General features: G+C 33.6%; 1 protein-coding gene across 1 annotated transcript; it reads left to right on the top strand.

Moving 5' to 3' along the window:
• The first annotated feature begins 28,273 nt into the window (after nt 1–28,273).
• On the top strand, nt 28,274–67,484 carry LOC126886554 (zinc finger protein 239-like). The gene is made up of 2 exons (XM_050653509.1): nt 28,274–28,672; nt 63,610–67,484. Exons 1-2 carry the CDS (start codon nt 28,432–28,434, stop codon nt 64,335–64,337), a joined length of 969 nt encoding a protein of 322 aa, XP_050509466.1. The 5' UTR covers nt 28,274–28,431; the 3' UTR covers nt 64,338–67,484.
• The last annotated feature ends 4,605 nt before the right edge of the window (nt 67,485–72,089 follow it).

Here is a 72,089-nt window from a genome sequence, read left to right as displayed (position 1 = left end):
GATTTACCTTTTTCCTTTTAGCGGGAATTTTAAAATTAGTCTAATGCCACTTTGGTTTTAAGAGAGTTCTGTATTCTTAAATTTATAACCTTACTTTTACAAGTAATTAGGATTATTTTATTTGCATGTAAATATTGAAACAAGTATTGTACTGTGTCATAATTTTAAACTCATGTTGCAGTATTTTGAAAAAAAAAAATGAAGCTCAAAAGAAATATACTTATACAGTACAACTTATTTTTTAATGGGAATGGAAATTTACGATTTCAAAGGTGAAAATGTGTTGGGATAGTATAGATTAGATGGACACTTTTTTATTTTAGTATTAAGTGGTTACATAATTATTCAGAATATTAATAAAATTACTAGTAATTTGAATTAGTTTTAATATGTATTATAATAGTATTAATTCTCATCATGTATCTGGCTAAATAGCTAAGCGCTAAAGCCGCAAAATAAAAAAACTTGAAAAAAACATTCTTAGTGGCCTAGCACATTTACTTTGCCTGGGGGCGAGGCGAGTTAATAAATTCTATTTTCTTATTGCAGTCATTTTGTGAGAGCTTAAGAAGTTACATAAATGATGTCTTTAGGCTGTGAAATTTTAACCGTAGCTAATAGGGCTTTTCACTCAGTCATTTGTTTCGAGCTTCTGTCATATGTTGTCTAATATTAATATATCTATGTCATATGTTATTGATATTGCCAATGATACAAACCAAAGACGTATGACGTAGATATATTAATATTATGTGACACTTGACCAAAGCTCGAAACAAATGACAATCGATGAAAAGCCCTATTCAATAGGGCATTTCATTCACAGTCATTTGTTTCGAGCTTCTGTCATGTGTCACACAATATTAATATATCTACGTCGTACGTTATTGGTATATACCAATGATACAAACCAAAGACGTATGACGTAGATACATTAATATTTTGTGACTCATGACAGAAGCTCGAAACAAATGACAATCGATGAAAAGCCCTATTGGCGTCTGCATATCAGGATCCGGTAATACTATATTATTTATCTATGATCAGGATATTGCTGGGTGTATACAAGTAAACAACACTTTTTTGATTAAAAGGTTTATTTCATTAAATCAAAACTTACATGGATACAATTTAAATAAGATATTTTTTCTATTTTAAGGCAATATAATATACGATATATATTTTAGTATAACTCTCCTACATTAACAAGCTTTAACACATTCAGTGGCCATGACGTATGGGTAGCATCACGAAGGTTTTACGGAAGGTACTGACGACACATAAGTTATGTGAGTAGTACTGTGTAACTAAATAAATGATTTAAGTATGTGGTACCAGCCAAGTGGAGCTTGTTCCAGATGGGCACCAAACATGTTAATCTGGTCATGCACAGAGACTTATACTATAATATGTTATATCTCATATTGCTCACTTTTGTAATGAGTGAGCCTGCATACACGAACTATAATATATTATTATGGTTCTGTGTATGCAGGCTCACTCATTACTACTGTAGTGAACAATATGATATGTAATATTATGAGATATACCTATTATACAGGGTGTAACGAAAATACAGGTCATAAACTAAATCGCATATTCTGGGACCAAAAATAGTTCGATTGAACCTAATTTACCCTAGTACAAATATGCACATAAAAAAAGTTACAGCCCTTTGAAATTACAAAATAAAAATCGATTTTTTCGAATATATCGAAAACTATTAGAGATTTTTTATTGAAAATGAACATGTGGCATTTTTATGGCAGGAACATCTTAAAAAAGAATTATAGTGAAATTTGTGCACCCCATAAAAATTTTATGGGGGTTTTGTTCCCTTAAACCCCCCAAACTTTTGTGTACGTTCCAATTAAATTATTATTGTGGTACCATTAGTTAAATTCAATGTTTCTATAACTTTTTTGACTCTTATTATTTTTTCGATAAGGCAGTTTTTATCGAGTTGCGGCTTCTTTTTTAATATGTTTACATAAAAATTTTATGGGGGTTTTGTTCCTTTAAACCACCCAAATGTTTGTGTATGTTCCAATTAAACTTTTACTGCGGTACCATTAGTTAAACACAGTGTTTTTAAAACTTTTTTGCCTCTTTGTAATTTTTCGAGAAGGTACTTTTTATCAAGATATTACTTCTTTTTTAATATGGTTCAAAATATACCTAAAAATGTAAATCATAAATAAATTTTCATATTATTACCAAGTCTCCATAATCGTACTTAGCCATATACAAATATGTGGTGGATTTTACAAATATTCAAAATATCTCGATAAAAACTGACTTTTGGAAAAAGTACTAAGAGGCAAAAAAGTTTTTAAAATATTGTGTTTAGCTAATGGTACTACAATAATAATTAAATTGGAACCTACACAAAAGTTTGGGGGGGGGGGGGGGGTATAAAAGAACAAAACCCCCATAAAATTTTTATGGGGTGTCCAAATTTCACTATAATTTTTTTTAAGATACTACTACCATAAGAATGCCACATGTCTATTTTCAATAAAAAATCGCTAGTAGTATTCGAGATATAGGAAAAAATCGATATTTATGTTGTAACTTCAAAGGGCTGTAACTTTTTTTATGTGCACATTTGTAATAAGGTAAGTTAGGTTCAATCGAACTATTTTGGGTCCCAGAATATGTGATTAAATTTATGACCTGTATTTTTGTTACACCCTGTATATTATGGTATAGCTCACCATGAGTGCCAAGTTTTAAACTTAACTGAAAATTTTGAATGGTCATATTGGTATTAATTCCACAACCCCTTCCTATAACAATAGGCCCATTGTTGGATGTTATTGCAGTAGTTCTACTGGAAATACTTACTAAAATTGTATGTATCTGCATCACTTAGAAGTCTACCCAAAAAGCTATTAATACTCTCTAAGCCATCATTAATACATCTTGTATACATAATAGGATTTTTTCAGAATCAGATATTTTATTAAGATTTACTTACCATGCCCTATCTATGTGCCAGGCACTTAACAGTCTATTAGGAGCAATACCCATTACATTTGACGAGGCATTGTAAAAGGTGTTGTTTATGCCTGATATGAAAACATTTGACTATACATATAATACCAACACAGACATGTATTTAAAAAAATTGGTAAATTAAAGTAGGTATCTTTTCTATTTGAAAATAAGAAAGCAGAACAAAATCCATTCCCAAATTCATCTTTTACTAATACTGTCATAAGTTCAAAGTCATAGGAATTAAGCCCATGAGTTCCATCGATTGCGATAAAGGATTTACCAAACTTAATTAACATTTCCTTTTGGCACAGTAAGTATTAAGGAAAATAACACAAAAATCATAAATGTTAAATTCAGAATGAATATCCATTAGTATGCCCTGTTGTTTGTAAAATAATATTGGACATGAGTCTGTAAGCATTCAACCCAAAAATAAACACTGGTTGCATCATCATTGTACATATACCCATCTTTCAAATCAATGCCATAAGAGAGTTTAATGTTTGTGATATCTTTTCTTGTAAGTAAATTAATTCTTTTTAATTCGCTTCCTATGCTATTATGCTATCCTGAACAGTCTGAAGTTTACTAAAAAAGTAAAATATAGGTATAGGAGAATCAAACACACTAGTTTGAAATTGTAAACAGTAGTAAATATTCATGAGTAATATTTAAAAAGTGGTTTAGTGGTAACATTCTTGTTTTAAATTATATTGTGTATATCGACGGTGGAAAGGCAGGACCTCATAACTGAAAAATTTGTATAAAATGAGTTACTTCGGTTTTGCTTTAGAATAAGTGTATCAGCACCTATTAAACAGCTTTTAGAGCTGGGAAAGCCTTTTGGAAGCCTTCCGGAAACTTTCCCAGCTGTAATCGCTGTTTAATAGCTGCTGATACACTTATTCTAAAGCGAAAACTGAAGTAACTCATGTTATAAAATTTTTTCAGTTACGAAGTCCTGCCTTTCCGCCGTCGATATGCAAATATTTTACTTACATTTTTGAAGAAAGTCTCAAAATAAACTTGTGCTCTATAAACATGTAAGTGCTCTATATCATCCTCATGCCCGTAATGTGTTTTAAAATAGTTTCAATATTTTTAGATACTATTATTCGACTAGTACACCAAATAAACATTTTGCAGGATCCTTGGGATTTTAAAGCTCTTTCTTTATCTTGTTTTGTAAAATAATTTTTTGAGGATCACATACATATACATTCATAATAAGATGTTTCATGTTCTTGTACTCTTGTTCTCTTCCTGTGCCATCCATACAGTGCAAATCTAAAAAACAACATAACAGGTGATTACATGGGCAGTTATACTACTTACAGCTTACTTTGTATTTAATCTATTATCTAGTATTACTCTATTAGTATCTACCTACATAAAACTATCTTTGAAATCTAAATTTTTGATATCAACATCAACCTTAATACTTAAAAAATAAATAATAATGTGGAAGTTACACGTACCTACCTAAACGTTTTTGAATTGCAATTTTATCAACTGGAAAAGACTGCAACATAATGAGTTTTAAATTATGACAGCACACTATTTATTGTTTCAATTTACATGTAAATAAAATAATACAGTGGAACCCCGATAAGTCGGCCCCCGATAACCCGGAAGTCCGGCTAGCCCGGACCGATTTTCATCAGACAAAAATTTAACAAATAAACAATTTAACAATTTTATCAAATAAAAATGTATGTAGGCCAAATAATATTTCAGAGATAATGTGTATTTGTGTAATTTGAACACATAAGTACAATAGTAAAAATGATTCATGCACACGGCGGCAGCCAGAGCGACCGTCTCAGCTTATCGGAAAGAACAGACACCTGTCTGTATTCCTTTTTCTTTATTTATGTCAAACTGTCTTAGCATTGTTTAAAAAAAGACGTGACTATTTAAAAATTCTTGTATTGTGTGTAGTACAGCCTATTAATCACTTCCGTTCTGTAATGTAATCGTGCTTCAGATTGTGTTTGCTTTGTCTACGTAATGGTAACAAAACGTAAAAATGTTGCAGTGACAATGAAAAAGAAACTAGAAACATTAGGTAGGATTGATAAAGACGAATCTTTAAAATAAATGTATTGCAGCATCATAATATGATATTATGCTACCATAGGTCTGGATCCCGCGTATGAAAAAAAAGTTGATTAATAGCAAGCTAAAAATTTATTAATAGCTTAAGGGTGTCTAGTCGGATAAACTTTGATATATGAGAACACTGGAACAGGGGCAGTTTTAATTGTGGAACAGGTAAAAAATTTGGAACGGTCAGAACACGAAAATGGCACATTTGTTTTGTCCGACAGAACAGACTTAAACTCTCCGAACAGAGATTAAACTCTCATGCAAAAATCAGACTGCTATTTATCACCTGTCATAATTCCTGTCATTTGACATATTCTACATGTTCCACTCATTAAAACGCCAATTTGGTGATAAATAGCAGTCTGATTTTTGCATGAGAGTTTAATCTCTGTTCGGAGAGTTTAAGTCTGTTCTGTCGGAAAAAATACATGTGCCGTTTTCGTGGTCTGACCGTTCCAAATTTTTAACCTGTTCCACAGTTAAAACTTCCCCTGTTCCAGTGTTCCCATATATTAATGTTTGTCCGACTAGACACCCTTAAGCTAATAACAAATTTTCAGCTTGCTATTTATCAATTTTTTTTTGTACGCAGGATCCAGACCTACCATATTATGGTGTCGGTACATCTCTACAGTATGACTGAGTTTTTTACCAAGAAATGAACAAAACTCTACACTCTATACAACTATACGTAATTTAGATGTGTACTGTGCATATGTGTTTCATGTTTTTGTAATTGTAATGGAGGTTATTTATTAATTTTTACTATATTCTCCGGCTAACCCGGATTTTCGATAACCCGGATCGGCCGCGGTCCCGATTAATCCGAGTTATCGAGGTTCCACTGTAATAATAATCCTAATCACTTGTAAAAGTAAGGTTAAGATTTTTGACTTGAGAAAACAGAACTGTCAAATTTAAAACCAAACTGCTATAAAATTTTAAAATTCCCGCTAAAAGAAATCTGGCAACATTGCCGTCGTTTGCTGGACATTTAATAGGGAGTTTTTGTTGCTACGTAACGTAACGCATCTCCGTATACGTAAAGCCACTAACGTGTCGTAGAGGATGAACGTTAAAATAGGTAGTTTTTGTGACTGCCTTAACGTAACGTAAAGAAAATCGTAAAGTAATTTTTAAATTCCGTTGACATTAAAAAAATAAAACAATGTTCACACAATATACAATTAATATACAAATGTAAAAAAAGATAAATGAATGATGAAATTGTATGGTTTTTTATTGCTTCTATTTAAATATAAAAATATTATTTTTCCTTAAGGCCCCGTCTCACCATCAAATAATTGACAGTTAATTTGATCAAACTTGACAGTTAGTGACACAAAGTGACAGTTAGTATGTATAGTTTGTGTCACTAGTCAAGTTTGACTGTCAAGTTTGATCAAATAACTGTCAATTATTTGATGGTGAGACGGGGCCTTTAGGTTAAAATTTTTTTATTTTTGTTTATACCTACTTTTTAGTTGTAAATTATTGTACCTACATCAGAATTCCAGTATAATGTAAATAGTTTGTTCATATTTATTTGAAAATTTTACATAAATTAGGTCATTTATTTATCAAGTTATTAATTGTGGTGATCACTGTATTTCTTAAATTAATACAAGATTTGTTTGTTTTGCTTTATTAATAGACAACTTGAAAACAATAAAATTTTAAATCTATTATGAAGTTCCAATTTCCAATTACAAACACAGAATAATTTTACTCAAATAGAACCAATAACCAATATAACCTTAAATATTTATAAACGGGTACTACGCTGATGAAATGTTCATTTGGTAGCCATTGGTAGGTAATCGCCAATCGGGCAAGATCCTCGTGTGCATTCGGTGACTTTCGTCTCGATAGGGATGCGTTCTCACGTACGTATCAGGGGCCTGGGCCCTGATTCTAAATCAAATTTCGACACTAAACAAGTCGCTTTCAATATGGCGACGGTTGAAATGCGATTGTGCGAGCCTTGTGGATTTTAGTTGAACTAACGAAGTGACGTCATGAAATAGCGACTATCGAAATTAATAGCGACTTTAAAAAGGGTGTTGATATTATAATTTCGACTGTCGAAATTATTTGACACGGAGATGAATGAATGGCCAAAAGCGAGGTTAGGTTTAGTTTAGATGTGTTTTTGTTTATTTCTTGCAAGGAAAACTAAAGCAAAAGGTATTATAATATAGCTGGGTTTAATTGAAATTTGCTTGTTTTGAGGAATTAGATAGAATAGTATTAAATTAGAAATAATAATAATTGAGAATGTCCACAACATGAATCATCAACTCAATGAAAGATGTAAGGTAATAATCTGGGAAAATTAGTAAAAAACAAGAAAAATTAATTACCAGCTATTTTATTGCTGGACATGCTGAAATCAAATCTTAAGATTTCCTATATTAGTAATATAGCTGTGCAAAGTCCACAGAAAATGTGCTATTTTGTTTATAAACAAATTAGCGCTCCGAAATCTTTTTTTTATTATTGCTCTATAACTCCGAAAATTTTAACTTTAAACCAAAACACTCACATAAAAAATTGACAGTAATTTAATTCTGTACATTGATAATTTACTCCAATTTCCTTCGACGGAAATTTTTCCTCGGAAAATTCGGGTTTTCCAAACAAAATCTTTAATTTTCAACTAAAATTTGAGGGAAGTAATTATTTATCAATAATTAAATAATTTGGTGACAGTGACATAAATCTTTTTTTGTTATAAGTGTCTTGAAGATATGAAAATTTGTATGTACAAAGAGGACCGGAATTAAAAGGTATCTAATGGTTCAAAGATTAAAATCCTGTTGTTTATAACTCTGTCGCAAATGCCGGTCAAATTTGACCATTTTATACCTGGAATCACTCCTCGCAATTCAATTTGTTTTTCTTCGAAAAGGACACAGAAGCCGTACCCTTTTCAACAGCGTTAACTTAATTTAATTAAATCTAATATTTTCTGAGGGGTTCTATTTGTTTATAAGCCAAAAAATTGTTTCTTTATAACATTCCTGAGACCGCTCAAATGGTCCAATTTCAATCCTGTAAGGTACGTTGAATAGGTATAGTGCTTTTTTATACGAAAATCATAGTTATTCTGGTGTATCATAATCTTTTCTGGTTATTATTTCGACCGAAATTTTTTTAATTAACATTTTAATTATTGCTAAACTATTGGTTAGATTGTCGCCGGTCTCCTGATATACAGAGAGGGGCTAAATTATGGAATAAATTCATTTTCTCTAAAATGGACGATTTTAGAGAAAAATCCCGAAACAGGTCGATTCTTATTTTTAAATTAAATTTCTTGGCATATATTTCAAACCAGTGACGTCATCCATCCGAGCGTGATGACGTAATCGATTATTTTTTTAAATAGGAATAGGGGTTCGTGTTGTAGCTCATTTACAAAGGCGTTCAATTCTCTATTAAGTATTATAAACATTAATATCATTATTTATACAGGGAGGCCAAAAAAATTTTTGAATTATATTAATTGACGCATAGAAGAATGCATGCAGAAAATAGAAAAAAAATGTTTATTTTGCAAATAAAACATTGCTTTTAGCTTAAATTAAATGTTCAAAACTGCCAATAGGTAGGAGGGAGGCTGTTTGTGATTTAATTTAAGCGAAAAGAAATGCTTATTTGTGAAATAAACCTTTTCTTCTATTTTCTGACAGCAGTACAATGTATTTTGAGTTAAATAAATTACATACATTCTTCTTTTTGCGCCAATTAATTTAATTCAAAAATTTTTTTTGCCAACCCTGTATAAATACCTAATGATAATAATGTTTATATTACTGAATAGAGAATTGAACGCCCTTTCAAATGACCTACCACACGACCCCTATTCCCATTAACAAAATTATCGAATACGTCATCACGCTCAGATGGATGACGTCACTAGTAAGAAATATATGCCAAAAAATTCTAATTTAAAAATAAAAATCGACCTCTTTCGGGATTTTGCTCCAAAATCGTCCGTTTTAAAGAAATGAATTTATTCCATAATTTAGCCCCTCTGTATAATCTACTATAATAAATCTTTCATGTCATCAATTATTTAATTATTGATAAATAATTAGGTACTTCCCTAAAATTTTAATTGAAAATTGCAGATTTTTTGGGAAAACTCGGATTTTCTGAGTAAAATTTTTGTTGAAGGAAATCGGAAAAAAAAAATAACTTTGTGCAGAACTAAATTACGGTGAATTTTTATTTGAGTGTTTTTGGCTCAAAGGAAAAATTTAAGGAGTTACAGACCACTAATTTTAAAATAAAGAAGATTTAGAAGTGCTAATTTGTTTATAAATAAAATAACACACTTTCTGCGGACTTGTCATACCCCATATTACTAATAAAGTAACGCATAAATTCGTTATTTCGTAAACTGGTTACTTTAAGGAAAATTCCCGAAACACATCGATTTTTATTTTTAAATTACGGTTTTTTGGCATATATATCATACTAGTGAAGTCATCCATCTGGGTGTGATGACGTAATCGATGATTTTTTTAAATGAGAATAGGGGTCATATGATAGCTCATTTAAAAGGGTATTCAATTCTCTATCCAAGAATATAAACATTAACATAATTATTTATACAGTGTGTTCAAACAACATTTTTTAATTAAAATAAGTGAGACAAAAAGAAGAATATAATGTAATTATTTCATTCAAAATACATTTTACTACTGTCAGTAAACAGAAAAAAATTTTATTTCACAAATAAACATTGATTTTCGCTTAAACGAAATGTTCAAACTGCCAAGCGACAGGTGGGTGGCAGCTTTAACATTGAATTTAAGCAAAAAACAATATTTATTTCTCAAATAAACATTTTTTTCCTGTTTTCTGACAACAGTAAAACGTATTTTGAATTAAATAAATTACGTACATTCTTCTTTTTGTTTCAATTATTTTAATTAAAAAAATGTTTTTTGAACACCTTGTATAAATAATTAGGTAAATGTTTATATTAGTGAATAGAGAATTGAATACCCTTTCAAATGAGCTTTCACATGACCATTCTCATTTAAAAAAATCATCGATTACGTCATCGCGCCCAGATGGATGACGTCACTAGTATGATATATATGCCAAAAAATCTGAATCTAAAAATAAAAATCGACCCGTTTCAGGATTTTTCATTAATGTCGCTGGTTTACGAAATAATGAATTTATGCGTTACTTTATGGACGCACTGTATAAGCAATCTTAAGATTCGATTTTAGCAATAAAATAGCTGCTAAATAATTTTTCCCAAAAATGGCATTTTTTCGATAATTTTCCCAGACTATCAACAAGTTCCAATAAACGGGAGCGCCAACCCAAATTCTGAGCAGTCTCAACATGATAAGGTTAATATCCCCAGTTGTAACTAATATCGAAATGAATACGAATCGCTATATTCTGCGGCTGTCATGGCGGTGTCGAAATGAAATTGCGACTGTCGAAATGAATTAGAATCAGGGGCCTGATTCTAATTCATTTCGACAGTCGCAATTTCATTTCGACACCGCAATGACAGCCGGAGAGTATAGCGATTCTTGGGGATATTAACCTTATCATGTTGAGACTGCTCAGAATTTGGGTTGGCGCTTCGGTTTCTTGGATTTTGTTGATAGTCTGGGAAAATTATCGAAAAAATACCATTTTTGGGAAAAATTATTTACCAGCTATTTTATTGCTAAAATCGAATCTTAAGATTGCATATATTAGTAATATGGGGTATGACAAGTCCGCAGAAAGTGTGTTATTTTATTTATAAACAAATTAGCACTCCTAAATCTTCTTTTTTTTTTTCAATTAGTGGTCTGTAACTCCTATAATTTTTCCTTTGAGCCAAAAACACTCAAATAAAAATTCACCGTAATTTAGTTCTGCACAGTTATTTTTTTTCCGATTTCCTTCAACAAAAATTTTACTCAGAAAATCCGAGTTTTTCCAAAAAATCTGCCATTTTCAATTAAAATTTTAGGGAAGTAAATAATTATTTATCAATAATTAAATAATTGAAGACATGAAAGATTTATTATAGTAGATTATACAGAGGGGCTAAATTATGGAATAAATTAATTTCTTTAAAACGGACGATTTTGGAGCAAAATCCCGAAAGAGGTCGATTTTTATTTTTAAATTACAATTTTTTGGCATATATTTCATACTAGTGACGTCATCCATCTGAGCGTGATGACGTAATCGATAATTTTGTTAATGGGAATAGGGGTCGTGTGGTAGGTCATTTGAAAGGGCGTTTAATTCTCTATTCAGTAATATAAACATTAATATCATTAGGTATTTATACAGGGTTGCCAAAAAAAATTTTGAATTAAATTAATTGGCGCAAAAAGAAGAATGTATGTAATTTATTTAACTCAAAATACATTGTACTGCTGTCAGAAAATAGAAAAAAAGGTTTATTTCACAAATAAACATTTCTTTTCGCTTAAATTAAATCACAAACAGCCTCCCTCCTACCTATTGGCAGTTTGAACTTTTAATTTAAGCTAAAAGCAATGTTTATTTGCAAAATAAACATTTTTTTCTATTTTCTGACAGCAATAGAATGTATTTTGAGTTAAATAAATTACATGCATTCTTCTTCTTGCGTCAATTAATTTAATTCAAAATTTTTTTTGGCCTCCCTGTATAAATAATGATATTAATGTTTATAATACTGAATAGAGCATTGAACGCCTTTGTAAATGAGCTACAACACGAACCCATATTCCTATTTAAAAAAATAATTACGTCATCACGCTCGGATGGATGACGTCACTAGTTTGAAATATATGCCAAGAAATTTAATTTAAAAATAAAAATCGACCTGTTTTGGGATTTTTCTCTAAAATCGTCCATTTTAGAGAAAATGAATTTATTCCATAATTTAGCCCCTCTCTGTATATCAGGAGACCGGCGACAATCTAACCAATAGTTTAACAATAATTAAAATGTTAATTAAAAAATTTCGGTCGAAATAATAACCAGAAAGATTATGATACACCAGAATAACTATGATTTTCATATAAAAAAGCACTATACCTATTCAACGTACCTTACAGGATTGAAATTGGACCATTTGAGCGGTCTCAGGAATGTTATAAAGAAACAATTTTTTTTTGGCTTATAAACAAATAGAACCCCTCAGAAAATATTAGATTAAATTAAATTAAGTTAACGCTGTTGAAAAGAGCACGGCTTCTGTGTCCTTTTCGAAGAAAAACAAATTGAATTGCAAGGAGTGATTCCAGGTATAACCGGTCAAATTTGACCGGCATTTGCGACAGAGTTATAAACAACAGGATTTTAATCTTTGAACCATTAGATACCTTTTAATTCCGGTCCTCTTTGTACATACAAATTTTCATATCTTCAAGACACTCATAACAAAAAAGATTTATGTCACTGTCACCAAATTATTTAATTATTGATAAATAATTACACTTAGCTTCCATTCGTCGTGGTAGTCAGACGTGCGTAGGAAAGAAGCTTGTTTTTTAAAACCGGTGTCTATAAATTAGATATTTAAATAAATATTTTGTGAACTTGAAAAGTAAATTAATTACACCAAATAAAAAAGCGAAATCGGAATAAAAACATTAAAAAGTTATGAGTGCAGTTAGCGGGGGCGACGCCCCCGATAAAAATGTTTTAGAAACACAAATGGATACAGAACATGCAACATCTTCAAAGGAGGAGCTATTAGGATTCCAAAATCTTGTTCCAGTTACACAGATAAGTACCACAAAACTTGTTAATAATAAACCCATTATCGATAATGACTTTGCTAATGTACACACTTCAATAACAAATAACATTAACAAAGAAGTAGGAATAAAAAGGGAGGAATTTCTTTACCGACAAAACGACCTAGGACCTTTTTACGCGTATTTAGAAAATAATTCACCCGATTTTAAAGGCAGATTAAACGCGTTAAGGATAGGTGACATTATTATCACAAATTTTAAAGAAATTGATGAAAAAATTGTAAGCATTGATGCAGTAGGAAGAAATAAAATACGTATAAAATTTAAAGATTATAAATCGGCTAACTATATCATATCTAAAAAAAATGAAGCAATATTTATAAAAAATAATCTAGACATATACATTCCTAAGTTTCTTTTAGTTAGACAGGGCGTAATAAAAGATATTTCCACAGAATTTTCAGTAGAGTATGTTAAAAACAGAATAAAAATGTACGATTTACACTGTAAATTTGAAGTCCTTCAAGTCACAAGATTAAATCGAAGACAAGTAGATGAAAACGGTACTCAATACATTCCAACAAAAACATGCGTAGTTAGTTTTAAGTCACAAGTACTACCAAAATATATAACAATCAACAAGGTACTAAAGGAAGTCGAACCATACAAACAAAAGGTGCTATTATGCTTTAATTGTCTTCGATTTGGACATACAGGTGGGCAGTGTAAGAGCAAGGCTAGGTGCGATAAATGTCAAGAATCCCACAACTCAAAAGATTGTAAAAAGACCGATCTCACTCCAAAATGTTTTAACTGTTCGGGGGATCATTTTACTACAAATTTAAGCGCGTGTCAAGAATTTCAGCGTCAAAAACTTATTAAAGACGCTATGTCTTCCAATAATATTAGTTATCAAGACGCAAACAAACAGTTCCCCAGAAACTCCTATGCAAAAGTAACATCCATAAATACGGAACAAACTACAAACCTCTCCTGCCTCAAAACTTTCCCTCCATTAAATCCCAATAATTATACACCCACCCAATTCCCATCAAATCCAATTAACAAAATGTCAACTAATAATATATTCTACAATAATAATTCAAATAGTACAAATTCTCGAACATTCAAAAGACAGAGACCAAATAGTCCAGATCCAACATTAATTTTGCATAATGAAATTATATCTTCCCCTAGATCTCAATTACCTACGGGAGGAATATTAGACAGCATTAACTATAAGGGAAATATTAATAATAATCCAGTTGCATCTCCTTCAGACTTGAGCATGATAAATTCAATATTAGAATTAGTTATAGAAATTGTCACAAAAGTTTTAGTAACAAAAAGTATAAACATAAATAAGGAAGAACTCGAAAACTTAGTCAAATTAACTATAAATGGAAACACGTCATCACATTCTCAGACCACAACCATGCAATAAATATCCTTCAATGGAACTGCCGCTCGGCAGTTTCTAATAAAAATAACTTAGAATATCTACTAGATAGGGGCAACTACTCCGTTGCACTTCTATCGGAAACATGGTTTAAAGCAGAAAAATACTATAATTTTAAAGGCTTCAACAATATTCGCTGTGACCGGGACGACGGGTACGGCGGCTCTGCCATTTTATTAAAATCAGACTTAATATACCAAGAAGTCTCAATTCCAACTACAATCAACTTTGAGCATACTTGTATCTCGGTAAATTTTCCATATATACATAAAAAAATTTACTTTGTTTCAGTATACCTTAAACCGAGAACTAGAATATCATTACAACAGTGGATTAACTTTTTGGAACAAATTCCAAAACCATTCATAATTGGGGGCGACTTTAACGCACATAGTTTGGCATGGAACGATGGATATGACGATATCTATGGCAAAATTCTTTTGGAAGCTATCGAACAATGCAACCTAGTAATTATAAACGACGGATCACCTACATTAGCAAACAATAAGAAGTCAGCTGTAGACTTGACCCTCTGTACACAGGATCTGACACAACTAATTACGTGGTGTACTTTAGAAGAACCTTATGGCTCTAATCACTTACCAATACACATACAATTTGGAAGGAATATCCCACCTGCGCAAATTAAACAGACAAAACATAATATATGGAGACTCAAGGCTGCTAATTGGGATGTATACACCGCTACCCTTGAAGCAACAGAACCAAAATCATCACTAATGGGCATTATCGACAATATTAACAAAGCTGCCGACAAAGCAATTCCGTTACGAAAATCAAACGCACAAAATAGAAATCATTGCTCAAAGGACTGGTGGAACGAAACCTGTAACATAGCTGCTAAAGCAAGAAAACAAGCTTTCTTAACCTACACACAGGCTCCAAATCTTAATAATCTAACAGAATATAAAAGACTTGATGCAGTAGCTAAAAAAACTTTTAAAGAAACTAAGAAAAAAAGTTGGATAAATTACTGCCAAAATCTAAATCAAAATACACCAATTAAAGAAGTGTGGAACAAAGTAAACCGATATAAAAACCGAAAACAAGCGAATAAACCCCTAATGGACCCCAAAGAAGACTGGATAAGCGAATTCCACACAAAAATCTTACCTCCATGGGTCGAAAACAACATTACTCAACAAATAGCTACTGTAAATAGGAACACTTCTTTCCTACAATCGTTATTTCAATTATGGGAACTCGATCATTGCATTAAATCAACAAATAATAAATCTCCCGGGGCGGATAACATTTCATATAATATGTTGCATAAAATGCCCTTAGACCATAAGAAAGCCCTGTTGGAATTGTTCAATTCGATTTGGATAAATAGGATTCCTTTTCCACCGATGTGGAAAGAATACATCATAGTACCTATCAAAAAACCTGGAAAACAGAATGGAAATGCAGATTCATATAGACCCATAGCTTTATCATCGTGTATATTTAAAACCATGGAAAGAATGATAAAGAACAGGCTTGAATATTGGCTAGAAAATGAAAAAATATTACCTGACTCACAATATGCTTTTAGAAAGGGAAGATCTTCCTTGGAACCCCTAACGATACTAGTAAATGACATCTATCTAGGATTCACACACAAATACAGCACTTTGGCCACATTTTTGGATATAACTTCAGCATATGATAATGTTCAAATAAATATACTAGAAGAGAAGCTCATCAATATTGGTCTACCAACCTCCTTTGCCAACTTCATAAAATCAGCTTACTCTAATCGATCAGTTTCCTTAAAGATAAATCAAGAAATTTCGGAATCAAGAATATGTAGATCTGGATTACCACAAGGTAGTATCCTGAGCCCAATCCTCTACAGCCTGTACACAATGGATATAGAAAATGTTATATCACAAAAGTCTAAAATTATTCAATACGCTGATGATGTTGTTATTTACACCAGTAGCAAATCAGAGGACAAATGTATAGAAAATATCAACACTGAATTTATAAAAATCCAAAAATACCTAGACAACATGGGACTTTCCATATCCGAGTCCAAAACCAATATATGTATTTTCTCTAGAAACAGAAACAACTATCAAAGACAATTAACAATAGGAAAATATAAACTCTGTATTAGTAACTCTGTAAAATATCTTGGTCTGCATCTAGATAGAAAACTATTATGGAAGGACTGTATCCATCAAATTATCAAAAAAACAAGTAATTCTATAAATATCCTAAGAGCGTTTTGTAGAGCAAAGTGGGGAGCAGACCCAAATACGGCTTTACTATTCTACAAAACAATGGTACGATCAATAATGGATTATGGAAGTCAACTCTATGGAACAGCAGCAGATACACATCTAAATAAAATCGAGATACAACAAAATAAATGCTTAAGAGTTTGCCTGGGATATCTTAAGTCAACGCCCATAAACATTATACAAGCTGAAGCCGTGGAACCTCCTCTTAAACTAAGAAGACAACTATTGAGCAGAAAATTCATGATAAAAACCATTTCAAAAAAAACTTCTTACCTCAATAGTGTACAGTCACTAACAGTTCAAGTTTTGACCCATAGATACTGGCACTTCAAGAAAACCCCCCTCATAGTAGAATCTTTCTCAGAAATAGCTGACATTACAGATATACTCTATTCCAACCAACTCCCTCCAGTTTTAATTTACTCACCTGAACAAATTTTTTCACATGAAATTAGAACCTACTATTTTGAAAGTGAAGAAGTAGCAAGTATCAATCAAACAAAGTTCAACGAAACAAAAAACAAATACTGGCCAAACTATGATTCTATATTCACTGATGGATCAAAGTCAAAAGAATATACCAGTTGTGCCTTTTACCATTTTGAGGAAAATACTGACAAAAAATTTATTTTACCAAAGGAAGCTTCCATATACACTGCAGAACTAACAGCAATAGTGCAAGCTATGAAATACGTACTCGGCTCTAACCACGACAAATTTATAATATGTACGGACAGCAAAAGTGCAGTAGATAAACTTAAAAATGTTAAAATAAATAGATCAGTTAATCATATTGAAGCAAAAATCCTGTATTTACATAATGAGATACACATCAAGAATAAAGTCGTCATATATCTATGGGTAAAGGGACACGCAGGCATAACAGGTAATGAAATGGTGGATGTCTTAGCAAAAACAGCTCCAACATCAGGAGAAGAACTAAATCTTAAACTACCCCCGTCCGATTTATTCTTAAATCAAAGGAACAAAATAAATGAGATGTGGCAAAACCTATACAGTGCATCAACAACTGGAACAAACTTTTGTAAACACCAGCCAAGGATCCCCAGAAAACCATGGTTTCACAAAATACCAAACAGAAACTTTGTCGCCACAATAAATCGAATACGTGCAAACCATGCACTAACACCTTATTATAAGCACAAAATAAAAATTACAGACGATCCACTGTGTAGTTGTGGTAAAATGGGTACATTGGTACATGTTTTACTTGAATGTCCAATAAATATTGTAAACATTAATAATCTATATAAAAACTTAATTCACTACAAGATAAACCTTCCAATAGACCTAAATTGTATTATTTTTTCAGGAAATAATAATATACTTTATGTACTTCATCAACACATCATAAACTGTAAACTAAAATTGTAAAATTACTAACCAATTTTGTAAGCAATTCTGCAAAACAAACTAAATGTAAAGCATTAAAGGAAAAAAAAAGGTGAATACAAAAAAAATAAAAAAAAAATAATAAAAAAAATAAACCAAGTAAAAAAAATGAACCAATTAAAAAAAAAAAACCAAAAAAAAAAATCAAAAAAAAAAAACAAAAAAAAACAAAAAAAAACAAAAAAAAAAAACAAAAAAAAAAGAAAACAAAAAAAAAAAAACATACACACAAAGAGGGCTAAAACCTCCGCGGCGTTGAACCGGGTTGATGCTCTAGCGCGGAAGGAAAAAAAATTAAACACCTTACACTTTACTAATGCTACATATTACTAACAAAACAAATGAATACATCATGCTCAAGTTTGATACTATGAAACAATTTACACAAACTATTTATACAATCTAACATAGTCTGGCTAATTGGTCCTCACCAAAGCCATAAATTCCACGACAAAAAAAAAAAAAAAAAAATAAATAATTACTTCCCTCAAATTTTAGTTGAAAATTAAAGATTTTGTTTGGAAAACCCGAATTTTCCGAAGAAAATTTCCGTCGAAGGAAATTGGAATAAATTATCAATGTGCAGAATTAAATTACTGTCAATTTTTATGTGAGTGTTTTGGTTTAAAGTTAAAATTTTCGGAGTTATAGAGCAATAATAAAAAAAAAGATTTCGGAGTGCTAATTTGTTTATAAACAAAATAGCACACTTTCTGTGGACTTTGCACAGCTATATTACTAATATAGGAAATCTTAAGATTTGATTTCAGCATGTCCAGCAATAAAATAGCTGGTAATTAATTTTCCTTGTTTTTTACTAATTTTCCCAGATTATTAGCTCACATCTTTCATTGAGTTGATGATTCATGTTGTGGACATTCTCAATTATTATATTTCTAATTTAATACTATTCTATCTAATTCCTCAAAACAAGCAAATTTCAATTAAACCCAGCTATATTATAATACCTTTTGATTTAGTTTTCCTTGCAAGAAATAAACAAAACACATCTAAACTAAACCTAACCTCGCTTTTGGCCATTCATTCATCTCCGTGTCAAATAATTTCGACAGTCGCCATATTGAAAGCGACTTGTTTTTGGTCGAAATTTGATTTAGAATCAGGGCCCAGGCCCCTGATTCTAATTCATTTCGACAGTCGCAATTTCATTTCGACACCGCCATGACAGCAACTGGGGATATTAACCTTATCATTTATCATGTTGAGACTGCTCAGAATTTGGGTTGGCGCTTCGGTTTCTTGGATTTTGTTGATAGTCTGGGAAAATTATCGAAAAAATACCATTTTTGGGAAAAATTATTTACCAGCTATTTTATTGCTAAAATCGAATCTTAAGATTGCATATATTAGTAATAAGGGGTATGACAAGTCCGCAGAAAGTGTGTTATTTTATTTATAAACAAATTAGCACTCCTAAATCTTCTTTTTTTTTTTTTTCAATTAGTGGTCTGTAACTCCTATAATTTTTCCTTTGAGCCAAAAACACTCAAATAAAAATTCACCGTAATTTAGTTCTGCACAAAGTTATTTTTTTTCCGATTTCCTTCAACAAAAATTTTACTCAGAAAATCCGAGTTTTTCCAAAAAATCTGCCATTTTCAATTAAAATTTTAGGGAAGTAAATAATTATTAATCAATAATTAAATAATTGAAGACATGAAAGATTTATTATAGTAGATTATACAGAGGGGCTAAATTATGGAATAAATTAATTTCTTTAAAACGGACGATTTTGGAGCAAAATCCCGAAAGAGGTCGATTTTTATTTTTAAATTACAATTTTTTGGCATATATTTCATACTAGTGACGTCATCCATCTGAGCGTGATGACGTAATCGATAATTTTGTTAATGGGAATAGGGGTCGTGTGGTAGGTCATTTGAAAGGGCGTTTAATTCTCTATTCAGTAATATAAACATTAATATCATTAGGTATTTATACAGGGTTGCCAAAAAAAATTTTGAATTAAATTAATTGGCGCACAAAGAAGAATGTATGTAATTTATTTAACTCAAAATACATTGTACTGCTGTCAGAAAATAGAAAAAAAGGTTTATTTCACAAATAAACATTTCTTTTCGCTTAAATTAAATCACAAACAGCCTCCCTCCTACCTATTGGCAGTTTGAACTTTTAATTTAAGCTAAAAGCAATGTTTATTTGCAAAATAAACATTTTTTTCTATTTTCTGACAGCAATAGAATGTATTTTGAGTTAAATAAATTACATGCATTCTTCTTCTTGCGTCAATTAATTTAATTCAAAATTTTTTTTGGCCTCCCTGTATAAATAATGATATTAATGTTTATAATACTGAATAGAGCATTGAACGCCTTTGTAAATGAGCTACAACACGAACCCATATTCCTATTTAAAAAAATAATTACGTCATCACGCTCGGATGGATGACGTCACTAGTTTGAAATATATGCCAAGAAATTTAATTTAAAAATAAAAATCGACCTGTTTTGGGATTTTTCTCTAAAATCGTCCATTTTAGAGAAAATGAATTTATTCCATAATTTAGCCCCTCTCTGTATATCAGGAGACCGGCGACAATCTAACCAATAGTTTAACAATAATTAAAATGTTAATTAAAAAATTTCGGTCGAAATAATAACCAGAAAGATTATGATACACCAGAATAACTATGATTTTCATATAAAAAAGCACTATACCTATTCAACGTACCTTACAGGATTGAAATTGGACCATTTGAGCGGTCTCAGGAATGTTATAAAGAAACAATTTTTTGGCTTATAAACAAATAGAACCCCTCAGAAAATATTAGATTAAATTAAATTAAGTTAACGCTGTTGAAAAGAGCACGGCTTCTGTGTCCTTTTCGAAGAAAAACAAATTGAATTGCAAGGAGTGATTCCAGGTATAACCGGTCAAATTTGACCGGCATTTGCGACAGAGTTATAAACAACAGGATTTTAATCTTTGAACCATTAGATACCTTTTAATTCCGGTCCTCTTTGTACATACAAATTTTCATATCTTCAAGACACTCATAACAAAAAAGATTTATGTCACTGTCACCAAATTATTTAATTATTGATAAATAATTACTTCCCTCAAATTTTAGTTGAAAATTAAAGATTTTGTTTGGAAAACCCGAATTTTCCGAAGAAAATTTCCGTCGAAGGAAATTGGAATAAATTATCAATGTGCAGAATTAAATTACTGTCAATTTTTATGTGAGTGTTTTGGTGGAGTTATAGAGCAATAATAAAAAAAAAAGATTTCGGAGTGCTAATTTGTTTATAAACAAAATAGCACACTTTCTGTGGACTTTGCACAGCTATATTACTAATATAGGAAATCTTAAGATTTGATTTCAGCATGTCCAGCAATAAAATAGCTGGTAATTAATTTTCCTTGTTTTTTACTAATTTTCCCAGATTATTAGCTCACATCTTTCATTGAGTTGATGATTCATGTTGTGGACATTCTCAATTATTATATTTCTAATTTAATACTATTCTATCTAATTCCTCAAAACAAGCAAATTTCAATTAAACCCAGCTATATTATAATACCTTTTGATTTAGTTTTCCTTGCAAGAAATAAACAAAACACATCTAAACTAAACCTAACCTCGCTTTTGGCCATTCATTCATCTCCGTGTCAAATAATTTCGACAGTCGCCATATTGAAAGCGACTTGTTTTTGGTCGAAATTTGATTTAGAATTAGGGCCCAGGCCCCTGATTCTAATTCATTTCGACAGTCGCAATTTCATTTCGACACCGCCATGACAGCAACTGGGGATATTAACCTTATCATTTATCATGTTGAGACTGCTCAGAATTTGGGTTGGCGCTTCGGTTTCTTGGATTTTGTTGATAGTCTGGGAAAATTATCGAAAAAATACCATTTTTGGGAAAAATTATTTACCAGCTATTTTATTGCTAAAATCGAATCTTAAGATTGCATACAGTCGGAAAAATGAAAGAATACCCATGAACGAACATATAAAACATGCTGTATTTTCCTGTCACCGTGTCACAAAGAAAATTGCCCAGCGCAAGTACACGTAATAAAAATTATTACATGTACTTGCGCTAGCCAATTTATTGTGTGACACGGTGACAGGAAAATACAGCGTGTTTTATATGTTCGTTCATGGGTATTCTTTCATTTTTCCTACTGTATATTAGTAATATGGGGTATGACAAGTCCGCAGAAAGTGTGTTATTTTATTTATAAACAAATTAGCACTCCTAAATCTTCTTTTTTTTTTCAATTAGTGGTCTGTAACTCCTATAATTTTTCCTTTGAGCCAAAAACACTCAAATAAAAATTCACCGTAATTTAGTTCTGCACAAAGTTATTTTTTTTCCGATTTCCTTCAACAAAAATTTTACTCAGAAAATCCGAGTTTTTCCAAAAAATCTGCCATTTTCAATTAAAATTTTAGGGAAGTAAATAATTATTTATCAATAATTAAATAATTGAAGACATGAAAGATTTATTATAGTAGATTATACAGAGGGGCTAAATTATGGAATAAATTAATTTCTTTAAAACGGACGATTTTGGAGCAAAATCCCGAAAGAGGTCGATTTTTATTTTTCAATTACAATTTTTGGCATATATTTCATACTAGTGACGTCATCCATCTGAGCGTGATGACGTAATCGATAATTTTGTTAATGGGAATAGGGGTCGTGTGGTAGGTCATTTGAAAGGGCGTTTAATTCTCTATTCAGTAATATAAACATTAATATCATTAGGTATTTATACAGGGTTGCCAAAAAAAATTTTGAATTAAATTAATTGGCGCAAAAAGAAGAATGTATGTAATTTATTTAACTCAAAATACATTGTACTGCTGTCAGAAAATAGAAAAAAAGGTTTATTTCACCAATAAACATTTCTTTTCGCTTAAATTAAATCATAAACAGCCTCCCTCCTACCTATTGGCAGTTTGAACTTTTAATTTAAGCTAAAAGCAATGTTTATTTGCAAAATAAACATTTTTTTCTATTTTCTGACAGCAATAGAATGTATTTTGAGTTAAATAAATTACATGCATTCTTCTTCTTGCGTCAATTAATTTAATTCAAAATTTTTTTTGGCCTCCCTGTATAAATAATGATATTAATGTTTATAATACTGAATAGAGCATTGAACGCCTTTGTAAATGAGCTACAACACGAACCCATATTCCTATTTAAAAAAATAATTACGTCATCACGCTCGGATGGATGACGTCACTAGTTTGAAATATATGCCAAGAAATTTAATTTAAAAATAAAAATCGACCTGTTTTGGGATTTTTCTCTAAAATCGTCCATTTTAGAGAAAATGAATTTATTCCATAATTTAGCCCCTCTCTGTATATCAGGAGACCGGCGACAATCTAACCAATAGTTTAACAATAATTAAAATGTTAATTAAAAAATTTCGGTCGAAATAATAACCAGAAAGATTATGATACACCAGAATAACTATGATTTTCATATAAAAAAGCACTATACCTATTCAACGTACCTTACAGGATTGAAATTGGACCATTTGAGCGGTCTCAGGAATGTTATAAAGAAACAATTTTTTGGCTTATAAACAAATAGAACCCCTCAGAAAATATTAGATTAAATTAAATTAAGTTAACGCTGTTGAAAAGAGCACGGCTTCTGTGTCCTTTTCGAAGAAAAACAAATTGAATTGCAAGGAGTGATTCCAGGTATAACCGGTCAAATTTGACCGGCATTTGCGACAGAGTTATAAACAACAGGATTTTAATCTTTGAACCATTAGATACCTTTTAATTCCGGTCCTCTTTGTACATACAAATTTTCATATCTTCAAGACACTCATAACAAAAAAGATTTATGTCACTGTCACCAAATTATTTAATTATTGATAAATAATTACTTCCCTCAAATTTTAGTTGAAAATTAAAGATTTTGTTTGGAAAACCCGAATTTTCCGAAGAAAATTTCCGTCGAAGGAAATTGGAATAAATTATCAATGTGCAGAATTAAATTACTGTCAATTTTTATGTGAGTGTTTTGGTGGAGTTATAGAGCAATAATAAAAAAAAAAGATTTCGGAGTGCTAATTTGTTTATAAACAAAATAGCACACTTTCTGTGGACTTTGCACAGCTATATTACTAATATAGGAAATCTTAAGATTTGATTTCAGCATGTCCAGCAATAAAATAGCTGGTAATTAATTTTCCTTGTTTTTTACTAATTTTCCCAGATTATTAGCTCACATCTTTCATTGAGTTGATGATTCATGTTGTGGACATTCTCAATTATTATATTTCTAATTTAATACTATTCTATCTAATTCCTCAAAACAAGCAAATTTCAATTAAACCCAGCTATATTATAATACCTTTTGATTTAGTTTTCCTTGCAAGAAATAAACAAAACACATCTAAACTAAACCTAACCTCGCTTTTGGCCATTCATTCATCTCCGTGTCAAATAATTTCGACAGTCGCCATATTGAAAGCGACTTGTTTTTGGTCGAAATTTGATTTAGAATCAGGGCCCAGGCCCCTGATTCTAATTCATTTCGACAGTCGCAATTTCATTTCGACACCGCCATGACAGCAACTGGGGATATTAACCTTATCATTTATCATGTTGAGACTGCTCAGAATTTGGGTTGGCCGTGGGTTGGCGCTTCGGTTTCTTGGATTTTGTTGATAGTCTGGGAAAATTATCGAAAAAATACCATTTTTGGGAAAAATTATTTACCAGCTATTTTATTGCTAAAATCGAATCTTAAGATTGCATACAGTCGGAAAAATGAAAGAATACCCATGAACGAACATATAAAACATGCTGTATTTTCCTGTCACCGTGTCACAAAGAAAATTGCCCAGCGCAAGTACACGTAATAAAAATTATTACATGTACTTGCGCTAGCCAATTTATTGTGTGACACGGTGACAGGAAAATACAGCGTGTTTTATATGTTCGTTCATGGGTATTCTTTCATTTTTCCTACTGTATATTAGTAATATGGGGTATGACAAGTCCGCAGAAAGTGTGTTATTTTATTTATAAACAAATTAGCACTCCTAAATCTTCTTTTTTTTTTTTCAATTAGTGGTCTGTAACTCCTATAATTTTTCCTTTGAGCCAAAAACACTCAAATAAAAATTCACCGTAATTTAGTTCTGCACAAAGTTATTTTTTTTCCGATTTCCTTCAACAAAAATTTTACTCAGAAAATCCGAGTTTTTCCAAAAAATCTGCCATTTTCAATTAAAATTTTAGGGAAGTAAATAATTATTTATCAATAATTAAATAATTGAAGACATGAAAGATTTATTATAGTAGATTATACAGAGGGGCTAAATTATGGAATAAATTAATTTCTTTAAAACGGACGATTTTGGAGCAAAATCCCGAAAGAGGTCGATTTTTATTTTTCAATTACAATTTTTGGCATATATTTCATACTAGTGACGTCATCCATCTGAGCGTGATGACGTAATCGATAATTTTGTTAATGGGAATAGGGGTCGTGTGGTAGGTCATTTGAAAGGGCGTTTAATTCTCTATTCAGTAATATAAACATTAATATCATTAGGTATTTATACAGGGTTGCCAAAAAAAATTTTGAATTAAATTAATTGGCGCAAAAAGAAGAATGTATGTAATTTATTTAACTCAAAATACATTGTACTGCTGTCAGAAAATAGAAAAAAAGGTTTATTTCACCAATAAACATTTCTTTTCGCTTAAATTAAATCATAAACAGCCTCCCTCCTACCTATTGGCAGTTTGAACTTTTAATTTAAGCTAAAAGCAATGTTTATTTGCAAAATAAACATTTTTTTCTATTTTCTGACAGCAATAGAATGTATTTTGAGTTAAATAAATTACATGCATTCTTCTTCTTGCGTCAATTAATTTAATTCAAAATTTTTTTTGGCCTCCCTGTATAAATATTGATATTAATGTTTATAATACTGAATAGAGAATTGAACGCCTTTGTAAATGAGCTACAACACGAACCCATATTCCTATTTAAAAAAAATAATTACGTCATCACGCTCGGATGGATGACGTCACTAGTTTGAAATATATGCCAAGAAATTTAATTTAAAAATAAAAATCGACCTGTTTCGGGATTTTTCTCTAAAATCGTCCATTTTAGAGAAAATGAATTTATTCCATAATTTAGCCCCTCTCTGTATATCAGGAGACCGGCGACAATCTAACCAATAGTTTAGCAATAATTAAAATGTTAATTAAAAAATTTCGGTCGAAATAATAACCAGAAAGATTATGATACACCAGAATAACTATGATTTTCATATAAAAAAGCACTATACCTATTCAACGTACCTTACAGGATTGAAATTGGACCATTTGAGCGGTCTCAGGAATGTTATAAAGAAACAATTTTTTGGCTTATAAACAAATAGAACCCCTCAGAAAATATTAGATTAAATTAAATTAAGTTAACGCTGTTGAAAAGAGCACGGCTTCTGTGTCCTTTTCGAAGAAAAACAAATTGAATTGCGAGGAGTGATTCCAGGTATAACCGGTCAAATTTGACCGGCATTTGCGACAGAGTTATAAACAACAGGATTTTAATCTTTGAACCATTAGATACCTTTTAATTCCGGTCCTCTTTGTACATACAAATTTTCATATCTTCAAGACACTCATAACAAAAAAGATTTATGTCACTGTCACCAAATTATTTAATTATTGATAAATAATTACTTCCCTCAAATTTTAGTTGAAAATTAAAGATTTTGTTTGGAAAACCCGAATTTTCCGAAGAAAATTTCCGTCGAAGGAAATTGGAATAAATTATCAATGCGCAATGATGATTCATGTTGTGGACATTCTCAATTATTATATTTCTAATTTAATACTATTCTATCTAATTCCTCAAAACAAGCAAATTTCAATTAAACCCAGCTATAATTATAATACCTTTTGATTTAGTTTTCCTTGCAAGAAATAAACAAAACACATCTAAACTAAACCTAACCTCGCTTTTGGCCATTCATTCATCTCCGTGTCAAATAATTTCGACAGTCGCCATATTGAAAGCGACTTGTTTTTGGTCGAAATTTGATTTAGAATCAGTTAGGGGAGAGATTAGGGAGTTTTTGTGCACACAAATACGTAAACGTAACGCATCTTTTTGACATATACGCTTGCGCATTAATGGTTGAACTCCCGTATCGCGATACGTATTACCTAAGGTTACGGGCTGGTACGTTAGGTTCATACGCATCCCTATCGAGCCGAAAGTCACCGAATGCACACGAGGATCTTGCCCGATTACCTACCAAATGAACATTTCATCAGCGTACTACCCGTTTATAAACATTTTAAGGTTATATTGGTTATTGGTTTAGTCTATTTGAGTAAAATTATTCTGTGTTTGTAATTGGAAATTGGAACTTCATAATAGATTTATAATTTTATTGTTTTTAAGTTGTCTATTAATAAAGCAAAACAAACAAATCTTGTATTAATTTAAGAAATACAGTGATCACCACAATTAATAACTAGATAAACAAATGACCTAGTTTCAGTAAAATTTTCAAATAAATATTACCACACTATTTACATTATACCTACTGGAATTCTGATGTAGGTATACAATAATTTACAACTAAAAAGTAGGTATAAACAAAAATAAAAAAATTTTAACCTAAGGAAAAATAATATTTTTATATTTAAATAGAAGCAATTGAAACCATACAATTTCATCATTCATTTATCTTTTTTTACATTTGTATATTAATTGTATATTGTGTGAACATTGTTTTATTTTTTTGAATGTCAACGGAATTTAAAAATGACTTTACGATTTGCTTTACGTTACGTTAAGGCAGTTACAAAAACTACCTATTTAATCATCCTCTACGACACGTTAGTTGCTTTACGTATACGGAGATGCGTACGTTACGTAGCAACAAAAACTCCCATACTTAGTTTGACCCACGTTTGACCACCGTTTGACAAACTGACAAACAATATTTTTTATCACTACGCAAATAGGTATGGAAATTTTATATAAACTTTTACTTTTTTGTACATATCGCTTAAAAGCTTGAATAAACTTATGTTTTGAACTTTATATTGACTTTAGATTGACTAGAACTTTATATTACTACCTTTAATAATTAAATTATCATATTACTTCATATTTATCATTAATTTCATGTTTGTGTGCTGGCACCATACATCCTCTATTTTAAATTTACCGCGCACTGACTGGGACGCATACAATTGGCAACGTACAGTTTTATGACAACATATTATGACAGAAGAAGAAGACTGAAGTTTCAAAATGGTTTCAAACCCAAACAAATAAATAATTGTTGTTGTTGTTGAAAAGCCCTATTGATTTTTGATTATTTGATTTTACTTTTTGGATGTGAACTGTGAACATAAAACGTGATAAAAGTAACATTGATTCATATACATATTCCTAAAATCAAATATGGAAATAAAACAAGAAGCTAGTGAGGAAACTTGTAAAATAAAAGTAGAAGAGACATGTGTTGGTCCCTTGGAATCCTTGGGTGCCTTCAAAATTGAAATTAAGGAAGAGCCCAAGACAGAAACTGCATACCAGGCATTTGATTATGTAGACTTAAATGAATTCCCTGTTAAGGCTGAAGCAGAACAAGATGAATATAAATGTACACCATTTGAAGACGAGCAAACAACAAATGAAGAAAGTAAGTAAATAAAACTGGTTAATACAATAACATGAAAACAAATTAATTGCATGTTGAAGAGATTTATTTATCAAGGTACTAGGTTAGAGAATATGTCTGCCCTAGTAAGCAAAAACCCAGTATGTACACAAATTACACATATTATAGACTTGTTTATATCACTGGAATCAGGAAAACTGGCTCTTTTTATATACATTCGTAATCATGCAGTATAGTATTTGAAGCTGTTATTAAAATATCTGTATAAATCCAGTAAAATGCAGTAATTCTTACATATATCGATACATTTTTGGCAAATCATGTTTTTCCATTAAACAAACGCTCTTATTGTTTAGAAGGTACTGCCGGAGTCTTGTAAGCCTAGACATATTATCTTTGAATTAATTCTAGGCTTACTACACTTTGGCAGTACCTTCTAAACAATAATAGCTTTAGTTTAATGGAAAACAAAATGTCACTTACGTTACTTTTCCAAAAATGTATCGACATGCTTAAAGAAAATGCAGTAAATAGAATGTGATAAGGAAGAATGCAGTGTCTACCTATCACATGCTATATTTTTCCTAAGCTCTATGTAAATACTGCAGTTTTATTAAGTACAACAATAACATCAGCTGTTCTGTTTGTGGTATCTCATCATATAAAAACAAAATCCCTATCAATTATCAATGGTTCCGAATGCAACTTATTAGATACATAAATAAATATTATTTTACAACTACCCAACAGTGCTTGGGCAATTAACCTTTAACTACCCGTGCATTAAGTTATGGTTATGACATAACTACAAGTGTGGCATACTTTATACGCCACAAGAAAATATACTTAAAAACAGTGGATTTCTTTTTAGTTTTTTTTTAAATACACTTAGTTGTTTGTTATAAACCTTATTTGGCATCAGCGAATACTTGGAGTTCCTTATCAGTAAGCCAATTGGGATTTATAAGTGGAATCTGATCCCATGATAAATAAAGTTATTAATAAAAAATTTTTTGAAATGTGATTTTTTACATGAGAAAAAGTATTGTTTATAAAGAAAAATATATTTTGTGCCATAATGACTAAAAAACAATTGAAATATGTACTTATATTACTACTTATAAAGGGTGATTCATTTAGAGGTACTTTTTTCAAAAGGAAAAAACAATGAAAAAAATAAATTTTATTTGAAAATCTATATTATCATACAAAAGAACCATTCTTTACAATTACTTCTTGATAATTGCTTTCAAATGTTGATCGTGACTATGGTTAAGATGGTCCATTCTAAAGTTCCAATTCTCGATGATGCGTTCGAGCATTTTGATTGATATTTGACCAATGACTCGAGTAATATTGGCCTCCAATGCCTCAATTGTAGTCAGTTTATTCATGTAGACTTTGGACTTCAGGTTACCCTACAGGAAAAAGTCTAGAGATGTGATGTCACAGGATATATGCGGACAATTCAATGGTCCGAAGCATGTAATAAATTGCTCACTGAATCGTTCTCGCAGTAAAGTGATGCTTTCACAAGCTGTATGTCAACTGGCGTCATCTTGTTGGAGCCAAATGTCGTTAAGACCATGAACTTCAATTTCACGCACCAAATAGTCTGTTATCGTGGTGCGATAACGGTCTCCATTCACAGTAACATTCTGGCCGGCCTCTGTTTTAAAGAAATATCGACTGAAGATTCCACCCACCGGTCCATAAACCACACCAAACAGATATTTTTTCTGGATGTAATGGCAACTCTAGAACCTCTTCTGCTTTTTCGTAACCCCAAGTATGGGAATTTTGTTTATTCACGTCCCCATTAAGACAAAAATGGGTCTCATCAGAAACATTTTTTTTTTACAGAAAACAGTGGATCTTCTTTAAGCTTATCAAGAGCACATCGACTGAAACTGTGCCGGGCTAAGTCTTTCCAGGATCAAATGTTAAACAATACTGAATAAAAACGCAACATCAAGTAATACGATTCATGCACGGTGTCCCATCAATTACCCATAAAAAAAACTACCTCTAAATGAATCACCCTTTATTACTATAATCGTGGTGTATATTGTCCACCACCAGAAATAATAAATTGTTAATTACGATCTTCCCAGAACGCCAATTATAACGAAACTAAAACCAAGTGTAAAGCACATTCCAGTGACAGGTTAGATAGATAAACAAGGTCAAAAGTTAAATTTTTAAATATATTTGCAGTAGAATTCTTATATTGTAGGCTCCCTTAATGAAATAATATGGGCTTCATCTTCGTAACTGTATTTATTGAACATAAACGTTTCTTACACATAAACAATAAAAATGAATCTTAACGTAAAACTTCAAACCGCCATAATCGTAATCAAACATAAAAGTCATTCAAAGTGAGGTTATATTCCTCTTCTTCTTCACGCTTCTAATTTGAGTGACAAGTGACAATCAGGCTGTCAGTGGCGCGAAATTCAAATAAAGGACTACAGTTCGGCCAACATGACATGTCTGATCGTCCTCGATCAACCTAATATTACATAATTATATGACATATCATATTTAGCATTCAAAACATAACATAATGGATATTTGAAATAAACATACATAAGTAATTCATAATGGGTTTAACATAATATCCATAACAGTTTAAATAAACATGACATAACATAATGGGATAACTAATGGATTATTTATCGTAAGCCCTCATCCTACTACTATCTATAATTCCCTTGTATGGCATTTGTGTTGTCTGGAAACCAGTAATATCGTTCACAACGTACCTATCATTTGGTAATTCTTTTGTGATCTCATACGGCCCTCTAAACTTTGATATAAGTTTCTTAGCTACACCAGGGGTTGTGTCTACATTTGAAATCATGACATATTGCCGCACCTTAAACTTCTGAGCCTCCTTATGCTTTTTGTTTGCTAGAAGAGGTGTCAATAACCTGTTCATGCGTTCTATCTGTCCATTGGCTCTCGGACAACCACTTGCAATCAGTATGTGCTTAACTGCATACTCCAAAAATTCTTTAAAATCATGAGAGGTAAAACAAGATCAAATGATAATATTAGGTACACTATTGGTACAGAACGACAACTGATGTGCACAATTAAACAGAGAAAATCGGCATACCTGGGACACATAATTAGAAATGAAAGATATCAGTTTCTGCAAACCTTAATTGAAGGAAAGATCGAAGGAAGAAGGGGAGTGGGCAGGAAGAAAATGTCATGGCTCCGTAATGTCAAACAATGGACAGGACTAAAAAACATAGGAGACCTAATACATACTGCAAGGGATAGAGAAAAATGGTCAAACGTGATCGCGAACATCCATTAGTGGATTGCATAAGAAGAAGAAGAAGGTACACTATAATTGGCAAAATGTTCAGTTAAATATTTAATTACTTCTACGGTATTTGTTGATTTGCAAGGATAGAACTTAATAAATTTAGTAAACCCATCAACAACTTCAAATACATATTTATTCTTATTATAAGGAGCTAACTGCCCATAATGATCAATATGAAGCACTTCAAAAGGCAAGTTACCCTCAGGTATACTATGTAGATATCCTTCTGACTTACCACTTTTAGATTAAATTCAATACACTTTAAGCAATTTTCAATGTGATGTCCAATCTTCGATTTTAATTTTGGAAACCAATATGTCTTGGAAATAATTTCCCATGTTTTGTCTGTTCCGAAATGACCTAACTCATTATGATAGTGATAGATAACTGCTGACTCCATACTTTCTGGTACATAAAATGCAGTATTATCTTTCAGTTTTCTATATACTAACCCATTTCTTAATTCAAAGAAAGGATGATCTCCTTCCTCGAGTCTTTTCCTAAGATCTGAAATAATTGTATCCTTGGACTGTTTTAAAGCCAAAGTTTGTTCAATAGTATTACCTTCTAATACCAGTGCTTAACTCACTCACTCTGCTTAAGGCATCTACATGTTGCATTCTTGTATTTGATCTGTGTTCAATAGAGTAATCATAATTTTGTAATAACAAACACCATCTCATTATCCTTGGAATTATATCCTTTTTACTCATGGTTAAGCGAAAGCTGTCACAATCTGTAACTATTTTAAAAGGTATTCCCTGTAGATAAACATGAAATCGTTTAAGTGCGTACACAATACTTAAGCATTCAAGTTCATAGCTATGATAGCGAGACTCATAATCACTTGTTCTCTTGCTAAAGAAGAATACTGGGTGAAATTTATCATCACTTTGTATCTGAAGTAAAATTGATCCATAGCCTATTTGGCTTGCATCACAATGTAGCTCTGTTTCATAAACAGGGATCATAAACTGCTAAAATAGGTTCTGATGTCAGTTTTGACTTCAAATTCTCAAAAGCTTTTGAATGTGTCATTGAAAATTCAAATTTTACATTTTTTCGTAACAGATCATATAACGGTTTGGCAATGATAGAGAAGTTCTGTATAAAACATCTAAAGTAACTAGCAAGACCTATAAATCTATGCACCTGCTTGGTATCTGTAGGAACTGGATACTCTGAAATAGCTTTCACATTATCTTTATTAGGACATATACCCTTTTCATTTATTCTGTAACCTAGAAAATCTATTTCTGTTTTCAAAAATGAACATCATTGTCAAAATAACTGTCAAAGTTTAAATACATAATTCAAAGTTTCTCTTCGAATTTTGTGATTTAACCACAGATTATTTAACGTAGATAAAATTTGTTCAGTCCATTCTTGTATCGACATATCGAAGTAATATAGTACAGCAAAAAACACCCTGTTCGGGACTGTGACAAGCCCAGTCCAGGAAAACTAATACACAGGTACGCAAAGCAACCCACAAATGTATCAACAAGTCAACACACAAGGGCAACTAGCCATGAATGTACAAACCACGCCATATCTAATATCGATGTCTCAACCAGCACCAACTAAACCAATGCCACCTAACTTGTACCCTCCACTACCACAGACACAAATTCCACTAGTGCCGATCACATATCATAGTTCGGCTTCAAATTATCAATTACAACGATTACCATCCACCAGTGAGGAAGAGGAAGAAAACAACGAACCAGCTAGCAGCAACGATTGGCAAGAAATTAGAAGCACAAAAAGAAGAAAAATCAGAAAAACAACAGACAATTCAAACAGTACAAATATTATTGTAACAGAAAATAGATTTGAAGCGCTAGAAAATGAAGTAATCCCTCCCAAGGAGAACAACACAGCAAACCCTCCACCAATTTTCATACACGGTGTACAAGACTATCAAAAAATGGTACAAAAAATTAAGGATGTAGCAGAATGGGAAGAATATCATACAAAAAGTTTAACTAACAATGTCGTAAAATTAAGTTGTGGCACGCCAGATACATTTAGAAAAATGGTTAGATATTTTAATGAACATAACATTTATCACCACACATATCAGTTAAAACAGGATCGAGCCTATAGAGTTGTAATAAAATACCTTCACCACTCGACTAACACCGAGGACATAAAAAAGAACTCCTAAAACTGGGTCATAAAGTTCGAAATATAATAAATGCACAACACAGAATTACTAAAGAGCCACTTAATTTGTTCTTCGTGGATCTCGAGCCGGCAGCAAATAACAAAGATATTTATAACTTAAGGGGGCTACAGAATAGAGTTATTGAAATTGAACCTCCCCGAACAACCAAAAATCGCATAATACAATGCATGAGATGCCAATCATACAATCACTCCAAGTCATATTGCAATAAACCATTTGTATGCGTCAAATGTGGAGGAGCCCATAATACCACAACTTGTAAGAAAACTAGAGAAACTCCAGCAAAATGTGCATTATGTGGTGGGGATCACCCCGCAAATTATAAAGGATGTGAACATTACCAAAAAATTTCTAATATTAATAACAGGTATCATAACAGAGGAAACGTACTAAATCCAGCAGTAAATCAAATACATACACAACCCAGAATATATACACAACCCAGGATTCAGAATCAGTATGAAAGTTACGCTCAAGCTGCAGCAAATAATCAGAACAATAACGAAGATACAGCGAGTATACTTACCAAATTTCTAGAAGAGTTTAAAAATTTATTTAACCAGCTAATGCAACAAAACAGTATGGTGCTCAACATGATTTCCATGCTAGTAAATAAAGTAAACTAACAATGTCTAAGTTCATAAGAATTGCCCAATGGAATGCCAATGGTCTTCCTAATAATAAAGAAGATATAAAACTATTTCTGGAACAAAATTTCATAGACATACTACTAGTAAGTGAAACCCATTTTACAGACAGAACCTACTTCAAGATACCTAAGTATAAATTATATTACACAAATTACCCAGATGGTACAGCCCACGGAGGTTCAGCCATACTGATAAGAGAAACTATAAAACATTATGAAATGCTAAAATATTAAACAAATCACATTCAAGCAACATCGATAAAAATACAAACTCTTCCATATGATATAACTGTCACAGCAATTTATTGTCCGCCCAGGCATAGACTTACAAAAGAAGATCTTCTACCCTTTTTCGAAACTCTAGGGCCAAAATTTATAGGAGGTGGAGATTACAACTGTAAACATACGCTATGGGGTTCACGCCTAACAACCACCAAAGGCAGAGAGCTAGCAAAAGTTATCCAGGATAAAAGCTACTCATTCCTATCGACGGGATCACCGACATATTGGCCAACCGATCCAAATAAAACACCAGACCTATTGGATTTATTTATTACAAAGGGAATATCTCAATCATATACAGATGTAGTACCAAGTTTTGATTTATCATCAGATCATAGTCCCATAATTGCCACAATTAGCACAACGGTGATAATCAAAAAACCAACATCTCGACTGCATAGCTTCAAAACAAACTGGGACACATACCGGCTAATCATAGAACAGGAAGTAAATCTACTAGTGAGATTGCAAACTCCCGAACAAATAGAAACAGAAACTAGTAATCTAATCAACTTACTTCAAAATGCTGCCAAACAGTCTACCCCTCAACCTGGACAAAAAAAAATTTCAACCAACATTCCTCTTGAAATAAAAAGACTAGTAAAACGAAAAGCCAGATCAATTTGGCAAAGAACTCACAGACCAGACGACAGGACAATTTATAATAACAAAACTAGAAACTTAAAAACAGCGCTAGAACAGATGAGAAACAACTCATTTGAAAACTATGCATCAAACCATTCGCGTCAAGATAACTCTATCTGGAAACCAATCAAAAACAAAAATAAACCAATAAATACTTCACCTCCAATTCGGAAAAACTTATTACCACCAGGACCATGGGCAAAAAGCATCAAAGAAAAAGCTGATTTATTTGCTGAACATCTAACTGAAGTCTTCAAGCCACACGACAATGACCAAGTACAAGAAGTAGAGCAGGAACTAGCCTTACCAATTAATCAACGAGAGCGACTTACTTTAATCACACCGAAGGAGATCAAACATGAAATTAATCATTTTAATGAAAAGAAGGCACCAGGCACTGATCTCACAACAGCAACAATGCTAAAACAACTTCCTAAAAAAGGTATAATGAAGTTATTGTACATATTATTAAATGCAATCTTAAGACTTAAATTATTGGCCTATATCACTAAAAATTGCCCAAGTAATTATGATACCGAAACCTGGTAAAGCTTTAACGGATGTTTCATCATACCGCCCAATAAGTCTACTGCCAATAATGTCAAAACTTCTTGAAAAGCTGTTACTTAAAAGAATTATGAGCGACCTAGAATTCCAAAACTGGATCCCAGAACACCAATTTGGATTCCGGCAAGGTCATTCTACAGTGCAACAATGCCATCGCATATCAAATGTAATTAATAGAGCTTTGGACCATAAACAGTATTGCACAGCAGCCTTTCTGGACATCAGCCAAGCATTTGATAAGGTATGACACCCAGGATTACTTTATAAAATCAAAAAATCCCTACCCAACAAATACTTTGACTTATTAAAATCATATCTAAATCACAGAGAATTTGAAACTAAAGTGGAGGATGAACTATCAAACCGTAACAAAATTCAATCAGGAGTCCCACAAGGTAGTATATTGGGTCCACATTTTTATGTACTGTACACATCCGATTTACCAACCTCTCCACAAACCACCATTGGAACTTTCGCTGATGACACAGCAATATTTGCAACTGAAGAGGATCCAAGAGCTGCAGTATTAAAACTTCAAGAACACTAGACCAAATTGGACAGTGGTTAAAGAAATGGAAGATAAAAGTTAATGAAACTAAGTCAACACATATAACTTTCACACTAAGGAAAGACCAATTCCCAAATATTAGCCTTAATCAAGTCAACATACCACAACAGAATATCGTCAAATACCTGGGGCTTCATCTTGATTCTAAATTAAACTGGAAACAACACCTTTTAAAGAAGAAGAAACAAATTGAGTTGAGAGTGAAAGAAATTAATTGGCTTATAGGTAGAAAATCTCGACTCTCAATTGAGAACAAACTGCTGATTTATAAAACAGTCATCAAACCTATATGGACGTACGGTATAGAACTATGGAGTTGTGCCAGCAAATCAAACACAAAAATTATCCAAAGAACTCAATCAAAAATTCTACGCACCATCGCAAATGCCCCGTGGTACATTTCCAACCAAACCCTTCATACAGACCTAAACATCCCGTTAGTCAGCACAGTAATTCAAGAAAGAGCCAACAGACACCACGAGAAATTGGAAGGCCACTCCAACCAATTAATATTTGCAGCCACTAAACAACAGAAGATTGCGAAGATTATGGCCCATAGATTTTCGCTGAAACTGAGGTGAAACCACTGGGTGATGTACCTCATAACGCCATTTTAGTGTACAATACTACATTGATATAAGTTATTGTACTTGTGATCAAATTAACTCATAGAATATGTAATTCTGATTGTTAATAAATGCTTACAAAAAAAATGAACATTTATCTAATCTTAACTCAAGTAAATTTTGGCTAACCAACATTAAAACTTTTCGTAACACTTCTAAATTTTCTTCGATAGTCTGGGTAGCAATTAATATGTCATCAAAATATATTAACACGTTTCCTTGTTGGCACAAACCTTTAAAAATTTTATTAACAAACCTTGCAAAAATAGAATGACTTGAGCTCAAACCAAAAGGTAATTTTAGGAATTCATACTGACCTGAAGGTGTAACGAATGAAGTATACTTAGTAGAATTTTCACTCAAAGGAACATGGTGAAAAGCATTTTTCAAATCTAATTTAGAGAAATATTTCTTATTCTTTAACCTGTCTAAATGATCATCTATTAGCGGTAAGGGAAATTGATCTCTAATAAGACATTTATTTAAAGTATGATATTCAATATTCGTTAGACTTCTTTTTAGTCAATACTACTGGTGAACAGAAAGATGAATCACTTTCTCTAATAACATTATTTTCTAATAGATTAGCAAGAATTTCATCTGACTTTTTCTCTGCGTAGGACAGTCTACGTGGTCTGATACTAAAAGGTTCGGTTTTTGTTAAAGCAAGCTGTGCTTTGAAATCACACTGGTTTCAATGGTTTATCATAATCAAAGTAATATGTCTTCAATAAAGTCTGAACACTATTAGTTATTTCAAAAGGTAAACAATAATTAATATTCAAGTCTGCATCTAGATTTACCATATCGTTAATAAACAAAACATCTGAAAAAGGAAACTGATAATCCTCCTCCGTATATACACAAGAATTTTTATTTATTTTAAAAGAACCATTTGAAAAGCTTATATTTTCTATGCATTCATTGTTTATAAAATCTCGACCCAAAAGTGGGTTATAACTAAAAGAATCCTTTTCAACAACATAAAATTTTAAATTTACTATGTCATCAAAAGTAGGTAACTGTGTCATAAAAAAGCCCTAAAACCTTCAAAGGTGATTTTTTTATACCTGAATAAGATTCAATATTAGTAAAAGAAATAATATCTTCTGCATTTACAAAATTTTCTGATATCAATGATATTGGACTCCCTGTATCTATTATACCATTTAATGTTATGTCATACTTATCTAGAACCAGGCTTAATACAAAAGGATCTGATTGACTCATAGGATGTTCCACTAGTCCCATGGCTCCGTTGCTATCTCTGGTAGTCGAATCTGCGACTTGTTGCATCACCTGCTGATTTCTATTAGGACAGTCTCTTACCATATGATCCTTGTTCCACATCTAAAACATGATCCCCTATCACGCTTGGCTTGTCAGCACTCGGTCACTTTGTGTCCCGTACGCCCACAATTGAAACACCTTACAAGGAACTGACATCCTTCCCTGTGTTGCTGTATGAGGTTGTTTCTGGCTAGCACTTACCCTGTCACTTGACGCTGTAACAGGCCTCTGACCACTTCCTGATGCTTCTTCTTTAACAACGCTGCCCATCAACTTATACAAATCTTCTGTGCTATTTAGTGTGGATAACATCATTTTGGCTTGATTTTGAAGTAGGCGATCATCAAACCCATCGATCAGGTAATGTACCATCTCTTCATCGTCAACACCTGCTTCGTTGCCCAGTAACAGTTTATCATGAAAATATGCTGAAAAACTTTCACTCTTTCTCCATCTTTCTTCTCGACGACACTGGATCATAAGTTTTCCCATACATTCTCTTAATTTCAGTTTTTAACCCTGTCCAATCTGTGGAAATTAAGTTTGGCTTACTGAGATACCATTCCTTTGCTTTTCCGGTCAATTTTCCAATGGCTAACAGCTGTAAAATATCACTTGGCACATTATAAACGGTCCTGATTTTTTCAATTCTCTCTAACCACATTGCAATATTCTGGCTTTTCCTGTGCCTGAAAATTCGGGCATTAACGTTGATAATTCACTGTAGCTAATTTTTATGGGGTTATGTGTGACTGTCGGGTTTTGTGCACTGGTAATTTTCTTTTTTTCCTCGTAATCTAGTATCGCCTATACTGCCGTATATACTATTTCAGCTATGCTTGCTTGCGCGGCAGTATTTTCCGTGGTATTTTCAATAGTAATACCACTAGTGATTCAATTTTCGCGATAAGTCTGTCGATTTACTTCTAAACGAAACTGAGTTGCTTGAAAACACCACGAGTCCGTAGGACGAGTGGTGTTTTCTTTAAGCAACTCAGTTGAGTTTAGAAATAAAAGACATACTTATAAGATAAATTAAATCATGAGTGGTATTTTATTAGACTATTTCACGAACAAAGTGATAGGTCAAAAATTCAGTAGAATGAGAGGAAGGAATTTAATAATAATACATTTGATCTAGGTAACCCAAATCTACCCATTTTTTGAATAATTCACAATTAGTCATAATACAGAACTCATTTTCCTTTTATCGGGTACAGTTTGCAACAATTTTCTCTTACTATCACGAGCCGCTCTCGCTTCCTTGAAGGTTATATCTTTGAAGGGATCAATATGTCTCTGATACTCACAGAAATATTTTTCTTGTACCAATTTTGCAGTAGTGTTCCATATGGTTTTAATAACACTCTCCTTGTAATCACTACCACCAATTTTTCGCATGTTGAAGGCCCAGTCTTTTAGAATGAATGCTAGTCTTTCGTTGTTATTTTCTGAATCTAATTTGTAGTTGCGATCCACACAGAACATCATAAATTGTCTCCATATATAAGATTTAGATTTTCTTGTGTTACTCGGTATATTTTCTTCAATGTTTTGGTTTATAACTTCGTTTGAAGTACCATCGAAACGACTCATTTTGACGTATACAGCTACAATAATTTTTTTGGCAAACGTCAAACTTTGCTTTGCGATCGGCATCCATGGTTACGTCGTTGAAAACACGAAGCTGATAGACCAATCAGAATTAAAAGACAGTTGGTGTTTTCGCGATAACACAAGCTGTCTTTGGTTTGTGATTGGTCAGATTATGTGAAAATTTTAAGATGAGTGAAATAGTCAATGCTATTTTCGATTTCGGCGTCTGAACCCGGCATGATGGCTATCATATAATTTTCGAATTTGCGTAAATGTCAGCGATCCTCGTATCCCACTTCTGAAACTGAACTTCCCTTAATGAAATAATATGGGCTTCATCTTCGTAACTGTATTTATTGAACATAAACGTTTCTTACACATAAACAATAAAAATGAATCTTAACGTAAAACTTCAAACCGCCATAACCGCAATCAAACATAAAAGTCATTCAAAGTGAGGTTATATTCCTAATCTTTTTCACACTTCTAATTTGAGTGACAATCAGGCTGTCAGTGGCGCGAAATTCAAATAAAGGACTACAATATCTGGCATACAAAATACGCCAGCCCGTGTAGTTAAAGGTTAAAAAAGGTATTGAAGCACTGCTCTTTAGGAATTTATATGTTTCTATACACACCAAATTTGCTCTTTAGGAATTTATATGTTTCTTTACACATACCAAATTTGCACAGTCTTGAAAAATGTAAGGATTAAAATTAGTAGTTAGTTTTTGTTGAGTGTTTCCATGGACCCTAAATAGAGGAACCACACAGCCCTTTATCTAAACGATATGACTACTCAACTATATGGAGCACACCTTGGCTGTGTTTAAAGATATTTATAAACTCACATTGAATGCGTTGTAAGGCATATCTCTCTCGTGCCATCCCTCCTTGTGGAGTATTGGGCGCTTATGCGTTTCTTGGCCAAAAGTGTAAGATTGCTGTGTGGCCGGGACAGCGCAGGTAGTGTGTCACTAGCATATAATGTGTCCCATTTGCCACCGTGCATTACAAGAAAGTTGACACAGCCAACCGTTAATCTACAACTAGGTCTGTTTGTCTTGTATCGCAGCTAAGGTGTTAAAACAGTAAAAATAAATTATTAAGCAATAAAAAAATGTTTATGCAAAGAACAAAATAAATTATTGCAATGACTCTAAATTAACCCACTAGTACTTAGTAGTGGTACAACTACTAATGGTTCAATATTTGGCATAATTTTTGACATGGCAGTGGCAGCAATTCTTTGTTCAGCCTTCTAGACTACATTTTTGAGGTGTTTTGTGTATCTCAAACCTGAATCAAGGTGTATGCCCAAATATTTAGCACAGTTACTCAGTTAATACTACTATTTAAATCAAAACTCAGAGTTGGTCTCTGTCTTGCTCCATTTAATACTGTTGTGCTACTTGCCAACTCATCTCGTTGTTGTGCTACTTGTAGGTCATTCTCTATCATCCATCTGTTGACTTTTCTGTAACAACTTGTCACCTTATCTTCAATATACCCATTCATGTTAGACACTATTAGGATTGCGAGGTCATCTGCATAATATGTCTTGTCGTAGGTCTATTTCTAATACCCTGTTGTATTGTCTCTTGTTACATGTTGTACATTCCATAGAGTATGTCCCAAAACAGATCCTTGAGGTACTCTTTTTTTTTGAGAATTATGGATTTATTGAAGATAAAATAGGTAGATGTGAACTTTAAATAGTGCCGTTATTAAAATTATTTGATGGAATACCAGGTGTCCACTTATATTTTCCCCCATTTTAACTGCCTATAACTTCTAAACGGCTCAAGATAGAAATATGTGGTTTTCGCTGAAATGTTTTATTTTAGCAAAAGTTTTGTCTGAATGGATTGAGTTTTTATATCGCTTTCAGTTACAAAAAAAATGGCGGATTTTTGAAAAAACTTTGTTGACTTTTTTTTAATGGAACACCCAGTATATTTTTTTGTAAATTGAAAGAACGGCCATTCACCTATCCTGCGATATAAAGTTTTTTAAAATCGGTTGTCAAATGACTGAGTAGTTAATTTTTAAAATGAGAGGTGCAACGTGGATATCACATAACTAAATAACATAACTAAGCAAATTGATATTATGTTATGTGATTTCCACATTGCATTTCCACATTTAAAAATTAATTACTCAGTCATTTGACAACCGATTTGAGAAAACTTTATATCGCTGGATAGGTAAATGACAGTTCTTTCAATTTACAAAGAAATATACTGGGTGTTCCAATAAAAAAAGTCAATAACGTTTTTTTTTTCAAAAATCCGCCATTTTTATTTAAAAGCAATATAAAAAATTCAATTCATTCAAACAAAACTTTTACTAAAATGAAATATTTCAGCAAAAACCGCATATTTCCATCTTGAGTTGTTTAGAAGTTATAGACATTTAAAATGGGGGAAAATATAAGTGGACACTCGGTAAGGCATACACACACTAAGCTAATATTGACATTAATTTAATACAATGTGAGAAAGCTTATTAATACTAAATTTCATCACTCCTGATGTTAACTTTATGTCTGCATTATTATATGCCACATTTAAATAACTGTTTGTCAGTTATTTTCTTATCATATTTTTGATTTTGTCTGACGCTCCTGCTACTTTGAGCTTTGTTAGCATGTGATGCCAATTTGGAGAATAATCTTTTATAATCTGGCCTGTAAATCCACTTCTGACAGTTTTTGCTGTAGATTTTAAAGAACCGCTTGGATTGATATAAAATTTGGCATACACATAGCTAGTATATCAAAGAAAAAAGTGATACTCTGCCCATGTGTGCCTTTGCCCTGGGGGTAAGTTTCACGCCTTCTCGGTGGCGAAAAAATATACGTTCAAAATAAGTTCGGCATTGGATAAACTGACTAATTAAAAGCAACTTTTGTTGTATAGAGTTTTTTCACTAAGTCAATACTTTTCGAGGTATTAGCGAGTGCATATTATGTTTATTTTTCAACAAAAAAAAAAAACACGTTTTTAGATGTTTTTTTCGAAAATAACTCAAAAAGTAAGTATTTTATAGAAAAAAATATTTTTAGCAAAAATAAAGCTTTTAAAAGAGTGAAAAAAATGGTGTGTATATATATTATGAAATCTGTAGACCTAGTAGAAGCAGAGTTGTAGCTAATGAAACGTAGGTTCTTATTCGTCAAATTCCAAATCGAATATTTCAACGTGAAATAACCAAAAGATTAAGCAATTTTTGAGGAAAAGTAGGGGAGCTCAAGCGGGGATTTTTGCAATTACTCGAGCGCGCCAGATTATCATATGGGGAGAAACCTGGTACCATGCAGATGTACCTCTACCATATATTGGCTCTTAACACAGGGGAGTTCGTTAAGGGGGCTCGAAAAATAAAAACTATCCTTAAAAAATCTCGAAATTGTCAGAAAGTTAAGTACATGCAAAAGAGTGTATATTTCAAAAATCTGACGATTTGAGCCGGGCGTAAGGAAATGGGTTAGTCCCAAAGTTTCACAAGAAAAAATCGAATATTTCGCGAAATGAATGACAGATCGAAAAACTAAAAACTATGTGCTCAATATTTTTTAAAAATCTATCGAATGATACCAAACACGACTTCCCACGGAGAGGGGTGGGGGGTAAATTTAATATTTTAAATACGAATCTCGCGATATTTCACGAAATGAACATCAGATCGAAAAACTGTAAAATACACTCATTTAATATTTTTGAAAAATCTATCGAATGGCACCAAACACGACCCCCATGGATGTGGGGTGGGGGGTTACTTTAAAATGTTAAATAGAAGCCCTCATTTTTTTATTGCAGATTTGAATTCCTTACGTAAAAATAAGTAACTTTTATCCGAAAGATTTTTTCGAATTATGGATAGATGGCGTTATAATCGGAAAAAACGATTGTTGGAAATGGAAAATTAAATTAAAAAATGGCAATTGCCCACTAAAATGGAAAACTTTACTTAACTTTTTTTACTTTTAGGACCTACTCTTCACAACCCAATAGGTCCCCAAAGCGCTCGAGTGACTGCACATTTAGCATACTTTGCTCCCCTACCATTTTGTATTTTTTATAATATGATCTGTAAGTTTTTTCCGTTCAAAGTGCTCATTTAAAAAAATCTTTTTTAAGTAAAATTTTTTTAATTTCGAAAAAAATTCCTTTTATGCAAAATAACTTACTATTAGTGATACTTAAAATTTTAAGGAGTAAAAAAATGTAGGCTTTAATGTTCTGAATATGTTGGATTTTCTGTTTTACTGTAAGACAAAAATTGGTTAATATTATGGTTGTTCAAAATTTACATACACTCGTGATTAGTAACTCGTTCAATCCCATTTAACTACAGTCTTTTCAAAAATAATCATTTTGAACCGATGAAACAGATCATAAAACAATATAATATATACAGTGAGGACGTTTGGGTTGGAATAAATTGATTATCTCGAGAATGGGCGAATTTGAAGAAAAATCCTGAGACAGGTCGATTTTTATTTTTTAAATTATGACTTTTTGGCATATATATCATACTGGTGAAGTCATCCATCTATGCGTGATGACGTAATCGATGATTTTTTTAAATGAAAGTAGGGGTTGCGTAATAGCTCATTTGAAAGGTTATTTAATTCTATATTCAGTAATATAAACATTATATAATTATTTATACAGGGTGTACAAAAAAGAAAACTTTTTATTAAATTAATTTACACAAAAAGAAGAATGTAAGCAATTTATTTAATTCATAATACATTTTACTGCTGTCATAGAAACAGGTAATAATGTTTATTTCACAAATATCATATTGCTTTTCGATTAAATTCAATGTTCAAACTGCTAAGAGACAGGTGGTTGGCAGTTTTAACATTGAATTTAAGCGAAAAACAATGTTCATTTGTGAAATAAACATTTCTTTCTGTTTTCTGACAGCACGGTAAGGTGTTTTGAAATAAATGACTTACATATATTCTTCTTTTTGTCTCAATTAATTTAATTCAGAAAAAAATTTTGTTGGACCCTGTATAAATAATTATGTTAACGTTTATATTACTGAATAGAAATTTAAATAACCTTTCAAATGAGCTATCACACGACCCCTACTTTCATTTAAAAAAGTCATCGATTACGTCATCACGCCAAGATGGATGACGTCACTACTATGATGTATATGCCGAAAAGTCGTAATTTAAAAATAAAAATCAACCTGTCTCAGGATTTCTCTCCAAGTTGGCCCATTCTCGAGATAATGAATTTATTCCAACTCAAACGTCCTCACTGTATATAAGACAAGTTACATGTAAAGCTGTAACGATTAGGTACGATTTTTTTTACCAAAGAAAAAGTGACCAACATTATTTTGAGCGTAACTTGCTTAATTTTGATGTTAAAAACTAACAAAAAAAAAACAAAAATAAAGCTTTTTTTCAAAAAAGTTGTAATAAGTTTTCCCCGAAAAGTTATTGACTTTTTGGTTATTTCAAGTTGACATATTTGATTTGGAATTTGATAGGAACCTATCTTTTATTAGCTACAACTCTGCTTTTACTGGGCCTACAGACTTCATATATACACCATTCTTTTTTATATGCTATATTTTTACTAAGAGTAACTCCGTACTACGTTCGGATTTCCGGGTGAGGACTATCTCAGGGGGAACACCATTGCAGGTTAGAAAAATCAGGATAGGGTCGTGGAATCTTAGTCTTACAGGTAAGAGTCTGGAGTTCCTCCCTCCGGTGAGTCCTTCTGGAGTCCCTCCGGTGAGTACCGATCTCACAAGGACAGAAACTATTTTCATTTATTAATTTATAATAAATGAAAAAATTCCTGACCCTGGTGGGATTCGAAGAGTCTGGAGTTAGTGGATGCGATCAAACGAAGGAGAGTTCAAATTGCTTGCATCAAGAAACTAGGTGGAAAGGACAAAGGGCAAAAGAACTAGGTGAAGGATACAAATTGTGGTGTGCAGGGAGTAGTAACACTAGAAATGGAGTTGGTATAATTTCTGATAGTGAAATGAAAGATAACGTAGTGGAAGTTGTAAGAACGAGTGATAGAATGATGTCAGTGAAATTTGTAATTGATAAAGAGGTATTGAATGTTGTGTGTGTATGCTTCTCAAACAGGTCTGGGTGAGAATGAAAGAAGAGCTTTCTATGACCAATTAGGAGACGTCCTGAGTGATATTCCTTCAGAGGAGAAAGTTATAATAGGAGGTGATTTCAATGCACATGTGGGCCAAGCTAAGGCAGGATACGAAGCAATACATGGGGGATTAGGCTTTGGAACTACAAATGAAGCTGGAGATGATATGCTTGAATTATCAACAGCACTAGATATGGCGATTGTTAACACATTCTTTAAAAAGAGAGAAACTCAACTTATTACGTACAAAAGTGGACAACATCAATCCCAAATAGACTATTTCATGATAAGGAAAGAAGACATACGTGAATGCAAGGACTGCAAGGTAATAGTTAGTGAGACAGTAAGCCAACAACATAAGCTGCTTGTTCTGGACATCGAAGTAAAAAGTGAAACTAAACCAAAATATCGAAGAGGACCACAAAAAATCAAGTGGTGGATGCTAAAAGATGAGAAAGAAGGTCTATTCAGGGAAAGAATAGCAGAGAAAATATGTTGGAACATGAAAGGAAGCCCTACTACAATTTGGAGAAAAATGGCCAGTAGTATTAGAGAGACTGCTATTGAAATACTGGGGAAAACGTCAGGAAAAAAGTTTGAGGATAAAGAGACTTGGTGGTGGTCAAACGAAGTTCAAGGAAAAATAAAAGAAAAGGGAAAATTATATAAAAAGTGGCAAGAAACCAAATCCAACACAGATCTTCAAAACTATATGGTCGCGAAAAAGGAAGCGAAAGTAGCAGAAGCGTATTCAAACCTATACGATCAATTTGATACCACGGAAGGCGCAACGAAGATATATAAAATAGCCAAACAGAGAGCAAAGAAAGCAAAAGATTTTAATCAGATTAGATGTATCCGAGATGAAAATAATAAAATACTATTTCACGAAAAGGATGTCAAAAAGAGATGGAGAAAGTACTTGGACAGCTTATTAAATGAAGAATTTGACAGACAGCCTGTGGAGCCAACGGAGACAGTAGCAGCAATGGTCACCAAAATAACAAACGAGGAAGTGGCTCAAGCGCTTCAAAAAATAAAGAAAGGAAAAGCGGTAGGACCAGATGATATTCCTGGGGAAGTATGGAAGGCATTGGGAGAGATAGGAACAAGGTGGCTAACAGGTTTATTTAATAGAATTATGGAAGTTGGACAAATGCCAGACGAATGAAGAAACAGTGTACTAGTACCTATCTACAAAAACAAGGGAGATATACAGCAGTGTACAAACTACAGGGCTATAAAACTGCTTAGCCACACCATGAAAATATGGGAGAGAGTAATTGATAGACGGATACGTGAAGAGACCGACATATCCGAGAATCAATTTGGCTTTATGCAGGGCAGATCAACAACAGACGCAATTTTCATTATAAGGCAGTTGATGGAAAAATACAGGAGTAAAGAAACAAACGCTCATATGGCATTCATTGATCTTGAGAAAGCATATGATAGAGTTCCTCGAGAGATTCTGTGGTGGGCACTCAATAAGAAAGGAGTCCCTGAAAGGAGTAAAGATTGTGAGGGATATGTATGAGGGAGTAACGACTAGTGTTAGGACAGGTGTGGGAGAGACTGATAAATTTCATGTTAAAATAGGATTACACCAAGGCTCGGTGCTTAGTCCGTATTTATTCTCATTAGTTTTGGACCAGATTACAGCGAAACTACAGGGTAACATTCCATGGTGCTTAATATATGCTGATGATGTCGTGTTAGTAGGAAATAGTGAAAGAGACTTGGAACAAAAACTGGAACAGTGAACACGAGCTCTGGAGGAAAAAGGTTTAAAACTTAGTAGGACAATGACATAGTATTTGGAATGTTCATTTAAAGATGGAGTTACTACAAATAAAATGGTATCTTTGGATGGTGAACTGATTGTAAAAAGCAATAGTTTTAAGTACCTGGGATCGGTATTACAGAGTAATGGAGAAATAGATGGAGATGCATGCAGTAGAATTAGGGCTGGATGAAGTGGAAGGAAGCGAGTGGTGTGTTGTGTGACAGAAAAGTTCCAATGAAGCTGAAAGGAAAATTCTATAAAACAGCCATAAGACCGGCTATGATGTACGGAACTGAATGTTGGGCAGTGAAAAAGAAAGAGGAACAACGAATGCATGTGGCGGAGATGAGAATGCTTAGATGGATGAGTGGAGTGACAAGAAAGGATAAAATTAAAAATGAGTACATTAGGGCAAGTCTAGGTGCCAAAATGAGAGAGCATAGATTGAGATGGTTTGGTCATGTTCAACGTCGAGAAGTTAATCATCCAATACGAAGAGTAGCTGAAGTGCAGATTCCTGGAAGGAGTAGGAGAGGAAGACCAAAGAAGACGTGGGGTGAGACGATTAGGCAGGACATGTTGGTAAAGGGGATTAATATTGATATGACCCAGGATAGAATTGTGTGGAGAAATGCAATTAGGGAAGCCGACCCCGCATAGGGATAAGGCAAAGAGAATGATGATGATTTTTAGTAAGAGTACTTTTTTGGATAAAGTACTTACTTTTTGAGTTATTTGTGAAAACCCCTCGAAAAACGTGTTTTTTGTTGAAAAATGAACATCTTCACTCGCAAATAACTCAAAAAGTATTAACTTAGTGAAAAAACTATACAGAACAAAAGTTGTTTAGAATTAGTCACTTCATCAAATTCCGGACGTTTTATGATACAATATTTTGAGCCTATATTTTTCTCCCCCGGACAAAGTCACACACCGGCACAATATTACTTTTTTTCTTTGGCATTTTAGCTATGAATATGCCAAATTTCTTGTCAATCCAAGCGGCTCTTAAAAATTTGGAGGCTTTGCAATATTTCACCATCAGTAAACGAACTATGTATTGTAGATATCGTTAAAGAGCTTCACAGTAAAATGTTTATAGTTGGTTTGTATTTTAGGTTGTTCCCAGGAGGAGAACAAAATGATAATTACGGAAACATTACATTCGTCTCATAAAGGAAAATATACAGGTCATCACGTTGAAGGAAAACTATTAAATACAAATATGAAAGTTGGGACTGGACAGAGACCTTACAAATGTGAAATTTGTTGTAAACAGTTTTTTCAGAAAGTTCATTTAAAAATACATTTGATGGTGCACACTGGAGAAAAACCGTACCAGTGTGAAATTTGTTTGAAGCAATTTACTAAAAGAACAAATTTAAAAGTACATTTGCGAACACACAGTGGCGAAAAACCTTATAAGTGTGAAATTTGTTTAAAGCCATTTGCTACTAACAATGATTTGAAAATACACTTCAGAGTGCACACTGGCGAAAAACCGTACAAGTGTGAAACTTGTTTAAAGCAGTTCATTACGATGGGTCAGTTGAAAAGACATTTGATAGTGCACACTGGAGAAAAATCATACAAATGTGAAATTTGTGTTAAACAGTTTGGTGAAGCGGTAGTTTGAAAAATCATTTGACAACACACAGTGGAGAAAAACCTTATCAGTGTGAAATTTGTTTGAAAAAATTTTCTCGAAACGGTTTGTTAATTTTACACATGAAAATTCATACTGGAGAAAAACCGCACAAGTGTGAAATTTGTTTAAAGCGATTTATTGCAACAACTCATTTAAAAACCCATTTGCGAACACATACTGGAGAAAAACCATACAAGTGTGAAATTTGTTTCAAGCTGTTTTCCCAGGCTGGCGCTTTGAAACAACATACCAAAGTTCACACTGAAGAAAAACCTGATAAATGTAAAATTTGTTCTTTGCAGTTAACTACAAAAGGTCACTTGGAAAGACATTTGAGAATACACACTAAAGAAAAATCTTTCAATTGTGAAATTTGCCTAAAGCGATTTAATGCAAAAAGTGATTTAAAAATACACTTGAGAATGCACACTGGAGAAAAACCATACACGTGTGAAACTTGTCTAAAACAGTTTATTACGACAGGACATTTGAAACGACATTTGATAGTACACACTGGAGAAAAATCGTACAAGTGTAAAATTTGTTTTAAACAGTTTGGTGAAGCAGGTAGTTTGAAAAATCATTTGACAACACACACAGGAGAAAAACCTTATAAGTGTGAAATTTGTTTTAAACAATTTACTCGAGCGAATTTGTTAACTTTACATACGAAAGTTCACAGCGGAGAAAAACCATACAAGTGTGAAATTTGTTTTAATCAGTTTAGCCAAAAAAGTACTTTGGAAATACATATGAGAGTACACACTGGGGAAAAACCTTAAAATTGTGAAATTTGTTTCAAGCAATTTACTACAACAAGTCACTTGAACAGACATTTTAGAATACACACTGGAGAAAAATCTTTCAAGTGTGAAATTTGTTGTAAGCAATTTAGTGAAGCAGGCAATTTGAAAAGGCACTTAAGAACGCACATTGAAGAAAAACCTTAACACTCTGATTAACGCCCGACTAACTTTAGTCCGAGGCCTAAGTCAATAACATTCATTTTTCATATATATTCGATTCGCTATTCTGAGACACAACTGTCTATAGTCCGTCTCACCTTAACTTTACAGTATAACATAGGGCTTTAAGGAACATAGGCAATGCAGTCCTTATGAAAGTTTTTAGCGCGGTGATGCCGATTTTCTTAAAAATCATTTGTAATCGAACATTAGAGAGATTAAATTAAAACTGTTTTCGAAAGGCAATCTACAATTTTAGGATTCATATGCGTAATAACAACTATAGTATATCAAATGAACTTAAACGCGTATGAATCCTAAAATTTTAGATTGCCTTTCTAAAATAGTTTTAATTTAATCTCTCTAATGTTCGATTACAAATTCATCACCGCGCTAAAAACTCTCATGAGGACTGCGTTGCATATGTTCCTTATACTGTAAAGTCAAGGTGAGACGGACAGTAGTGATCATGATACTATAAATAACGAGAAAGTATCTTCCCGTAGCGCAAATACATCCGAGTTCGCGCATGATGACGTAACTGGAGGCCCGAATTTAAATTCTTGTTAAAGTTGAATGGGCTTTGTATGCATTCTTTGATGAAATTATTCAATTAGCAAAATAATATTAAACTTCAATGTATTCGAAAAAAATTTGGTGTCGAGATTCCTGTCAAAATAACTGTCAAAAATAAAATATAAAATAAACTTGGCTTAAAACCGCGAACAATTCAAACTAATCGGACATTACGAATGATTACGAATTATTACGAACTTACAGGTTCCACCTACCTCACGACTTCCGGATAATGTATTATCTTATAATTTATAGTATGATGGTAGTAATGTTAGCACTTTTTTTTATAAGTTAGGTTAGGTTAGACGTGACTGAAAATTACAACGCAACCTAACATACCAGCTCATAGCCAATATTATTAATAGTAAACAGACATAAATAACATAAACCTTACGCCAATCAACAATTATGTATTTCCACCATTATAATGTACCTATCAGGGCCGTAACTACCATTAGGGCAACCGGGGCAGTGCCCCGGGGCCCCCTGCCAAAGGGGAGGCCCCGCAGGTGCCCCTTTTTGACCGTATGCATAGAGTTTAACGAGGAAAATAAAAATATGTATTTTAAAAGCCATCCCAACGAAATATTTTCAAATGACACAGTTTTAAAAAGACCTTACAGGGGCATCCTAGAACTGAACATAAAATTTTAATTTTTCACTGGAAAAATTAGTATTTTCGAGTAAAATGCAATTGGAAAAGAACCCTTATAAATGGCCCCTGAGACCTAAGCTGAGCTGTGGCTTCCGAGACCTTAACATAAAAATTTAAATTAATACTTATAAATTAGTTATTTCGGCGTAATAAAACCTAAACTGCCATTGGAAGAGGGGCCCGGACTAAGCTGGGACCCCCGAGAGCTTTCGTAAAGATATAAATTGTTACTGGGGAAATTGGTTATTTTGGTGAAATAAAAACTAACATGCAACCGGAATAGCGGCCCCCGGTCCCAATTTACCCAGACCACATCTTGGTACGTGAACGGAACCACATATTAAAAAGAAAGGTAAGGGTAAGATGGAATGAGCACATTGGAATCAGCCCTACCAGTACCACAGCATAATAAAATAAATCTAACAGCAGTTACGGTATTCGCCTTCGAGAGTGAACCTTCGCTCACTGCTGAAGGTACCGGATATCGTTTTCTAATATCCTCGTCAAATAGGATTCTGCTCTCATTATAGCTGTATACAATTACTTCCTGACGGTCTCCTCCTTTTTGACATTTTCCTATCTCCGTCAATTTTTCTTCCACAAATTCCATATCGAATTTTACCGCATTCTTGAATTTTTCTTCCGCCTTTTCAATTTTCTGTATCTCCTCAGCAATCTGATTTAGCAATCTTCCTGAATTTTCTCTAAATAAACCTTCATGTCTTCATATTTTTCCATTCGATTTTGAAGTTTCAAGAAATTTTCTTTTTATTGTTTCATTATATTATCTCATTTTGTTTTACTATCTGTTCATTTTGTTGTTTTTCTTTTAAATTTTTTAAAGCGAATAAAAAATAAGGTAAGGTGATTTCAAAATTTTTTTGTGTTGGTCAACTAAAATAGCAATATGTAGGTTCAAGAAACTTCAGTCATAGAATCCATTAAAATGCGTTTTTAAGGGGTTAAATATCAAACATTTTTCCGGACCCCGCCTTCCGCTGGGGAGTAAACCCCCAGACCCTCGGCAGGGTGCCCCCAGATCAGCTTTGCCCAGGGGGGCCCTAACATCGTAGTTACGGCCCTGGTACCTATTGATAACAAAAAATGAGAAAATTATTTATTATACAAAATAAACATATTTTGAATAAATTCCACAAAATTTTGAGTTTAGTATACACTCCCACTATTTCCAATAATTCTTCCTTTTTAATGAAAGATTAAGTTGATTTAAGCAGTTAACAGTGTGAGGCAGAAATTGTGCTGTATGTTTCCTATTCTGAATGTGTGAAAATAAATCTCGGCTGAGTGCATTTAGTTTAATAAACAGCGACTAACGATGGACTAAGCTAAACCCTCTCTAGTTTCGGACTAACACTTAATCCGAAGTAATAGCAGGTTTAGACCGAGGCTAACTTGACGTTTTATATTCATAACCTTAAAAACTGGCTAAATACATTATTTGCTTTTGGTTGCTTTTATATAGTAACATTATTATTTATAATGGATAAATTTTATCAAGGATTATTTTATCAATGATTTAAGATTAATAGACCAATTAAATGAGGATAGAAATCAACGGAACTATGCACCTCTAAAGTCAAATACCGGCTTTCAAAAGGTACAGCAGTTAATATGAAATATAAATAAATAATATAACATATAAAAACACCAGGTAGCACCTTCTCAGAACAAAGTCCAACTAAAATTTATGCAGAAATGTCACTGATCAGCTGTTCAGTGGAACTGGAAATGCCACCGATCAGCTGTTCGGTCTCTTACTGTCAAATTCCTTAGATAAGGAAAGGGTGGTTAAATTCCATAGACATATATATTAACATAGACAGAGTGTCATGTTGAGCGAAATGACGACACCATCCTTTTTTTGTTTGGCTGAGTGCTGTTTCACTCTTACGCATAGTAAAGCTGCGACAGTAGTCTTCCCCTTCCGTGCCTATACCCCCGGAAATCGTACACGTGTGAAACTTGTTTTAAACAGGTTGGTGAAGCAGGTACAGTAAAACCTCCGTTAACCGAAACCTTTTTATCCGAAACATCGTTTAACGGAAACAATTTGATATTAATTTGTCAACACCATTAACACTGCTTTCATACAACTAAAGAACGCAATTAAATATACAACACATTATGAAATTACCTCATAGTATTTTTTAACACCAATTATTTCGGTTAACAGAGATTTTACTGGAGTTTGAAAAATCATTTGACAACACACACGGGAGTAAAACCTTATCAGTGTGAAATTTGTTTTAAACAATTTTCTCGAGCGAATATGTTAACTTTACACACGAAAGTTCACAGCGGAGAAAAACCATAAAAGTGTAAAATTTGTTTTAATCAATTTAGCGAAAAAAGTACTTTGAAAATACATATGAGAGTGCACGCTGGGGAAAACCCTTAAAGTGTGAAATTTGTTTTAAGCAATTTACTACAAGTCACTTGAACAGACAATTTAGAATACACACTGGAGAAAAATCTTTCAAGTGTGAAATTTGTTGTAAACAATTAGCGGGCAATTTGAAAAGGCACTTAAGAAAAAGATACATTGGAGAAAAAGCGTATTGGTATTTCTTTGAATTGGTTCCAATCTTACTTGGATAATTGGAAACAACTGGTTAGAATAAATGATACAGACTCTAGTCTCAGAAACATTGTATATGGTGTACATCAAGGTTCAGTATTGGGTCCTCTATCTTTCCTTGAGTCCATGAGTTAGATTTATTAAAGCACAGAGGCTGAGATGGCTGGGACACATAGAGAGAAGGAAAAACGACCTACTGATTAAGAAGATCGCCAGATGGCAACCAGAAACTGAAAGACCAAAGGGAAGACCCAGAGAGAGATGGGAGGACCAGGTCATGAGAGATATCAAAATTCTGGATGTGAGAAACTGGAGGGAACTATGCACATATCGAAATGAGTGGAAGAAAATTGTAACGAAAGCCAAGTTATACAACAAACTGTGACAACATACAAGTGGAATGCGGAGTGATTCATCGAAATAAGCGAATCAGAGAGCTCTAAGTAAGAGCGGCAAATATTCCACCTGGAATGAAAAGCCCTGATGATGCTTATGATGATCCATGCACTATGTGGGCACAAAACGCAGAGTACTTATAGAATATAAATTTCTTTAAACTGGTTTATGTTATTTACAGATTCCTGTAGAATTATATATGTATTCAAATTAATGGGTACAATTATACCCAACGTGACTGAAACGGTTAAGTATTTATTTTCGTTTCGGAGCCGAAAAACCAGGTTCTTTCACTCTTTAGCCTCATGTTTTGATTCAGGATCATGGTGATGAATAACAAGTGTCATCTATTGTGATGAGTCGACGCACAAAATCTGCTTTAAGCTTTCGAAAACGCTCTAAATGTTGCTGATAAAGTCGCATTCGAATGTGTTTGTCTTCCGTTGTAAGCGAATGCGGCACCCATTGTAAACACAGCTTTTTGAAACCCAATACTTCAGCCAAAATATTGCTTACTCTGCCCAAGGAGATGCCTAGGGATTCTATTAAATTACTTTCAGTCACTCGATTAGTTTCTAATACCATATCATGTATTTTTTCTACAATTTCTGGTGTTGTTGCTGTTTTTGGACGTCTGTAACGGGTAGTTCTTTTAGGACGACAGACTCAGTAAAACACAGGTTGAAAACAAAGCAAATCTATTGATTCTAAATTATGTACAAAATACGTCAAAATAATAATTCAATATTCTATTTCGTCCCAGCGAAGTCCTCCTCCGAATGGGCGTCTGTAACAGAAGAACAAAATTAACGGCGATATTCAAATATATATTTATCGGGGCTCGCTCACTACGCTCGCTTCCGTTGAATTACGAGTCGCAGATTACCTCACTTCGGTACACCTTGCGTCTCGTCTCGAGTTGGCCTGCCTAAGTTTACGAATCAGTCAATACAGTGCACGTCGCGACTCAGGTCGGCCTGCCTCGCTCACTTCGCTTGGCTGGTTATGGAGCCCAGAACGGTCGTTCAGGACTGACCTGATTTCTGCTTGCGACCTTCTTAAATATCCGTGTGCCGGTGTTGTCTCGGAGAGGTGGAACTCGGTGGGGGCATCTGCGCGAATTTAGAGAATCGCTCGGTTCCCAGTGTCGAGGCGTGTTCAGCATATCGGCATATCATCACACCCCCTCTTCTTCGAAAAAAAAGAACATACCTTTTTTTTTTGTCTACAGTCGTTTGATCCAGTGGCGGCTCGTATAACTTTAGGAAGGTAGTGCCAGAATCCGGGCAGCTGCCTAAATTTTTTTGTGGCGGTTTTACGATATGGTCAAAAAGGATATAAAATATAAATAGAGTATCACGATAAGCTGAATTTAATTGGGTTTTTATATTTAACTTACCAAGCATTGAAAAGCTAAAAACGTTATTCATGTGCACTTTAGATTTTTCATGGGATTTCAATTTCTCCCATATACCGGGTGGTGAATTGGAACACGGGCCATAGGAAACTCAATGTAAAATTCTAAACTGTTGAATTCCTGCTTCCCTAATTATTTTACATCAAAAGTCATAAGAAACTATTTGTAGAGAATTGAAATCTGTATTGAAAACAACTGTTAATATTGTTCTACGAACAATAATTATTTAAAATTTTGTAAAAATATAATACAATTTTCAGAGAAATACGCCAAAGTTACGCCACACACAGTGCAATAATGTGTATAAGATTGCATTCGGTGACAATGAGTTTATTATATTAACAATTTGAACTGTCAATTTCTTTATTTATTTTATCATTTATTGTTTAAAACACAATAAAGTTGATCAGATACCCTCAGTTAAGGAGAAAGTATTAATAATAAAGATATTTTCCTTAGTCAATAGTATGCTCACTGTCAGTTAAATAGTAACGTGTGGCCTAACATGCCCACACATACCTACTGCGGTAAATACATTATATTTTTCCAAAATTTTGGAATGTGTTTAAATCGTAGAACAATTGTAACTTCTGTTTTTAGTATAGATTTCAATCCTCTACAAATAACTTCTCATGACTTTTGATGTAACATAATTAGGGAAGCAGGAATTTAACAGTTTAAAATTTTACATTGAGTTTCCTATGGCCCGTTTTCCGATTCACCACCCTGTATGTACAAGATCATCGGTGCCTTTGTTTGACCAAGTCTCGTCACCTCCAAACAAAACGCATACAAAACAGAAGAGTTTATTAGTTTGTTCGCAACCACACAACCAGCTATTTTTATCATAAATAATTTTATTAAACTTACGACAGCGAAGTTTTTGTCCATTTCCACTTTGTTTTTCAATTTTTAAATCGGGTAAAGGCCGACCGAGTTCTTTAATTTGTAGTTTTTTTTTCTAACGAAAAACCACCAAAAGAGTTTTTTAATATACTAATTTAATTCATTGTCAATAAATACATTAAACGTAGAAAATAATCAAAATATTATTTTTATACCTACGACACCCACGATCACAACGCACTAACTAATAATTACAAATTAAAAAATATAGTAGAGTATAAACACAAATATACAATACAGTAGTAGACAATAAACACAATAGCGTCAAGCGAACGCGTAAAGAAACTAGAAATATGTAGATCTAAAACATTGTATCTTAAGATCCACTAACTTCCTTTTCGAGATTTCGAGCCTGGCACGGAGACTCCAATTTAAACGTATGTTAAAAGTGCAATACCGCTCTCTCTCTGTCACTTACACAGGATGCTCATACAATCTTTCTCTTTTCTCACGAGCCACTATGCCGTTCGGCACTGGGATTTTTATGATTTTCATCCTTTATCCGGTCAGCTGTGGGTGGCCAGAGTCGGTAGATTTGCATTGCGCTACACAGTTGCCAGATTTGATATAATTTATAAAAATAAAGAGAAATATTCACAAAAAAAATAAACAGGCATTAAAATGTTTTTAAGATAAAAAATATGTTTCTGCATAGTTAGCAAGGTAGTGCCATGGCTCTATGGCACTACCTCACGGGCCGCCACTGGTTTGATCCCATCTATTCCTCTGGGGGCTCGTCCGGGATTTCTTCTCCCACCCACAGCTTTAAATCTTTTACATGCGCCGTCATCTGCTTGCGGCTACTGCTATCGGCAAATTTCAGTTTTACGATTACTGGCGATATCACGGATGTTACTATGTATGGTCCCGAGTACTTTGGCGCTAACTTGCTGGTGAACGTTGCGCTAGCCGATGATAGATAGTGTTCCTTTTTCATGACACGGTCTCCTGGATGTGGCCGTCAGTCTCTTCGCCTTAAATCGTAATGTTTCTTTTGGTCCTCGAAAGCGTGTTCCATGTGTACCTTTGCCAATTTCCTTAACGCTTCTAACTTGCTTAAGTTTTCTGCGTACCCCTGTATACCCTGGTCGTTGGTCACATCTGTTGTACTAATTCTCTTCCAAAATTGTGAGCGGCCGTGGGTAACGGCATAAACGCTGGCCTCATTCGCCAGTAGACGTGGGTTCGATCCCTGCCAAAGACAAACCATTTTCATTTCCAATAATGACACGACCCATCTCACCGTGCCTCGGAGAGTACGTTAAGCCGTCGGTCACCCTGGGCTAGTGTACATCGACACTAGTTACTTGAAACAGGGTTAAAGATGTAATTGGCGCTGGAACTATCCGAAAGGATCTCCCCGGCAAAAATGCCATACGATATTATTATTATTATTATCTTCCAAAATTGAGAAGCGCTGGTGAAAATCCTGTCGAATCATGTTTTGACGAATTTATGGCATAGCAGAATTCTGGTATGAATTTGTCCCAGTCTTTATGGTTATCCTCCACGTAAGTAGCTATCATTGTTTTCAGTACCTTGTTTGTTCGTTCTACTGGATTACATTGGGGCGAGTATGGTGGTGTCAGAATGTGATTTATGTTGTAGGACTTCATGAATGCCATAAAGCTGCTACTTGTGAACTGCGCGCCGTTGTCCGAGATGATTTTCTTTGGGATTCCGAATTGCATAATTACTTTTGATCGTAGAAGGTCGATGAGGGAGTTCGTAGACGCTGCTTTTATTGGTTGGGCGACGACCCATTTGGTAAACCGGTCTTGCACGACTATCAGGAAAACGTTTCCCTTTGTAGATCTTGGGAATGGTCCCACTAAATCAATTGAGACAGTATGCCAAGGCTTTTCTACAGCGGACGGTTGCATTTTCCCGGCTGGTTGCATTTGAGACGGTTTATATTGGAGGCACTTCGTACAGGTTTTAACGTAGTCTGCAATTTGTTTGAACATCTTAGGCCAATAGTACTTCTGTGCTATCCGGCAAATTGTTTTTGCAATTCCTAAATGGCCTGCTGTGGTTGAGTCGTGATTTTCCTTCAAAATATCTTTCCTTTTATATCTTGGTACGCATAATTTCCATGGGATGTTAAATTCTTGGCTGCTCCAAATGTGTTTATATAGTTTCTCGTTTGATATCTGTAAATCCGGGAAATTGCCTGGGTTTTGGAGCACATTCATATATAAATTATCGTACCAATCGCATGATTCTAGTTCCGATGCTAACAACTCCAGCTCTGGTTCTTCATTAAGGATTTCTTGTGGTTGCCGTGATAAAGCATCTGCTACCTTGTTCAGAACTCCCTTTCTATATATGACCTCGAAACTGCTCGTACTGCTGCAGTTCTAAACTCCATCTGGCTAATCGGCCTGACGGGTTTTTGAGATTCTTCAGCCATTTGAGAGATTGGTGATCCGATATAACCTTGAAGTTGTACCCTTCTATGTATGGCTTCATTTGCTTTATCCCGTACACTAGGGATAGACATTCTTTTTCCGTTGTGGAATATTTTGTCTCGGCTGGTGTGAGGGTTCGACTAGCGTATGCGATTACCTTATCTTGGCCGTCGTATTTTTGTGTTAGCGCTACTCCAAGTCCGCAGTTTGATGCATCTGTCTGTAGGTAGAACGTTTTTGAGAAATCGGGACACGCTAATACTGGAGCCGTCGTAAGTTTTGCTTTGAGTTCCTTAAACGCGTTTTCCTGCTTATCCGTCCATTTCCATCTTATCTTCTTCTTTAGAAGCATGTTTAGTGGTCCTGCTATTGTCGAATAGTTCTCTATGAATCGCCGATACCATGAGGTTATTCCTAAAAAGCGACGGAGCTGACGTACATTTCTAGGTGCTGCAAGTTCGGTTATAGCGCTGGTCTTCTCCGGGTCAGTTTTTATTCCTTCTGCTCCCACAACGTGTCCTAAATATTTGAGTTCTGGCTGGCAGAATGTACATTTTTCGAAGTTAAGTTGTAATCTGGCTTCTTTTAGTCTTCGGAAGACCTCTTGTAGGTGATATAAATGCTCTTGGAATGTCTTCGATATTACCACGATATCATCCAAGTATGCGAACGCGAATTCTACATCGGGTGGTATTACTTTGTCTAGCAGTCGTTGGAAAGTTGCTCCGGCGGAGTGCAGTCCGAACGGGGTAGTTCTGAATTGAAAATGACCTTTTCCGGGTACGCTAAATTCTGTCACTGGGCGGCTTGCTTCTTCCAGGGGTATTTGAAAATATCCCTGCTTCAAATCGAGGGTTGAGATGAAATTTGCTTCCTTAAGTCTATCCAAAGTTTCTGATATCCGAGGTAACGGATACGCGTCCTTTTCTGATAGTTCGTTGACTTTTCTAATGTCAATGCAAAATCTGTACGAGTTATCTTTTTTTCTAACTAGTACAATCGGTGAACTCCAACCACTTGCGGAAGTTTCGATAGTTCCTTCTTTCAACATTTTATCCACCTCTTGGTTGATGATCTGCAACATTGCGGGATTGTGCCGCCTATACTACGGGATTGTGCTTTATTAAGTTGGTGGGACCTGTTAACTTCTCGAATTCCCTAAGTTCTTTTCTTAGCAACCTTTCTAGCTCTGTATTTTGAGTGGAGTCTTTTAAAGTGTTACATGTTTCCTCTTGATGTTGTTCGTACTGTTTGGATGTATCCCTATCGAACTTAAGTTCGATCGAATGCTCCCTGAGGAATTCCACTCCTAGTATTGCATCTTCCGTTAACCCTGGCATTATTATAAATGTTTGTCTTGTTTGTAAATTATCGATCTGGCAGTCAATTGTTAACTTCTGGTTGAGCTCCATTGAAGATCCGTTTGCTAGTCTAGTTCTTCCGTTATAGCTATGTAGGGAGTGTTTGAATATCTGCGCTATTCTATCTCCAGCGTAATTTTTGGTGGTCCCTGTGTCAATTAATGCTTTGTAGGAACTTTGTCCGATTTTCAGTGATGCAAACAGTCGCACGTCATTGCTTGCTTGTTGTGTAACGGCTAGAACGAGCGGAGTCGAATCTTGCTCCTCAGACTGGGACGACTCCTTGTTTCTCCAGTCTGTTATTCGTTTCCCTGACGTCTGGAACAGCAGTCACTGCTATAGACCCCTTCTTTGCCGCATCGCGAACAAAACTTTTTCCATGGGTTTTTACAATTCCTCCGGAAGTGACCTGGCATCTTGCACCGGAAGCATGTCCTTTTGGCATCGTATTCTGTAGGGTCTGTACGTCTCTAATTTCCGTGAAAATTCTGATTTTCTCAAGTCCTTTCGTCTTCCAAAGTTTCGTATTCTTGGGCCAATTCTTGCAATCCCGATAAGTTTTCGAAATCCCGGCGGCGAGCATAAAGCTTATATTCTGGCAGCATATTTTTATATATCCTGTCGAGTTCTTGGTTTCTTGAAAAAGATCCCTGTCGTCTGATTAATGTTTGAATATCCGTGATGTATCTATCCACTGGTTCGTTTTTCCTTTGCTTCCTGTTTCTGATCTGCTCTTCTAGCTGTAGTAAATATTCTCTGGGATAGAAAGCTTTCTTAAAATCTTTGATGAAGTCCGTCCATGAATCCCAATTTCTGTTGTTGTTTCGGTACCATAACAATGCGTGGTCTCCTAACAATTATGGTAATGCTTTTAGCAGATCTTGCTTATCGACCTCGTAGGCTAGGCTTAATTCGTCTATCCTCTCTATGAAGTCTACTGCATCCGAATGTTTCTTGTCGAAACGTGTGTTCCACCTCCGTACTTGATTTAGCAAATCTGATTGCCTCATTTGTTTTGTCATTGTTAAGTCTTGTAATTGGTTTCTGATTAATGAAATTTCTTGGGTCAGTGTGTCTGGTTCGGCTTCCTTGGAAGTATTGATTTTTGGGATCGTTCCTGTCGCTTCCCCGCGATCCTTATAAAAGGTTCTGAGTCTTAACCTTAACTCGTCGACGGTTCCTTTGGAAACCAATCCGCACCTTTCGGCGTCGCGCTGTAATTCCCGATGTACCCGTCGTGGCACCTGATACTGAGTCTGTCTCTTTATCTGTCGGCATTTTTGGTATTATCTGGGCGTCGAGTAACGACGTACTTGCGTATATTCTAACTTTTGCTCGGGCGCCAAATTTGTAACGGGTAGTTCTTTTAGGACGACAGACTCAGTAAAACACAGGTTGAAAACAAAGCAAATCTATTGATTCTAAATTATGTACAAAATAAGTCAAAATAATAATTCAATATTCTATTTCTCTCCGAGCGAAGTCCTCCTCCGGATGGGCGTCTGTAACAGAAGAACAAAATTAACGGCGATATTCAAATATGTATATATTTATCGGGGCTCGCTCACTACGCTCGCCTCCGTTGAATTACGAGTCGCAAATTACCTCACTTCGGTACACCTTGCGTCTCGTCTCGAGTTGGCCTGCCTAAGTTTACGAATCACGTCAATACAGTGCACGTCGCGACTCGCGACTCAGGTCGGCCTGCCTCGCTCACTTCGCTTGGCTGGTTATGGAGCCCAGAACGGTCGTTCAGGACTGACTGATTTCTGCTTGCGACCTTCTTTAATATCCGTGTGCCGGTGTTGTCTCGGAGAGGTGGAACTCGGTGGAGGCATCTGCGCGAATTGAGAGAATCGCCCGGTTCCCAGTGTCGAGGCGTGTTCAGCATATCGGCATATCATCACACGTCTTTGACGTGGATCGTATTCAAGGCTTGTACTACTACGTTTAAATTAAGAAACTCATCTTTCTAATGTAATAATTGAAGGCCTTCAACACTTCCAACATTCGTTCATAAATTTCCTTTGCTTTTAAACCTTCCAAAAATAAAAATTCAATCACTACAGAATACTTGATTATTTCCATTGTAAAAAATACTGTGACACACCGATACTAAATAAATGGCTTCTACACCAAGAACGAATCGACAGATTGAAATACAACCCCAAATACGTTCATAAGAAGAGTGTACTAACATAACAAAAAATTAGACTAATTGCAACGCCCTCTCTCATCGAACCGCAAAACTTATTGAACAACCTAGTATATTTTAAGAATTAAGTTTTGGTTTCTGCATAAAAAAATTATAATTTTGTTTTAATTTTAGGTTTTGCACAGAAGAAATTGTTGGAAATGGAAATTATGAGTACATTACCTGAACATTCATGCAATAAAGAACAACAGCTAAGTCCAAACTCGGGAGAAACTGTTCAGACTGAAAAACGACTTTACAAATGTGAAATGTGTTCTAAGCAGTTTTCTCAATCATGTAATCTGAAACAACATACGAAAGTTCACACTGGAGAAAAACCTTACCAGTGTGAAATTTGCTTTAAGCAATTTAGTCAAGCAGGAAGTTTGAAAAGACATTTGATAGTGCACACTGGGGAAAAACCTTACAAGTGCGAAATTTGTTTTAAGCCATTTAGTGAAACGCGAAGCTTGAAAAAGCATTTGAGATCGCACACTGGAGAAAAATCTCACGAGTGTGAAATTTGCCTTAAGGAATTTACGGAGTCAGGCAGTTTGAAAAGGCATTTGAAAGTGCACACGGGAGCAAAGCCTTACAAGTGTGATATTTGCTTTAAAGAATTTACCGAATCAGGCAGTTTAAAAACACATTTGAGAACACACACAGGAGAAAAACCTCACAAGTGTGTAATTTGTTTGAAGCAGTTTACTGATAAAAGTACTTTAAAAACACACATGAGGACGCACACTGGAGAAAAACCTCATAAGTGTGAAATTTGTTCCAAACAATTTAGTGTAACGAGCAGTTTAAAAAAACACTTAAGAATGCATACCCGAGTCAAGCGAGAAAAGCTTTACAAGTAGACTGAAAGCTAGAGCCGAAAAATCATCGTCATAAAAAATATGGAGTTTTTCCTGTGAAATGTGTCCATTGTACATATAGGGGAAGGGAGGGCAAGACGGAAGGCTTAACTTTATAATGTGTAAAAGAATAAAACAACGTAATACAAAACTTTCATTTTAATCATTCTTGAAAGAGACCTTATACAGTTACAAAAATCAGCCATTAAATAGTATTAATAATAAGTAGAATTTTTTTATGAGTAATTAAAAAATAATGTCAAAAATTCCATCTTGCTCTTACCCTGAGGGCAGGATGGAAAGATTGTTCGGGTAAGATGGAATGTAGAGGAAAGCTCTACATTTTACAGTTTACACACATAAAACTGCCATCTTCTGTGTCGGTACACAATTCATGTGCCCAACCATTACATACAGGACATTGTACCCAGTCCTCTGTGGGCGGTTCCACATAACGTTCACCACATACACAGAACACATCATTTTCTGAAGACTGTTCTAAATGTTGTACAATATTTTTAACTTTTTCTGTTTTTGTCCCTTTTCCTTTAAATTTTCATTTATTCTAGCAGGTTCCTATTTCCTTGCTTTTATTTTTGCCCAACTATTATCTTCCAACTTGCCCTAAATTGCAATTTTCCATCTTGCCCATATGCCCCATTCCAATGATAATATCAATATTTTAAAAATGCTTTATTATTTCTCTTATTTAAATATCAATTCAGATAACCTTTACCTAATAGATACTTTGTATAAATGCATAATAATAATATACACCTTGTTTAAATAATCGTATCACAAAAATTCAATAATTGCGTAATATTTAACTGCGAAAATAAGAAGGAAGCGTGTACACTCATTGGCTGACCGGAACTGAGTGAGCCGTCGTTTGTAAATGGAAGAGGTTCACCTGCATCTGTGTGAGTGTGAATCCGGGCGCTTCATTGCGCAGTTCAGGTTTTATAGGTAATTTTCATCTTGCCCTCCTCTCCCCTATTGACAATTATGACCCCTTTCAGGCTGACACCTCAGTGGATACAGGAAGTAGCAATAAGGGATGAAAGGGGAAAGTTAGTGCAGTCATTAAAGGTTTTTACCTCCTATTTTGTTAAACCTCCATCGATTTGCATGAAAATTGGTGACTAGTTAGAGCATACCTCAAGAAATAAAACTGATTTGGTGCCAACTTGCACTTTTACCCTGGTGGTGAATACCACCCTTCCCCGCGGGTGAAAACAATTTTATTAAAAATATCCCCACAAATCGATAGAGGGACAAATTTTAAGTAAAATTTGTGATATCATGTTATTAAAATTAATCAATACTTTTTGAGTTATTAAAGATTAAATATTTGTCTATTTAAGAGCATATGCGTGAAGTTACGGATGATAAAAAGAACATATTAATTAATTGTATGTTAGTAAAATATTATCTTTATATTATTTCGATATTTAATTGAATTTTTTCTATCAATATAAACTGAATATGTCCAGAAACTGGGGTGTCCAATAATGGGTACATTTGACATATTCGAATACACTTTTGCTAAATTTATAATATCGAAATAATATAAAAATAATATTTTAGTAACATACAATTAATTAATATATTCTTTTTATCATTCGTAACTTCACGCATGTGCTCTTAAACAGACAAATCTTTGATCTTTAATAACTCAAAAAGTATTGATTTATTTTTATAACATGATATAACAAATTTTACTTATAATTTGTCCCTCTATCGATTTGTGGGGTTATTTTTAATAAAATAGTTTTCACCCCCGAGAAGGGGTGATCCACCCCCAGGGTAAAAGTGCAAGTTGGCACCAAATCATTTTTATTTCTTGGGGTATGCTCTAACTAGTCACCAATTTTCATGCAAATCGATGGAGGTTTACCAAATAGGAGGTGAAAACCTTTAAAGACTACACTAACTTTCCCCTTTCATCCCTTATTGCTACTTCCTGTATCCACTGAGGTGTCAGCCTGAAAGGGGTCATTATTATGAATATACAATAGACACATTTCATATGCCAAACTCCATATTACTTATGACGATGATTTTTCGGCTCTAGCTCTTAGACTAAAGTGAAAGTAATGGAATTCCCCATCTCTAGTTGGGCAAAGCAACACGTGAAAAATCGGACTATAAAAATTCAATTTTTTTGGCAAATAAGAGATAGTGTCTAAAGTAATTTTATTCACAGTTTGTGGAACAAGAACATTGTAAAGTGAAGTTATAGAAAACAGCTATTGAAACAAACTGTAAGTTACAATAATATTAAATACAGTATATAAACTTGGAACAACAAATAAAATTTTATTTAACATCACGCTTAAAAAAGGAGGTCATTAAAATGATGTAAACGGAAAAGTATTTTAATTTAAGGGGGGGGGATGGTTTAAAATATTTTAATTTTTTAAATTAGTTTAAATGAAAGTGCATACTTTCCAGAATACTCACTGGAAATTTTCAGAATGATGGGAGTAAAATTACCAAAGATACGGCGTGTTGAATATCCCTACCTTCGACTCGCTTTGCCGTTGCTTCGCGCCAGCACGCTTGAGCGTAGTGAGAAACGTTAAACAACTGTTTGCCTTCTATTTTGTAGATTACTTCACGATGCAAAAATCATATTCCAATGTGCATCACTTTACGATTTGGCAGACAAATAAGAAGATGAAGATGCAGTTGTCAAAACTTTAAACGCATTTTTCTCAAAACTGATTTTTCAAATGCGGTGGACATTGTAACTGAAAAAATACTTGACCGATCTACCTGAAATTTTGCACATATTTTCTTTAGACATTTCATGAGGTAAAAACGTCGAGATATTTTTCGTTTTGTGCTTATTTTTTGTTCAACATTAATAAATCTGTTGATTTTCACAAAAATTTTACCAAAAATTTCGTATTTTTCACTTCTGAGTGATACCAAAAATCATTAAAAATAAAAAACTCAACGTTGTTACCTCCTAAAACTCATAATCTAATTAAATCTTTTTGAATTGTTTATTATTATTTATCGGCCGGTCAAAATTTGTCACTAATGGCTTATTTTTCAATATTTTGGATTTAATTCTTTTTAAAATATTCTTTGAATTGTACTTAATATGTTTATTTAATTTAAAAATAAAGTAATTCTACCATAGCTTGGAAAAAAATTCATAAAAATGTGCTTTTTGATTTCAAACCATACCCCTCCCTTTAATTCAATTCAATTTAAAGGTACCTAACAGATTTGAACGAAAAAAATATTGCTTGAGAAAATCATCTTCCTTTGATGCGTTGAGTGGGTAGGGTGATTTTAACGCGAACAATTGGTCTTTTTCGAAAAGTAAAAAAATATCAAGAACCCCAGATAAAAAGAACATAGAGGAAGACAAAATAGACCAAATATTAAATATGATGGCAAACTTAACGAAAGAGACACAAGATCTGAAAATTCACGAAAAATAAATTAAAGAGGAGCAAAGGCAATACAGAGAAGACATGAGGGAACTCAGAATTGAATTAGAAGACAAGAGAATAATGAAGTGCGAAGAGATAACATTGAAAAAGGAACTGGAAGATGTAAAATGGCGCCTTGAAAGACTCGATAAAGCAAAAAAAGAAAATAATGTTATAGTGCAGGGAGTGACAATAGATACAGGTGATAGAAGATTACGAAAAGAAACAATGGACAACTTTATGAAAAAAGAATTAGATATTAATATAAAAATAGAAGAAGCAGTGAAATTAGGAAACAAAACGTGTCTAGTCAGATTGCCAAACAAAGAGGAAAAAATAAAAGTAATGGAAAATAAAAGAAAACTTAAAGAAGTGAAAGAAGAAAGAATATATATAAACAATGATCTGACAAAAGAGGAATTACAAATACAAAAAGAAATACTCAAAATAGCAAATGATGAAATAAAGAAAGGAAAACGTGTCCAAATTAAGCACAACAAACTGATAGTAGATGGACGGGAGAGGAAATGAGAACAAGAATCAGTTGGAGGAGGTTTTTCAAAATGTCTCAAAAAACTAGCAACTGATGAAAGAATACAAGACAATACTTATTTAGGGACGGACGAGGCAAATAAAAAGGAAATGATTGCAGATAAATTAATGTACCCATCAAAAAAGAGAAATAAATAAGAGGAGATAAGGAAACAAAAATAAAAGACGAAAGCAAAAAGATAAAAACAAAGAATTGAAAATAAGCACATGGAATATAAGAACGATGTTGGCACCAGGCAAAATGCTGGAAATAAGCAAAGTATAAAATGGATATTGCAGCACTGCAAGAGATACGGGGGGGGGGGCAAAGGACAAATTGATAAACAAGACTTTACAATATACTCAGGAGTAAAGAAGCAAGGACAAAAAGGAGTGAGGTTTACGATTCTAGTACAGCTAAAAGAAAAAGTCATAAACTTGAAACCAATATGTGAAAGAATGGCGTATATAAGAATAAATAATAAACCATTCAATATATCACTATTAAACCTATACGCACCTACAGAAACAAGCAATACAAACGATAAAGAAAATTTTTATGATAAGATAGAAGAGATGGAAAAAATACCTAAAGAAGATGTTATAGTTATACTAGGAGTTAGGAGATAGGTCTGGATCCTGCGTATGAAAAAAAAGTTGATTAATAGCAAGCTGAAAATTTGTTAATAGCTTAAGGGTGTCTAGTCGGACAAACTTTGATATATGGGAACATTGGAATAAGGGTAGTTTTAATTGTGGAACAGATTTAAAAATTTGGAACGGTCAGACCACAAAAACGGCACATGTATTTTGTCCGACAGAACAGACTTAAACTCTCATGCAAAAATCAGACTGCTGTTTATCACCAAATGGACGTTTTAATGAGTGGAACATGTAGAATATGTCAAATGACAGGAATTATGACAGGTGATTAATAGCAGTCTGATTTTTGCATGAGAGTTTAATCTCTGTTCGGAGAGTTTAAGTCTTTTTTTTAATGTGTGATTTCCACCTGAGTCTTGCATCAAGAGTGGTACCCAGATATTTTGCAGTATGTATCATTTAAGCCTGAAACGCAGAGAGTCGCAGACGCGACTCGACTCGTCGCGGACTAGACTAGCTCAGATTCTTTACGTTGTTTTTAGAGGTAACACAGACGGGGCGGCGTACGTCGACTGAACCCCCGCTGAGATGTCGAAAGCGACGCATCCCTTACTATACTTTGATGCAGTAACACACACCAGACGCTCTTAAAATTTTCGATGCAGCGACTTTCTGGCGACATATCCTGGAACCCATCCACCGCCAATCGGTTTTACGACTTCGACGGCATATCATAAATGCGTGTATCGTGGTATATCACAGACGTTTGAGCTGTTTTCTAGCGAATTCTGTAGTGAGTGTTGTCAGATCGTGTTTTTGTGATGGAAAATACAGATGTAGAAAAATTAATTAATGAAATTCAGATTAGACCAGCTATTTGGGATATGCGTATTGATGAATATTCAAACAGAATAAAAAACAGGCCTTATTTATTATTTTATTTATTATGCTCTACAGGCCTTGTATTTACAATTTTAGATAATACAGTTTATGCTAATAATTTATATATAATTTTATTTTATGTCTATGTAAAAATTGCTGAACTATGGTTCTCCAGTATATCCTATTTTTTACCTCCTCTTGCCTGTGTGTAATTTCCATCGATAATATACCTTCCTGAAACTTTCTTGCCGTCTTTTTCTTGGTCTACCTCTTCTCCTAGTCCCAACTGGTCTTCTTTGCAGTACCATCTTTGGCATTATTTCCTTATCCATCCCCTCGACATGACCTGCCCACCTGATTCTTTATGACTTTGTGTATCTTGTTACACTTGGTTCCTTGTAAAGCATCCTTAATTCTTGATTGGTGCTTCTATGCCAGCCGTCTTCTGTATCTGTATTCTTTCCCCTGAAAATAGCTCTTAGTACGTTCCGTTCTCAACTCTTTATCATTTTTTCTTCTGTTTAATTTAGCACTCATGTCTCACATCCGTAGGTGACTGTTGCTCTTATTACGGTTTTGTATATTCTGGTTTTCGTCTTTCTCGATACGTACTTTGAGTTTAATTTGAATAATTTTTTTGTTAATATTAATTTCTGAAACATCACTATTTCCCAATTAATGGGGAACAATAGATGTGCATCAATTTAACACCTGTATTTGCTCAGTGGCGTACCATAGAATGGACAGCCCCTTAGCGTTATAAATAGCTTTTCTTAGGTGATAGGCTTTCCCTCATAACGGTGTTATCTCTTGAACATGGGTCTTTAATACTTACTAATAACTCGTGAAAAGATTTTTTAGACATTCTTGTAAAATTAAACAACTTTTTATTATATTAATTTCGTTATTTAATGTGTAAAAAAATCCCTTATAAATGCTGTCGTTTCTTTATGATGGGATGTATCCAATTTCTGCGTTTCTTTTTTTCTTTGATCTAAGATAAAGTAAACTTGCATTTATCACAAAATACAAATCGTCATAACTTCCAGACATCGTATCGTATAGCATCCAACACGCGACTAAATTTGGCAACAACGAAATACAAATACTTTAAATCGTAGCATAGCTGCCGCTGTTACACCGCGCCATGTGTTTTAAGCTGCCTCGACGTCGACTCGACGCGCGCCGCCTGGTGTGTCCTAGCGCGGTGTAACAGCGGCAGCTATGCTACGATTTAAAGTATTTGATATACGATGTCTGAAAGTTATGACGATTTGTCTTTTGTAATAAATGCAAGTTTACTTTACCTTAGATTAAAGAAAAAAAGAAACGCAGATATTGGATACATTCTATCATAAAGGAACGAAAGTATAAGGAATTTTTTACACATTATATAACGAAATTAATATAATGAAGGCACAGAGAAGTTTTTTAATTTTACAAGATTACAAGAATGTCTAAAAAATCTTTTTATTAGTTTGTAGTAAGTATTAAAGAGCAATGTTCAAGAAATAACACCGTTATGAGGGAAAGCATATCACCTAACAAAAACTATTTATAACGCTAAGAGGCTTGTCCATTCTATGGTACGCCACTGAGCAAATACAGGTGTTAAATTGATGCCCCTTCATTATACCCCATTAATTGGGAAAGTGGTGTTTCACAAATTAATATTAACAAAAAAATATTCAAAATAAAGTTAAAGTACGTATCGAGAAAGACGAAAACCAGAATATACAAAACCGTAATAGGAGCAACAGTCATCTACGGATGTGAGACATGGGTGATAAATAAAACAGAAGAAGAAATTATAGAGAGTTGAGAACGGAACGTACTGAGAGCTATTTTCAGGGGAAAGAATACAGATACAGAAGACGGCTGGCATAGAAGCACCAATCAAGAATTAAGGATGCTTTACAAGGAACCAAGTATAACAAGATACACAAAGTCATAAAGAATCAGGTGGGCAGGTCATGTCGAGGGGATGGATAAGGAAAGAATGCCAAAGATGGTACTGCTACGAAGACCAATTGGGACTAGGAGACGAGGTAGACCAAGAAAAATACTGCAAGAAAGTTTAGGAATATATAGTATCGATGGAAATTATACACTGGAAAGAGAAGGCGAAAAATAGGATATAGTGGAGAACCATAGTTTAGCAATGTTTACATAATAGACATCAAATAAAATTATATTTATAGACCAGTAAGGATCTGTTTTTAGGTGGATGTGAGAGGTGGCATTCAAATTTTTGCGGATAAAGTTAGGTGATAACTTCGTTAATAATAAT

This window comes from Diabrotica virgifera, chromosome 6, assembly GCF_917563875.1.
Source record: "Diabrotica virgifera virgifera chromosome 6, PGI_DIABVI_V3a".
NCBI lineage: Eukaryota > Metazoa > Arthropoda > Insecta > Coleoptera > Chrysomelidae > Diabrotica > Diabrotica virgifera.
Note: the sequence above shows the minus strand (reverse complement) of the source record. Positions and strands in the feature narration are given on the sequence as shown.

Excerpts from the sequence above, each read along its gene's own strand:
- LOC126886554 (XM_050653509.1), top strand. The coding sequence starts at position 28,432 with ATGGAAATAAAACAAGAAGCTAGTGAGGAAACTTGTAAAATAAAAGTA. Across the intron at positions 28,673-63,609 it reads GCAAACAACAAATGAAGAAA|GTTTTGCACAGAAGAAATTG; the intron begins GTAAGTAAATAA and ends TTTTAATTTTAG.